The 67,184-nt window shown below is 44.8% G+C and overlaps 1 protein-coding gene across 3 annotated transcripts; it reads right to left on the bottom strand.

Moving 5' to 3' along the window:
• Positions 1 to 36,638: 36,638 nt before the first annotated feature.
• Positions 36,639 to 64,036, bottom strand: LOC128326111 (dentin sialophosphoprotein-like). 3 transcript variants are annotated; one of them, XM_053252274.1, is made up of 4 exons: positions 63,942 to 64,036; positions 55,340 to 55,428; positions 45,967 to 46,035; positions 36,639 to 40,080 (listed from the first exon to the last, which is right to left on the bottom strand). In XM_053252274.1, the coding sequence occupies exons 1-4, from the start codon at positions 63,946 to 63,948 to the stop codon at positions 38,485 to 38,487; spliced, it is 1,761 nt and encodes a 586-aa protein (XP_053108249.1). In that variant the 5' UTR covers positions 63,949 to 64,036; the 3' UTR covers positions 36,639 to 38,484. The 3 variants fall into 3 exon arrangements, with proteins under 3 accessions (XP_053108249.1, XP_053108250.1, XP_053108251.1); XM_053252275.1 differs by having other exon boundaries at positions 45,967 to 46,120; positions 63,914 to 64,035; XM_053252276.1 differs by lacking the exon at positions 63,942 to 64,036 and adding an exon at positions 62,439 to 62,568 and having other exon boundaries at positions 45,967 to 46,120.
• Positions 64,037 to 67,184: the final 3,148 nt, after the last annotated feature.

The raw sequence follows: 67,184 nt of genomic DNA, 5'->3' as shown, positions 1-67,184 counted from the left end.
TAATAAAGCTTTTCTCTGCTGTGCCACTTAAGGTGGCTCATACAAGTAGTATAAGTGAAGTATTTCTATGAGTACAGTATCAGCTTTTGAATGCTGTACTATATAAACTGATTGTCATGTTTAATTGGCTTGTACAATGAACTCTGATCGACAAGTGAGGTCAATATTTTTCACGGTTATTTTGAAGGAAAAGTCTCAAGCATACATAGAAAAACTAGGGCTGATGTGATTATTTATTTGTTTGTTTAAAATATGCCTATTCTTTCCCTCTAGCACACTGTTGCTCAGGTTGCCTTACAATAAAACAAAATAGATCACAATAAAAACAATGACAATAAAATGCAATAAAAGCAACAATAAAACACAATAAAATATAATGAAACATGATAAATGTAAGAATAGAAGACAGCAGCAGGTAATATAGGAAACAGACAGGAAAAAGCAGCAATCAGGAAATAAATAATTAGAACTGGAGACCTAATTACAGCCATTTTGTTTTGTTTTTTTAAGCTTCTTTGAAAAGGAGGGTTTTCAAGTTCCTTTTAAAACAAATCAAAGAGGGATTACAGAACTCTCAAACAGGGGTTGCAGAAATCTCAGTCAGCTAATTGTATTTATTATAGTCAATTAATTAATTTAGTAAATTAATTATACAATTTTAGTCAATTAATTAATACTGCATATATTTGCATATCATCCGGGATAATGATACCTCTGAAGAAAAAAGCATACTGGTGTTTTGATGATTCATTTGTGTGTTGTCCTCTCTCAGAATTCTCTAAGAAGAACATTTCCTCTTTTTCTTCACAAATGCCTCTTCTAAGAGCCAAACTACACAAGAATGCATGTTTTGAAGAAGCACTTACACCTGGAAGTGTGATACACAGTGAGTGGGGGTTAGTACTTTCTTCCAGAGGCATTTGTGGCCCAGAAAATCATTGCCCCCACCTCTCAAGCAGCAATTTGCTGCCAAAGTGGTAATTTGCAGCATCAGGATCCTGGATCAGAGATTGCTGTGTGTGTGTTTTTTTGTTTGTTTGTTTTTTGTTTTTAAAGAGAGATAAAAGAACCTCTTTCAGGCCACTTCAGGTTTAAGCCAGACTTGAAAACATGTGTTACAGTATTTGTCTTGTGTAGTTTGAATAAGATAGCACTTGCCATTTTTGGTTTTTATATATTCTTGTATTAAAAATAATAATGGCTGACATCCAGACTATATTACACCTCACCACTGAAATTAATTAGCCCTTTGGAGTTACTCCTGAGTAGGAATATTCAGTACATTAGTCTGGATGTCAGCCAACATGTTTATAAATCTGTTGCCTAATTAAATTAGGGCAGTGCTTTTGTCAAACTTATTTAAATTAATCTAATTAATTGATTAACTACTGTAGCCCTTATCTCTCCTGTCTGTCTGTCTATCATTGGATGATCTGGCTTTTTCTTTTTTGTATCTTGAAACAAACCTGATTGTTGTGGAGCAAATGTGGTGCAGCAGATTACATGCTGGGGTTAGACACTTGGGCAGCATTCGCATGTAATGAGGGACTGGAGTTGGAGGGACCTGCAGTTTCCTTACCATTACATCCAAACCCAGTCAACTCCAGTCACATCTGTAGCACAACTTGAGTTTCCATGACAATACTCCAATTTGAACCCTCAGTTTGTAGTGAGTTTTGCTACCCAAACTGAGGGTCAAGGGAGCCTCCTTTTTGTCTGAATGCAGCACTGGAGGCTGCATTTGGCCAAACTGGAGTTGAGGAAGGAAGCTCTTCCCTCTCTCCCTTCCTGTTTGGCTGTGTGGGCTGTCCTCCAAGCAAGAAGGAAGCCTGCACAGCCAGCTCCCCCACCTCTTTGCAGTCTCATTGACTGCAGAGAGGACACTCTCCTGAACATCCAAATGTAGACAGACACGCGAGGGAGGGGTGCAGAACCGCAGGTCCATTGGACCCCCGGTTCCATGTTACAGGTGAATGCAGCCTTAGGATCTAACCAGATCTCTGCTCAGAGATGAAATTCACTGGGTGGACATGGATAGCCTAGGCCACTGTCTCTCTTCTGGTATACTTCACGAGGCTGTTGTGAGAAGAAAGGATCAAAGACTTGTAAAATTTTAAGTCCTTTAGAAGTTATTAATATAAAATCCAATTATTCATGCATAGCCAAAAGGGTCATTTTAGTTGCTACATGTGATTATAAGTCGCATGGGCTTTCTTCTGCTCTGCGACTAGATGGTTCAGAAACATTTTCAAAGCAGGCTATATAGAGAATGGAGAAGAGGGGGAACCTTAATGGAACAGCAGGCTCCCACATGAGCACTGCTTCATTCAGAAATTCTCAGAACATCTAATCACAGCAGCTTCTTATTAAGCTGTATGGGCAACATGGCCTGCCATTAATGAGAGGGCAAGCTTCACACAGCTACTCATTAATATGTTAACAAATACATGTTCTGCTTTATTCTAACCCAGCCATCTGTAGGAACATTAAACAGCAATTTAGGGGGGAAAGTTAAAATGCAGTTTCAAGAAAAATAAGTATGACTGACATGTTTATGAAACTGTCTTAGATCAGCTGTGCCATTTAAAACGGCTGTGTAAAAATACTGTAGAGAAAATGGACAGAGAGGTTTCTCTCTCTCTCCCATTGGCAGGAAAACAAAGCACTTCTTCACACAGCTCATAATTAATACATGGAATTCTATGCCACAAGAGGTGGTGATGGCCACCAGCCCAAATGGCTTTGAAAGGGGATTAGATAAACTCAAGGAGGACAAATCCATCAATGGTATCTATCTACTAGTCCTGATGGTGATATGCTACCTCCAGGTTCAGTGGCAACAACTAATTGCAGAGGACCAACAACTGGAGTGGGATATTGGCCTTCATGCCCTGCTTGTGGGCTTAAAAGGAAATCCCTGCAGGTGCATGCCCTGCTACTTGTCCATTGCTTTAGGAATGGACTCTTCTAATCAACTGTTCCTTGTTGCAAGGAATAGTTGATAGGTTTTCTGGCTCCTCTGCTCTTCCAAACACATTCTCAGCAGAAAACATGTTTCCTCTCTAGTTCATCATTGCTGCATTTTCCCATTCAAAACCTCCAAGTTTGTGGTTAGAGAACACATAGATATTGTAAGAAATCTCTTGGTAATTCAGAATTCTACCCACATTTCCTCTGACAGTGAAAAATGGAGTGACCAAACTTCATTTGACTTCAAATGCGACATGCACAGACATAGACTAAGAATCAGTTGAGCTCTGAGACTAGAAGTTCATAATATGAGATGCAGGTATTTCTTTCCCTCCCTCCTCATCTGAGTTTGGCCACAATTCTTCTCCTGGGTTGAGCATGTAGAAATGGGGGAACAGGAAGGCCAATGTCCCCTTCCCCTAATTTTCCGGTTCTGGACTTACTCAACATACCTCTAGGCTGAGCCCTAGTGGGAGAAGACAGGAGGAAGGCCATATGTGGGCTGGACTTATACAGTGTGACCTTGAAGCTATAGTTTTTCTGCTCTATCCTCTGGTGCTGAGAAAAAGCCCTTGCTCTGATCCAGGTACATGAAAGAAGGGAGAGAGAGACCAGAGTGGGTCAGGTTGCTATTTGTGGCAATGCTTTGGAAGAGGACAGAAAGGTAGGAAAAGAACCCCCCCCCTTCTTTGAAGCCATCAACTATGATTTTGTTGGCACTAGGCCCTTCTTGGTTGGCCCCCATTTGTCTGTATCTTGGAAGCTTGCAGTGCCTTGGATGAACATTCCATTCCAGGTTCCAGGTTCCCTCCCTAGCATCTCCAAGATAGGGCTGAAAGAGACTCCTGCCTGTAACCTTAGAGAAGCCACAGCCAGTCTATGTAGATGATACAGAGCTAAATGGACCAAAGGTCTGACTCAGTTTGTGGCAGCTTCCTATGTTCCCTGTATTCCTATGTTCCCTATCACAGAGTGGGTAGAGCTAACCTTAGATTCCTGCAACAAAATCCTCACCCAAAGTGATGCTGCCATCACACTGATGTATAGGGAGGAAACAAGCCTGTCCTCTGTCATTCGAGTTGCTACTCCCATCTCTTGGTTATGGTCTAGCAAGATGATCAACACACACTTGGCCTTTATATACACTAGCTGTTTGGTGCAGTGAAATTGTATGTTTCTTTGCATCAGAGGAAATCTGCACAGATGTGCAAACATATTGTAGTTGACTGTGCAGCTGTGTATTTTATTGAACATTTGACTGCCAATATTGCCCTAAACTGAAGAGTAGCTCCTAGAACATCATAGTCTCATGGACCATAATAGGCATCACTTCTTTCACCACAGATCTAAAGTATCCCTTACATTTGAGAATTTGAACCTGGCAGTGCAACTATGAGACTGTCCTGGAACAGATCCATTGATTTCAGTGGGACAGGAAGGATGTAATCCAGAGTTAATTAAATGTGGCCATTGTCCTTGGACTACAATCCACAAACCTCAAAACACTAAATCTGGAGTGCTTCCAAGTACAACTTTGGAGAAAGTTGACAGAGGATGACAACTTTATCTCATTCAGAGATATACTGTGCAGGATCATCAGCAAGTAGAACTAGCTCTTTCAACAGCTTGACACTTTACTGAAGTTATAATTTGTGATGGGGTGAGTCCCACCCTAAGGACTTAATTGCCATCACAGGCCAACATCCTGATTAAGCTTGTGGGCACTCACTGGGAAGAAGCATTCCCACTGTGGAGAACTTCCTTAGCTCTTCAGCACCTATTGCTCAAGGGTGTGTGTGCAATGTAAAAGTCCTTGAAGTACCCTACACCACCTGAATATATGTCCCGGAGGACTGCTTGACCCTTAAGGACATACTTTTGTGAGGCATGGGGAGCTTCCAGAGGAAGGAGAAGTTGGCACAAATCACACACACACACACCCGGCATGTGATAAGTGCTGTGGAGCTATGGAAGCTCTCCAGAGCAAGGATGCTTTTTCTGCATACTTAATCAAATGTTGGCCACAACATATTGGACAGATGGGTTAGGAATAGTCTGGAATAAGTGACAATGATTATATTTTTACATGCATCCACTCCTCATTTAAAATAGTCCAAAACCTGAAACAAACCATAGATTTGATTTAGTTTATTGCATCCATATTTGTGGATTGTTTTCTGCAACATGAGCTGTGATAATCACCAAGTCCCTCATTCACTGAGCCATGAACTCACAAGATGGCCTTAACAAAATACAGTCTGAAAACCTTAGCCGCTATCTGCAGTGTGGAGATAACAATCGTGATCCACCTTACAGGGCTGTTGTAAGCATTATGGAGATTGTGCAGCTTGTGCATATGTGAAATGCTGTGCATGTATATAAAATGCTTTTATATAAAACATATGCAATTTATATAAGAAATGCACTTATATAAAACAAAAGGTTTTATATAACTGCCAAATTTTGTTTCTGTACATGTTAGTATAGGTTGATTATATAAAGTTAGAGAAAGCATTCCATATATATATATATATATATATATATATATATATATATATATATATATATAGCATTTCTGCACTTTCTCCCATCCCTATAGAAGTAATGGTGCAATAAAGGGAGAGGAGAGCTGGTCTTGTGGTAGCAAGCATGACTTATCCCCATAGCTAAGTAGGGTCTGCCCTGGTTGCATATGAATGGGAGACGATGTGTGAGCACTGCAAGATATTCCCCTCAGGGGATGAAGCCGCTCTGGGAAGAGCAGAAGGTTTCAAGTTCCCTCCCTGGCTTCTCCAAGATAGGGCTGAGAGAGATTCCTGCCTGCAACCTTGGAGAAGACACTGCCAGTCTGTGAAGACAATACTGAACTAGATAGACCAATGATCTGACTCAGTATATGGCAGTTTCCTATGTTCCTATGTTCCTATGACCAACAAAGTAGATCTGAAGCCAGGGGGCTAAGAAATATTGGAAATATTTGTTCTATTTAATCATAGCAAGAGAACAGAGAATGAGTTTAAAGCAAGCAAGGTGCTGCAGTAACATACTGATTCAAGTAATAGAAATAATATATATTTTAATTCCCAATCAAAAAGCAAAAAAGTAGTTACCTCAAAGCAAAGTCAGAAATCCATGGATTAAAGAAGAATGAAAAATACTGTCAATTGCAGTGAAAACAAATAACGTTGTCAGACACTTACCAGCTTGCACTGCTGAAGTATACAGCCTGGTCTCAAAGGAGTCAGGGGACAGAGATTTAACAGTTCATCTGTTTGTTCTTGGTCATCCTTCTGGGATATAAGCACTATTTTTACCTTCCACCAACCAATCACCACGTTCCCTGAGTGATGTCATCAAGTGGACTCTCACCAGAAAATCTCCAAACTTCAACATTTTTCTAGTCACAGATTTCGTTTATAAACATAAAGTGCCATTTTAGTGCCCAGAGTTTCTCATCGCTCCGCTTAATTGAAGGGTTGAACCAGAGATGAATAGGTTTGGAAGCTGAGATGTATAATAATGGTCTGGATTTAAATTAAACTAAATATTGGGAACATTAGTTAGGTGGTTTTTTTAAAAGGTACTTTTCTTTGCAGGGGGGTCAGAGTGACCAAGGGATAGAGAGGGAATTACTCAATTTCCTCCCATAAAACTTTGCACAATGAAGTGGAATATTTGAGGTCTAATTCATTTGACCATGGTTTAGAGTGAACTCTGGTGCTGAAAAGATCACTTCACTCATGACATTTTTCCTATATTAAACTGCTCCAAATAATCGCAATGGCCGTGTAGAACAGACACTTGAGCAATGTTGACAGTTTACATAACACTTTTTTTGCATGTGCAAAGCACTTCACCTACACTGTGAGCCCTTTCTCACGATCCCATGAATGGGTTTGAGGGCGAATGGTAGGGAAGGATGCAGCCACTTATCTTCCCCACAGGCAATCCAGAAGAGATGCTGACACATGAGCAGTTCACCCGGGTTAAGGGCGCACTTGTGCCCTTAACCCTGGTTAACTGGCGGGCTCCTTGACGGGCAGCCAAGCGCAGGCTTAGCTTCCCTAGCCTGGCCTTCACTGCTCGTGAGAACAGCCTCTGTGTCATAGCACAAGAGGGTTAAGGACACAAAAAATAGACTCTTGCCAATCATTGTCGAATGCAATAACAGACAATGTGATTGTCTGTTCTTGCAACAAAATGAAAGATAGGAATGTGTGAAACCCACATTCGTTTAAATCGTTTATATCCCGCTTTTAATCAGCATAACAAAAAGGCTTACAAAATGGTAGAAAAGTGACAATAAAAGAAACAACAGTGAAATAGACAGCAGCAATAAAAGACACAATAGGATTAAATCATTTCTGAAATAAGAAGGTTTTCACGGTCCAGCTAAAGCCAAGCAAAGAGGGAGCCCTCTTTAGGGCCCCCTGTTGCCTATATGAAATGGCCCAAGCGGGTTCATATGGGAGAAGGAAGGTCTAGCAGTCCCAGGTTTCTTTGGGCTTAAAGATCTAAACAGAAACATGCTGGATCAAACCAAAGGTCCATTTAGCGCAGTATCTTGTTTCCAACAGTGGTCTTTTCCAACTGGGAAAGTGACAAGCAGTGCATGAAGGCAACAACTTTTCCTTGCTATCCTCTGCCCCCTGAAACTGTGATTTAGGGGTATGCTTCCTCTGAACATGGAGGTTCTATTTAGCAGTCCTGGCTGATAGCTGTTCATAGATTTTCTCCTCCATGAATGTGTCTAATGCAGTAGTGGCCTATACTAACAACCTGGAGGGATAGAAAATGAGCCCCAGATGCTTGGGTACCAGCAACTGCTTTCTCACTGCCTTCTGGCCCCACCATGGCTGTAAGTCAGACATGTGGGTTGTCCATTTGTCTGGTAGGAAATAGAAATCTGCTGCTGAGTGAATGACCATGGATGGGGAAGCCCATATTAGCTGGCCCAATTTTGGGGACAGTGCTGGGGGGGAAGAGGCAGATGATCACTCCAGCACATCTCCATGCAATACTGTTTGACTAACAACGGCATTCATGTTTTCTGGGCATCTCAAGTAAGGATGTATGAAATCCCCCTGACAAACTTCACTAGTGCCATCAAAACTCGTTTTTGTTTCCTTGAAATTCTTCAGATGTTTCTCCTTCATTGGAACTCCAACTGTGCTTTGTAGAGAACATTCCATTGCAAGTTCAGCCACTGAGGTCAAAGAACACATCAGTTGTAAGCAGGAAGTACAACAAAAACTGGGAGCATTTGTGAAAATAGCTTCCTGGCCCCCCATTAGAAAAAGCATACTTGACTATGCACAAACCCAAAGATTGTCAAATTCCACTTTAATGCCACTCAGTAATTCATGCCACTTAGGATAGAAAGTGACGAATACTGTACCTTCTGTACTTGGAGCAGCAATGTTGACTTAATGATACCGAAGTTAGATTTTGGTCAGGACACTCAGGTCAGCAACCCTGATCTTAGAAATCTAGACTTGACCACAAATGATGTGGACGGTTATTATGGCTCCTTTGAAGGGTGCTACCTTTAATGTCTTTCTAGCACCATTCTAGGCTTGGGCCTCCATGCTGACTCAGGGGGAAAGTGGCCACCTACGGAATGTTCAGGGCAAATTCCAGCAAGTCCTGGTGTTCCTTGGTGGTCTGGAACTTGCCTGGATAACTAGTGAGCGGTAGTTGGCATTTTTGAAATGGGGATTTAGGGTGGATACAAGTTTATCACCTGTAAATTCCTTAAATAATGTTTTCCCCTGAATATCAAAAGGGAGGGGGGAGGAAACAACCTAGGTGAATACTATGTGTGAAACAGAATGATAAAATCCACCCCGATTCACAAACAGAGTATTGCAAATCTGAAACAAATTCTAGGATGCAAACTACTCCCCTGCTCTGTCTTTTACTATTTGATTTAATCTTTATTTTTATTCTGCTGTTAATTAATCTGCTTTAATATTTGCTGTGAGCCACCTTGGGGTCAACTGATGAAAGGCAGCTAGGAGAGAAAGAGGGAAAGTAAAGTAAAAGCATAAATAAATAAATAAACTTGTCTGCAAAATCCAGATGGAAATGCCATTTCCTTCCAAAATAATTCCAGTAGGCACAAAATCAATTTTTATAGCCAATCCTGGATGATGGAAAGTAACTATAAGCCATTCTGGAAATAGGAGTCTCAGAGCCAAGCTAAACAGGACTTTTAAGTGCATCTTTCATCTTCTGTGTGTGTGTATGTGTATGTGTATGTGTTTTAATAGCAGCTATGGGGAGGCCCAATCAGGATCACAACTACAGCATGTGAAGATGGCTTTTCAGCCTTGATCCACAGCTCAACAAAAAATGTCCCCATGAATCTACTATTTGGCATAGGAGGGAAGTTGTTGTGGGTGCCCTGCCAATGGCAACTTCCTTCCTGTGGCAAAAATAGCACCAGAGGGAGCAATTCTCCTCAGGGTTGTGAAATCGATGAAAGGGCAGTCAGGCTTTTTAAAAACTCTGAGATGCCCAGGGGCAGAATGCCTATTTGAGCCCCCTACTTTCTTCTATTTGGCTGACATAGTGCATGACATTATGCACCCAGTGGTCATGTAATGTTTGCACAGTTGCACAAGAGCGTGCACAAAGTTGCATGACAGTGCAATTCTATATAATGGCTGCATGGCTGCGCAACTCCACTTGTGCAATTTTTGCACTTGCACAACAACGTCCTTGCACAGCTTTGCAAACATAAAATTCCACCACATGTATAACATTATGCAGTATGCCAGCCACTGCATCCTGTGTCAATGTAATAACCCCAAATACTGAAATAACTCTTGATCCTGGGGTTATATATTAACTGATCCATTTTACCAGATTGAATGAAAAGGACGAATCTGATTATTTCAATTACTGAACCATACTTTGGATCTCGCCCTCCAGCTTCATATGTGGAGCCCAGGGCAATTGCCCCTTACATTGATCTTGTTCGCACACACACCTCTTATGGCTGTTATTAAAAATTGGAAAAGGAGGAGAAGGAGAGGAAGGAGTAGTTTGGAGAGTCACACTTACTTTGGCTTCTAAGTTCCCCCAGGATCACATGTATGGATGCTGGCTGTATTGCTGTGAACCAACATTCAAAATGATTACTAAAGATCCTGAGAATGATCTGAAGCTGACTGATGTATTTCTCTAATCCTGTAACTAAACAGGTCTCATCCTGACCAGTACCTGGATGGATGGTGGCCTCAGAAGGATATGTCACAATGAAGGCACAAATAATAGTTCCTTTCCTACAATGTTTTCTTAATTAGGCAGTCCAACATGCATTTCCATTCCCATGTGCTGCTGGACCACCAAGATAAAGATAGTATCAAAGCCTCCTTGGGCATGTTAAACTAGTTGCATTGCTTGTTAGATCCTGACCAATGTGCGCTTTAATGGGAGATGGGCAACAGAGCTAAATGCTTTGCTATCCTGTGACATAATGGAGGAAACTGTTCAAAGCCTGAAGATGAAACCACCAAGTCAACCACCAATGGAACATAAGAGAAAAAAATTTAAACCCTCTCCAGGGGAGTTATGTCAACAGCTCCAGTTGACTAATGCCATTGCTCAGCAGGGACCTGTAGAGTTTTTGAACCGGTTTTCTCAATGGCTAGGGCTGAGGTAAGGACACCCAGCAAACAAGCATAACCTTAATTACTCATCACACTGATGAGGCTGGCAATGAAAGTGGACCTCTAAATGCTTAGATTATAACAAGAGCTGAGGAATCCTGCAGTGATGACTTTATGATTGATATTTTTCAAAACCACAGAGCAAACAGAATAACAAAAACTACCTATTGGTTAAAAAAAAAACAAGTAAAAAAGGAAGAACCAAAGAGTGAGACTGAATGTGCTGTTTCCAAACCAAACTGGAAAATTTGCCAGGACAGGGAAACCAAGGTTATGTCACTTTGCATTCCTCAGCCATGGCAGATTTCCTCCAGAGCAAAGGTTTATAAACACCTGCTAGGAATTCAGTTTAGGTATAAAAATGGACTGGGTTGGATTGGAACATTTTTCTACCAAAGATGGGCATTGGTCTTGTTGCTACCATTTTGGGTTTGTTGGGAGGAATGGGACCACCAAGTCCAGGACAGCCATGTCTTGGATGCTGACAAAAGAGAGTGTGGTATAATGGCTGATAAGAGGGAGTGTGGCTAAAGAGATGGACCGTGACTTTGGAGACTAAGGTTCAAATTCCCACTGAGCTATAAAGCTCACTGTGTGACCTTGGTCCAGTTTCTATCTGTTAGTCTAGCCTACCTCACAGGATTGTTGTGAGGATAAAAGGAGGGACTATGTAGAATTCCCTGAGCTTCATGGAGGAAGGGTGGGATAAGCATTATTAAAAAGATATTTATTTATTTATGTGTTTATTTATTTATTTAGCCTTTCAAACCCATCAGGCCTCACAAGGCAAGCTTACAAAGAAACATTTATTTTCTTTTTAAAAATCTATTTAAAATATTTATATCTTGCCCCTCCAGGGCAATACTGCTCAGGGTGGCTCACAACAACAAAACAATAAAAACAGTATAAAATAAAAAATAAAATAAATCAGTAAAACAGACAGAACACTAGACAGAATAAAATAAATTGATTAAAATAGACCCAGTTAAACATTTAAAAACCCATCAGACTCTACCAACAAAATAAAAGCCATTCTAAACAAATGAGTTTTAAGATCTTTTTTAAAAGATGCTAAGGGAGGGAGCACGGTGAAGATCTTCTGGGAGGGCATGCCAGAGCTGAGGGGCCACAACCAGGAAGGCATTGAATCTGTTCACATGTGCAGCAAAGATCGGGTTTGGCTACCTAAGCCAGATCTTTGCTGTGTATAAACTGCTGGGAGCTGCGAGGCTCCCAGTGAGGGTGTGGTGCTGAAACCACTCAGGGAGCCTGCCACTTAGTCAGCGTTAAGGGAGCAAGGGTGCTCTTAACCCGGGCTAACTGATCATGTGTTGGTGTCATGCAACTCCATGCGGCACCCACACACCAAGAGCCTCTCAGATGGCATTGGAAAGATCCCCATAATGCTGCACTGTGCACTCGTGCAGTGCATTGTGAGAGTTCTTGGGGCCTCTCAGCCCCCAAACCTCCATGCTGCTTCTGGGAGTAGCCGGCAGTCATCTGGGTGGGCAATCCGCCACCCAGCAATGTCAGGGAGATCATTGGGGGGGGAGGGAGTTAAGCATTTTGTGGTTTCTTCCCCTCACCCCTTTTGAGCCCTTTCTCCCGATCATGAGAAAGGGCTTCCTATCTCTCTCCTAATTAGATAATTAATAGTAACAACAGACCTTTGCTGTCATTTAATGGTACCTCAAACAAGGAACCACCATACTGTAGTTATACCTCTGTGAATGTTCATTGGAGTGTATTTATTCATCAAGTTATATATATTCTACCTTCCAACCCTCTCAAGGCCTTCAACACAGGTCAACATCAATTCAAAACAAAAGAATAATACAATAAACAAATTAAAACAACACAATTAATCAATTAAGGGCAACAAAACCCCAATAAACTGGAATAGCTTTAAAAAGCAAATGCACAATAGATACCAGTCAACTAACATTAAATCCCAGGCACAACAAAAAAATGTTTCTGCCAGCTGACAGACCACTAGCAGTGAAGGGACCAAATGAGCACCACAGGACAGAGAGTAATTTTATTAGTGGTTGTGCAGATGAGGGTTGGGTGGGATCATGGAATCTATTGCCAAAGATTTTAGACGATCAGCTCTAGGGACGTGGCTGGATGTGCCTGCCCCTGCTAACGTGGCAAAGAGGCACCTTTTAACGTGTTGATTCTCTTAATTTAGCAGGGGGAGATTAACTGGCCCTCTCCACCCCCAACACAGTTTCTCCAGTGACTGTTGCTGGTGTCTCTATCTTATGTTTCTTTTTAGATTGTGAGCCCTTTGGGAACAGGGACCCATCTTATTTATTTATTATTTCTCTGTGTAAACCACTCTGAGCCATTTTTGGAAGGGCGGCATAGAAACTGAACGAATGAATGAATGAATGAATGGAATGAATGAATGAATATCCAGTCCAGAGGTGAAGCAAGATCAAGTACAGGAACAAAGAAAGAAAAGATTAGACCACTTTGCTTTTATACACTTTGCCTTTGCACATGTACAATTTCATACCATGTACAGTTCTGGCACATAGAGGCAAAGAGACATGACTGGGAACAGGCGACAGAGCAAGGAGAGACAGGTAGCCATGTGGCAATGGGAAAGAAAGCTCTTGGTGAAACACCCAGATAGCTATGAGCCCAGGCTAGGTTCACTGCCAAATTCTGGAAAAACCTATAATTTGGAAGAAAAATTGCAGAAAAGTCTGGGATTTATCAGAATCCAGTGGGCTTCTTTGTAGTTAAGGGAAGTAGGAAGTCCTCCCTCCCAGAGGCCTCCTTTGCAGTTTGTACTGCCCCAAGGGTGGCTTGCTGCATAGGCAATAGAAGCAATTGCCTACGGTGGCAAATCTTGGGGAGTGGCAAATCTGGGGGGGGGGGCAGGAGAAAGTTAAATCTATTTTTTACACTTTTAAAACAGCCGCTGTGCAGCAGCATGTGGTGGGGACAGTGGCGAGAGCACCTAGTGGGCCAAAATCATGACAGGTCAGGTGCTGGATGGTGGCAGAGAGGGTAGCGAAAGAGCTCCTCACACGAACCCACCTTCCTCCAAAATGACACAGGTCAGGTCGATTTCGGCCCATTTCAGGCCTGTGTGTGTGTGTGTGTGTGTGTGTGTGTGTGTGTGTGTGTGTGCAGACGCCTGAAATTGGTCTGTGTCATTTGGGAGGAAGGTGGGCTTTGTGAGGAGTTCTCTTGCCGCCATCTCCATCACCATCCAGAGCCCAACCTGTCATGATTTGGGAGGCAAGTGGGCCTATTAGGAGCTCTTGCTGCTGTCCCTGTTGTATTGCTGCCCATGTGCAGTGGCGGTCTTAAAAGTTAAAAAAAAAACACCACAGATTTAACTCCCCAGCCCCAGCCCTTTATTTGTAAAGAAGAACCCTTGCCACTGGGATGGCAAATCTTTGGCTACCTATGGGTGGCAAAAGGCTTAATCTGCCCCTGCACTGAAGTCTGTACCGGGGCTCCCAAACTGTGGTACTCCAAATGTTGCTGAATGACAACTCCCACAATCCCCAGTCACAATAAATTGTAGTTGGGGGTGATGGGAGCTGTAATTCAACACCTAGAACACCACAAGTTGGGAGCCCCTGGTCTAAACCAATGTGCTGTGATGGTATTGTTGTGCAAGGTGACAATAAGGGAGGCAAAAAGAGAGTTTGAGGAACATTTAGCCAAAAGTATCAAGGGGAATAACAAAAACTTCTTTAAGTACATCAGAAGCAGGAAACCTGCCTGGGAGGCGGTTGGGCCATTAGACAATGAGGGAGTGAAAGGGTTTATTAAGGAGGATATGGAGGTTGCAGAGAAACTGAATGAGTTCTTTGCATCTGTCTTCATGGCAGAGGATACTGAGCATATACCTGTTCCTGAACCAGGCTTTTTAGGGATGGAGGCCAGAAAGCTGAGTCAGATAGAAGTGACAAGGGATGATGTTCTAAACTTTCTGGAAAAACTGAAAGCTAACAAATCACCAGGGCCAGATGGCATCCATCCAAGAGTCCTCAAAGAACTCAAATGTGAAATTGCCGACCTTCTTGCTAAAATATTTAACTTATCCCTGAAATTGGGCTCTGTACCAGAGGACTGGAGAGTAGCAAATGTAACACCGATTTTCAAAAAGGGATCCAGGGGCGATCCAGGAAATTACAGGCCGGTTAGCCTAACGTCCGTTCGGGCAAATTGATGGAAAGCATCCTCAAGGATAAAATTGTATAGCACCAAGAAGAACAGACCCTGCTGGGAGTGAGCCAGCATGGCTTCCGCAAAGGTAAATCTTGCCTCACCAACCTTTTGGACTTCTTTGAGAGTGTCAACGAGTGTGTGGATCAAGGTGATCCAGTTGACATAGTCTACCTGGACTTCCAAAAAGCTTTTGACAAAGTTCCTCATCAAAGACTCCTGAGGAAACTTAGTGGCCATGGGATAAGGGGACAAGTATATGTGTGGGTTGCTAACTGGTTGAAAGGCAGGAAAGAGAGGGTAGGTATAAATGGAGAGTTTTCACAATTGAGGGAAGTAAGAAGTGGGGTCCCCCAGGGATCTGTACTGGGACCGGTGCTTTTTAATTTATTCATAAATGATCTAGAAGCAGGGGTAAGCAGTGATGTGGCCAAATTTTCAGATGATACCAAACTCTTCTGGGTAGTGAAAACCAAAACGGATTGTGAGCAGCTCCAAAAGGATCTCTCCAAACTGGGGGAGTGGGCGACAAAATGGCAAATGCGGTTCAATGTTAGCAAGTGTAAAGTGATGCACATTGGGTCAAAAAAACCCAACTTCAAGTATACGCTGATGGGATCCAAGCTGTCGGTGATGGACCAGGAGAGGGATCTTGGGGTTGTGGTTGACAGCTTGTTGAAAGTGTCGACTCAATGTGTGGCAGCTGTGAAAAAGGCCAATTCCATGCTAGGGATCATTAGAAAGGGGATTGAAAATAAAACGGCTAACATTATAATGCCCTTATACAAAACTATGGTGCGGCCACACTTGGAGTACTGCGTACAATTCTGGTCACCACATCTTAAAAAGGACATGGTTGAACTGGAGAAGGTACAGAAGAGGGCAACCAGGATGATCAGGGGCCTAGAGCACCTTTCTTACGAGGCAAGACTACAACACCTGGGGCTTTTTAGTTTAGAAAAAAGACGACTGCGGGGAGACATGATAGAGGTCTATAAAATCATGCATGGCGTGGAGAAAGTGGAGAGAGAGAGATTCTTTTCCCTCTCACACAACACTAGAACCAAGGGTCACTCCATGAAATTGATTGCCAGGAGGTCTAGGACCAACAAACGGAAGTACTTTTTCACACAACACGTGATCCACTTGTGGAACTCTCTGCCACAGGATGTGGTGACAGCCAACAACCTTGATGGCTTTAAGAGGGGTTTGGATGACTTCATGGAGGAGAGGTCTATCAATGGCTACTAGTCAGAGGGCTGTGGGCCACCTCCAGCCTCAAGGGCAGGGTGCCTCTGAGTACCAGTTGCAGGGGAGTAATGGCAGGAGAGAGGGCACGCCCTCAACCCCTGCCTGTGGCTTCCAGCGGCATCTGGTGGGCCACTGTGTGAAACAGGATGCTGGACTAGATGGGCCGTGGGCCTGATCCAGCAGGGCTGTTCTTATGTTCTTATGTTCATGTATGAGCCATGCAGGGAGGCCTACTGACTTTCCAAATCACTGAATGTTAGAGTTGGAAGGTGTAAGAAGTAAGAATTCTAAAGCAGGGATTCTCAACGTGTGGGTCCCCAGATGTAATTGGACTTCAACTCCTATAATTCCCAACCAAAGGCCACTGGGGCTGGGGATTATGGGAGCTGAAGTCCAATAACATCTGGAAAGGAAACCCACACGTCAAGAATCCCTGTTCTAAAGCATTGCTCTTAGCATACTGCAGTACCATCTTCTGGCCACTAGAGGCATGGGGAGTTATGTTTAGGTCTCTTTTGGTCAATTGGAGTCAGAACTGTTCCATTGTTGTTAAAGGCTAGTGCATGTTTGGGTATTTTGTTCTATGACTCTCTGTACTTTAATGACTCTCTTTCAGTATGGGATGTTTTAGTTTCCTAATACATCTTTATTTGTTTTTGAACTCAACCTACTGTGTTGAGATAATCTCTTGGGCTAAACCTCTTTGCCACCAGAGCACACTGTGTGAGGACTTTAATGTTTTTCCTCACACCCCTCAACAGAAGGAACCTTTGAAATCTTCATCCAATCCCCTGCTCAAGGGAGAGGGGAGCTCTTCTAGAGGTGCCAGAATCCCGTAAGCTCACCGTTGGAACTGGAGCGTCTGCAGTTTCAAATGGTTTCTGGGCTGGGCCATGGAGGTTTGGCAGACATTTAGATGGAAAGTCCAGACTCATGATACTGTTGCCGTGCAGCCACCCGCAAGTTGCCCTTTCCAGCTTTTCTCTTTCCCTTTTGTGGGAACAGTTGTGAGGCAGGGACTGGTGAGGTCAGAGTTATTTCATTAGTCCACTCATCCTGATTCCTAGTATAGCAGGTGAGATGGTAGGCAGGGGTGTAGCTATAACTGTGTGGACAGGTTTAAAGAAAACAGACCCACCCCCAGATCCACCCCTCCCTATTTTCTTCTTTCTCTCCCTCACTCTGTGGGGCCGCCAGGGAGAGGGGCAAACAGGGGCCCCCTCTCCCCTAGCTATGCCCCTGCTGATAGAGTTCCACTGGATGTTACAGTTTGTCTTCCCACATGTGGCAAATTTGTGGTAGGATGAAGCAAAACCTGTAGCATCTGCACTGGAAATATCTGGAAATGGATGTAAACATCATAGAAAACTTTTTTAAAAAATTTATTTAACATATTTTTACACTGCCCAAAACTTACATCTCTAGGCGGTTTACAACAAAGCAAAATAAATGACTACAGAAAAGTTAAAACATTAGTTAAAACAGAAGAAATGATAACTGAAAAGGCAAGAACTGTTGTCATGGTACATGTCATATTGCTTTGGGAAAGGGCAAATTTGCCCACATTTTTGTACAAAGCAAAAACCCTGGTCTTTAGCCATAAAGGTTGCACATTGTGGACAGAGCTGGCCAGTCCTAAGATGCTTGCCTCATTGTTGGGTTTTTGTTCATTTCTTTGGACTCCAAAAGCAATGCAGCTACCTCCCAGGTGAGCCTATTTTTACACAGTTAGCAGGCTTTGTTCTCATGTGTTTCTCACAATACCGTATTCAAACGTTATATCATGATGTGTGCATATAGGATTGTTTGTTTGTTTGTTTGTTTGTTTGTTTGTTAATACTGTAACTCTACATATGCGTTCAGTTAAAAAGTTAACTTTATTACTGGATCTGGCATATGTAGGATATAGATTGTGTGTACTGCTGGACACTCAGCATAATGTGTGGATAACTGTACAAATATATAGATCAACAGTCTGTGTACATTGTATGAGGCTGTATGTGCACACAATGCAATGTGTGGTCTTTATATCTAGGCACAATCCAGGCAAAGAGAAGCAGTTCTTAGTCCCATTAATCAAAACAGGAGTTAAGCACCTGTGTAACTTTTCCATTGAAATCAGTGGGACTTTAAAGTACTTCATTTTGACTGGTTTCTGTCCCCTCCTTTTAATAAAGCAGTAATGTGTATTCTAGGGCTAAGTCAAAATAAATGACATGTAAAATGCAGGGATGTGAACATTTTCTCCACCTGCAAAATGCGCCCCATTTTGGAGGTATGTCCGGGTTGTGTGTGTGTGTGTGTGTGTGTGTGCACGTGCGCACCTTTTTATAGTTATTGTTTTGTGGGGAGGTGGCATTGAAGAGAAAAGGTGCCCTCCAACATACATTACTCATCCCCTCCCCACAACTGTCATTCAGGTGGTGGCAGCAATGTTCCATTCTAAGCAGCTTTGAAGTCCTGATTTGAGCTGCAGTGTCAAGAGAGAAAAAACAGTTATTCTCCTGGTATCAAAAACATTATCAGTCAGCCAATCAGCTTTGGCTGTGTGACAATACCAGTGAGGGCAAACAAAGCTAGTTCAGAGTGAAGGCAATGCCTATTAAGGAAGGATGGTGCTGTTAGGAGTAACCCCCTTTTCAGCCCAAACTCCATGCTCATGGGTCTCCCAGGCAGTACCAGGATGTTTCAGGTCCACATTGGCATTACCCGAGACCAAAGAGAAAAAGACATTTTGCAATGGAATGTGAGAGAAGGTTTGGCATCAGTGCCCCTCTCCCCTGCTTGATATTGATAACAAAAGGGCTGATCAGGTCTTTGAGGAAATCAAATGACCTGAGAAGACCTGAGAAGGAAATTAACTATAACCACAGACAAGCTTGGTATGCATATACTAAAATACCTTCCTCCAGGAAATTAAAACAAATCATAAGTTTAAAAATTCCTCAACAGAGCAGTCCCCCCACCCACCACTTAAGTGTGAAAACTATTTCCTACTACTGACTGAATTAGCCCTGAGGACTAGCACCTCATGATTAGATTACACTTCTAGGACGGAGCCTCATACACAGAGTGATTTTGAAAATCTCCAAAACAATAGATTCAGCCACAAAATTTCGTTGCTGCTCATCAGCAACGCCAAAATAGGAATTCAGACTTTAGAAAAGTAATCTTGCTCCTCCTCCTCCTTGAATAGGAGTAAAGTGGAAGGTGCTCAATCCTTTTGTCAAAAACACTCAGTTGATAGGGTATAAAACCCTCCTTGTAGAGTTAATTCTTTGTACAGTTCACGGACCTGCTCATGAATCTATCTACACATTGTTCAAGCCACTGTTCCCGAGGACTGAGGCTGCTCTGATTTTCATTACTTTGACCATTACAAAGTCCAGACAGAGTACACATTCTGTGTATGAGTACTAGAGATTCACAACCCTGAGAATCTCTAGTTCAACAAGCAGAAATCATTATTGCGGGGTGGCCTCAATCTCTCGCAGTCCACTAACCTAGCTGCCCAGAATTCCCCATCATCAAGAAAATCTCCAATCTCATCACTCCAGCCCAGGCAAGCTGCAAAAAAGGTAGATATAGCTGCTTCCTACAATCACCCATTTCAAGACAGGGATTCTTTTTTCCTAAAAAGAAGTCTCTTTTCTACCTTTTCACTAATACACATGTAGCCCCCAGGGACCCCTTTTGTTAAAGACGTGCAGAACAGTGTTCTAACAGGTATTCCCAGATGTTGTTTACAATTCCCATAATCCCCAAACAAAGGCTACTGCTGCTGGGGATGCTGGGAGTTGTAGTCAACAACATCTGGGAATACCTGTTAGAGGGAACGCTGGTGCAGGACTGAAGTGTTTCTGTGATCAGGAGACTAGCCCTGCTCAGAAGCATAGGCCATAAGTTTGTCTAAGTTCTCTAGAAGTCTCTAGAGAATGTATTTGCTAAATTCTCTGGAAAATAAAAATGATAATATTATAATGCCCACATACAAATCTATGGTGTGGCCACATTTGGAGTACTGCATACAGTTCTGGTCACCGTATCTTAAGAAAGACATTGTAGAACTGGAAAAGGTGCAGAAAAAGGCAACCAAGATGATCAGGGGCCTGGATCACCTTCTTAATGAGGCAAGGCTACAGCATCTGGGGCTTTTGAACCTGAAGGTTCAAATTCAGGTTCGGGAATGAAAACAGAGCCGCGGTTGGGTGACAAAACTAGGATTTCACGCATTTGGACGACCATAAACTCAAACCTCTGGTACATTTACCTATGGTTTGGTGTTATGTACGAAAAATCCCCCTCCCCTCTGCCTCGTGCTGGGGGGAGGGTTCTTTTCCCAGCCCTAGCTCAGCACGAGGACCAAGAAGGGTCCCGATTGGCTGGCTGGGCTTAGGGGGCGTGGTTTTGGCCGAAAAGGGCCGTTCCACGCCCAGAGCTGACCAGTCCGTTTTGGATTGTCCCCTCCCTCCCTTCCCTGGTGCAGAGCGGGTCTAGAGACTGGTCACCTCTGGGGCCGAGTAGGAATTTTTTGCCCTTAACTGATTGGCCGTGGTTGGGTTTTTTTTCGCCTACTCCGTTCTGCAGTCAGGGGTTGGTTAGGTTTTAGGTTGGCCACGTTGGCAGTAACAGTGCGGGCTGAGGGGTAAGCAAGGTATAGTATCGGTGAGCACCCTTGGATATTTAAAGGTGGATTGGTTAATCGCTCCTTAGTTGCCTGTGCGGCACGGGGAGAAATTGATGGCCATGAAACCTGCTACAGGACTTCACCATCCTTTGGGCTGCGCGGCCCGGGGTGTGTGTGAATACCTGGAGCTGTCCAGGTCCCCTCTTCTAAGGGGGTGGTTGGCTTTGATGGAATGGGGCAGGGTGTGCCTGCCTCTTTCCTGAGCCAGGGTGTGTCGCCCAAGGTGGTAATGGGTAGGATGACGGTAATCCTAGCCCATGCCTAGGGGCCCGCACTGTTTCGTGGGGGTGATTCATCACCCACTGTTCAGTTCGCCTTTGCCTGTTGTTAATTAATCAATAAAGTGTGGCCCTTTATCCATAAAGAATGTCTACGTGTCTTCTTGGGCTGGGGTCTGGGAAAATGGCTTATGGTGAAAATGTTTGCTGCTGTTCTGAACATTTCGCTTGGCCCTAATAATGGCATATTCCACCTAAGCAGTGTTCCCTCTAACAGAGATTCCCAGATGTTGTTGACTACAACTCTCATCATCCCCAGCTGCAATAGCCTTTGCTTGGGGATAATGGGAGTTGTAGTCAACAACATCTGGGAATCCCTGTTAGAGGGAACACTGCTCCTAAGAGTTTTTGTTTAATGTTGATTTGGACGGTGGGAAATAAGCTAACTCCAGTCATGTATCCCTAGTACATTACCCAGAGGCAACATAAATGTACCTTTCCCACAAATAGCCCATTGTTTTATAAACTGTACTAAGAACTTTCTTGTTGTGATAAAGGGACTTTGCGTAATCTGAGCTCATTAGAGTGGTCTGTACCAGCCTGAAGAAAGATGCTAAAAGGAATTAATATAAAGGCCAACTGATTTTAGCTCGCAGACTAAAGTAGTGTTTTCCGTTTCTTTCCAAGGAGAGCTTAAGAACTTTTTAACGTCATCAAGAATATGTCTAAGCTGTTTTAATTTCTAACCCCTGATTTCCAAGAAGGAGCCTGCTTATTTATAACATTTGCTTGAGCCTAGTCTTCCAAAAAACTCAGGGCAGCATATATGGGCGGTTTCCCCCTTTAGCCTGACGTCACTGCAATAGGTTAGGCTGCTTGAGAAGAACCAACCTCTTTCCCCATTGGCTAGAAAAATACTAATCAGTTCTTCTAGGAGAGCAAGAAAGCCTGGCTAGCAGGGGGTGCTACAAAAATTGCACAATGTCCCTGTTCTGCATCCGATCACAGTATCACCAGATCATGAGACTGTGCTGGGAAGTAGGACAGAGGCCTGCAGGAGTGTATGAGGGATGAATATACTCATGCTTTGAATTTGCACAAAAGATTCTCACTTCCCACATCTTTGTGTCATCTGATACCAGGGATTCCACTTAGGATGTTTTGCATACAGTGGTCAAGCCATTAACACATTAACACATTAACCCAATCCCCTGTCTATACTTCTGGCAGAGATGAAGTCACCTGAACCCAAAGCATCTGATTCTAAAACTGAAAAACTAGTGTCAGAAAACTAGCTACTTCAGAGCACAGACAGAGTACAAACAAAAAAGCTATTGATGATAAAAAGATTTCTCATCCCCAATTATGTGTGGAGGTGATACCTATTTTGTCACATGCAGGTTTTGCCTTATCATCTGGACAGGCCTTTATATGAGCTATGACATAAGACTTCACATGTGGATGACATGAGACTTTGTAACATGGAACACCCCCCTCCCCTGTCACTTGAAGTGACTGGCCCCATTCTGGAACACAGGAATAAGACATATATTGAATCAGAATTATACTGAATCAGTTGATTCATTCAATAGCATAGCAAGGTCTTGTGGAGAGCTGGTCTTATGGTAGCAAGCATGACTTGTCCCCTTAGCTAAGCAGGGTCTGCCCTGGTTGCATATGAATGGGAGACTAGGAGCGTGAGCACTGTAAGATATTCCTCTCAGAGGATGGAGCCGCCCTGGGAAGAGCAGAAGGTTCCAATTCCCTCCCTGGCTTCTCCAAGATAGGGCTGAGAGAGATTCCTGCCTGCAACCTTGGAGAAGCCGCTGCCAGTCTGTGAAGACAATACTGAGCTAGATAGACCAATGGTCTGACTCAATATCTGGCAGCTTCCTATGTTCCTATGAGGTCTGAGGAGGCCTGTGTTCAATAAATGATGCTCTTCTTGCGATTATTTTTGTGGTGCCATTAGGAACCATGAAATTTTTTACTTTGTATTTTTGGCCACTGCCACAAAGCGCATACACACACACACACACAAACACACGGCATTGCCTTGCCACTGCCGCTCCTCCTCCACCCACCACCCTGCTTACCACGCCACTGCCCCGTGCTTACCAGCCCGCTTATCCCCAAAGTAAATCTCTCAATCCCACAGGGAATACCTTTTAGCTGGAGTGCTATTATTTCCCTATGAATAATCCTCCTTCATTTTCTACTCTTCCCCAAATGCTTTATTATTTTGCAAAAAGAATGTGCTTGACCATCTCATCAACATTGCTTCTTATGCTGTGCATAACCCCAAGGCCTGGCTGTCTTTCGCAATCTGCTGCCAAATGGTGTGTGTCACCCTAGTGTTAACAGTTGCAGAAACCACTTGGTGCATTGAGGCATTGACTTCAAAGTCTAGCTGAAGCCCATTGTGCTATTGTAGCAGGGTTTAATTACAAGGGAGATCTGAAACTCGGTTTGGGTTTCGACTGAAGCTCCAGGCCAAAAATATCCCACAAAATCAAAAGTAGACATGCCATCGGATGCCAACTCAGCACACTTCAAGTGGAGAAAGGGACAGAAGTCTCACTTTTCATGTTTTTTAAATGAACTTTGAACAAGCAGATTAATCCAACAAATGTCCATTTCACTTCAGCACATGAAGCTGTTTAATGTGTGTGTGTTTTCCAAGCAGAAAAGCTTGGTGATCATGGTAAATCATATGTTCCTATGTTCCTAGAGTTAGTACTGTTTTAGCTGTTGAATTCAGATTCCACACAGGTGTTGATACCTAAACAGGCTTACTAGCAGGGCAGTTTACAATTCCCTGGCAGAGCACTAATACAGGCCTGCAACAGGGTTTCTCCTAAGCCAAGGGTTCCCACCCTTGAATCTCCAGATTTTGACTACAACTCCCAACAACCCTAGCTGGGGATAATGGGAATTGTAATCCAACAGCAACTGGGGGCAGAAGGTTAGGAACGCCAGGTCTAGGCTAAAGGGAGAGAGGGGAAAGGGTGTACGGAGGCTATACTGTACTTAAGCAGACAGTGCACATTTAATCCACTGTTCCTGAATACAGCAGAAGTCAGGGGCGTAGCTATAATTGAGCGAAAGGGTTCAAAGAACACGGGCCCCCAGCTTCTGAGGGCCCTCCAGTTCCACCCCTCCCTATTTTCTTCATTATCTCCCTCACTCGGGGGGGGCTGCCAGAGAGAGGGATGAACACGGGCCCCCTCTCCCCTAGCTACTCCCCTGGCAGAAGTATCAAAATGTTTGGGTCTTTAGGAGATACTGGATGACTGTTCTGAAAGCACTGCAATCCAGGAATGCTACCCTGCTAAGGATTAGTTTCAGCAAACAATGCAGACTGTGCCCTACAGTTACTGCCTATGGAATTCAAAAGAGAAATGTGTCCATTTTTATGTTTCAAGATACAGAGAGAGATTGGGGATGGAAAGCTTAGAATGCAAAAGCCATGATCCAGGGGCAGAGCTACCACTGGGCGAATGGGTTCAAAAAACCCAGGCCATGCCCAATCAGGGGCCGCGCTTCGTGGCTCCGACACCCCCCTTCCATGTCAGACGCAGGGGTGCTGGTTTAGCTCCTGAGCGGGGGCCGAGTGGCCCCCGTTCAGGAGTTAAAGGGCCGCTGCATTCATGGCGCGGCCAGCAGCAGCTCTTCCCTGCCTTATAGGCAGGGAAGAGCTGCTCCTGGCTGCACTGCAAATGCAGCGCCAGCAGAAGTCTAATTCCCGTAGAGGCCGCGTGGCCCCTTTCGGAGTTAAATGGCTGGCGCTGTGTTCACGGTGCAGCCCGAAGTGGCTCTTCCCTTCAGGGGTCTGGCTTGAATGCAGCACCAGCCCGAGTCTAGCTCCGGGCCATGCGGCCCCTTTGGGAGTTAAATGATCAGCACTGCAAACGCAGTGCCGGCCTTACTCGCTCCCTTCTCCCTTCCCAACTGAGTTCCAAACGGAGCTGGGGCTCCGTTCAAGCCAGACCACGCCCCCGTGTCTGATGTCAGATGCGGGGGCGTGGCTAGCCCCACGTCTGACGTCAGACGCAGGGGGTGGGGTCAGCGGGGCCGCCATGGCCGCCACGGCCACCGGAGCCACACACAGGCCACTGGCGGTCAGGCTCCACCACTGCCATGATCTGTAGTGAATTGCAAAAAGCTGGATGTAAAGCCTCACTCCCAGCACCATCAGAGAGTCACTTTTCTACTATACCTGCTTCACGGGCAGGGGCGTAAGTAGGGGAGAGGGGGCCCGTGTGCATCCATCTCTCCCCCCCCCAGATTGAGGGAGATAATAAAGAAAATAGGGAGGGAGGGATCTGGAGGGCCCTCAGGAGCTGAGGGCCGTGTTCTTTGAACCCTTTCGCTCAATTATAGCTACGCCCCTGTTCACGGGAGTACCATTTTGAATTTTAATAGGAGGAAGGAATGTATCTTAGTGTATGCAGGAAGGTGGAAAGTCCAAAATTCTTTTCTGAATTACCCCCAAGGTTAAGACATAAAAAAGCAAGGCACTGAAGTATAAACTGTGCTTGGACTGTTCCACTTCAGACCTGCAGGCAGAAGCTCATATGAATGTTCCTCCATATAAAACAAAAGAGAGAGAGAGAGAGAGAGAGAGAGAGAGAGCTAAAACCCTGCACATAGAAAACTTGATGTCAGGGGAAATTATTCCATTCTAGCCTTCACCCTGACATACTAGTTTTCTATATGTAGGAATGTGTCGTCGTCCCCACCATGAAGGGGCAGTCCATCATGTGAGCCTTCAACTGCCAACTGAAGAGGTACAACCAAGACACAATGGGCCCTTTTGGACATAGCGTGAAACCATGGATTGACGAACCTGAGGTTAGTTCTTGAACCTGGAAGTTGTTCCAGAGTTGGAAGCTGTTCCAACCCAGGTTGGGCAGCCTCCAGTTTCAGGGCAGAGGAGCCCCTCTCTCTTCTTGGTCCACCGAGGCCGCATCCCAGCAAGCTTCATAATGCTCACATCACCAGGTTGTGGGCAAAGCATCAGCACATCAGCAAGGCGGCAGCCATTGGCCACGATCTTCAAGGGGGTGTGCCCAGCACAATTGTGCCTTTTTGGCATGGGCTGCCTGCCCTCAGCAGGGAAAGGGCATTTAACCCCTCTTAAATGGCATTTAAACCCTTTCCCTCACAACACTTGCACCACCACCATCACAGGAATCTCTCAGCCAGTCTTGCACAAGCACAATTACTGGTAATAGGAGGATGGAGAGAGGCATTAATTTTCTGTTACTCCAGGAAGGGACCATGATGACTTCCTAGGAGGGACTACATATATTAGGGCAGGCAAAGGATCCTGGGGTCTACTGTGCAAAGAATGCTCTTGAGATGGCAGACCTGGTCAAAGCTGCCCAGGAACCCCTACACACTCCTGCCCCCGTGTCAGCTTGCTGGCTAGAGATTAGCCCTCTCATGAGAGGGCCAGTCCACTGGGAAAGATCAAAAGCTCTGTGAGCTTCGGTCTCCGTTGGACTGCACCCTCATGAGTTAGGCCATCCAACTACAGGGGGCCCCACTGATGTGGGGCCCCTGGTATATTGGTTGAAAAATAGAATTCATACTCCTTGCCTTCCCCTCTACACTCAAACCCTACAGACTCCCAAGGAGTCTGGGCAGCTCCATGTGTATGTCCACTTCTCTGTGTGCTTAGTCTGGCAAGATCAGGGATGACTCCTAGTAAACATTTGCACTTCCAGACAATCCAAGCAGCGCAGATCTCCAGAGGTCGGGACAATGCGTCTCAGCTTCTGGATATCCCACAATGCACCATACAGTGAGCTTGTTGCAATGGAAGCTACCCAATGAGATGGGTGCTCTAGACCCCCATTACTGTGTATGCTCAGGCTGCATGCTTACTTATACCAAGGCAGTTTGGGTGCTGGATATTTGATCTCTATAAAAAATACCCATATTTATGCAAATAGAAGACACCCTGAATTTAAGATGAACCTCTTTTAAAATATGGGTTAAATATAGGTTATACTATTTACCCAAAAGGAAGAGGTCATTTCTTGTACATCCAAATGTTTGCAACCATGGTTCTGTCAGAAAAGAGACCCGAGGTTTCCCTTCCCAAACTCCAATTTGAACCCGTGGGTTGTAGTGAGTTTCATTACTCCTGCCTGAGGTTTGCATTCAGCAGTGTTATGTCTGAAGGCAGAATTGGAGTTATAGCGAACTGTAACTGGAATTGAGGGAGGAAACTCCTTCCTCGCTTTGGCTGTAATTGGCTGCTGGGGCTGTCCTTCATGCCAGAAAGAAGCCCCCTCAGACAGTTCCTCCACCCATGAAGCAATTTCCTCCTCCTATCGGCAGTCTCTAAGACTGCAATTCTGAATGTCTGCGAAGTGTTGGGCGGGTGGGGGGGGCGGTTCCATTGAACCCACAGTTTCCCATTACATGCAAATGTGGACTCTGTATCTTCCTCTCTCACTAGGACCCAGCAAGAGAGTGCACAGTTGCAGCAGAGAGGTTCATGCAGCCAAATATCTACATAAAACCCTTACTAGACCACCAAAAATGAATGATTAGTTCACCAAAAATCACTATAAGGGGGCCTTCAGGGCAAAAGAGACTCCACCTTTCATGTGTTTCAGTGGGAAATTCACCCATCTTTTAAATTGACAGTGCGGGTCTCAGATTAACGCTGCGTCTGTCACAGATGGTAGTTTGCTGTGACTGGGGTAGGGGTCCGCCTTCGGCAAGTTTTAATAGAGGGGCTACTGCTGCTCCAATAGTGTATATGTGGGCGAGAGATCGTATATGTAGGACTTGACCCATCTAAGGCTTGGTTTACCTCCTTCATTTATCTGATGGTCCTCTTCCTGTGTTTTGAGTTGTAGTCTGGATTGGGTTAGAAAGAGCATTTTCTTCAGGCTCCACCCCCTGGCTCTCTAGGCTCCACCCTCAGGTGAGCCAGCCTCACAATATCGCCAGGGATTCAACAAATCCAACTGTCTGCCCCTGATATTTAATCACTTAGTAATTCAATTTGCCAGAGAGCATTCATGAACTGGTGTGGTAAGATAAGTCAAACTTCTGTTGAAAAGCGGTATATAAATATTCGTCATATCCGTAAGGCGTACCATGACCAGATCTTGATCGAGTTCATTAATAGAGAGTGCCTATCCAAGTTTAAATATATTTTGACATTATAGATGAAACGGAAGTAAATGACAATTTAATATTCAGTAGAATACACAGATCCACATTCCCAGAAAGAAATGTGGAAAGATTTTCACTTTAATCTATGCTCTGAATGAATGTGTGAATTTAAACTGATTTAGCTCTAATGAAATCTATGCAAATATATTCCTACTGAATAAGTGTGGCTCACACCTTAAGCCTTCAGTCCTGTGCCTGGAGGGGACTAAATCTCATTGAAATTAATGGGGCTTACTTCTGAGTAAACATGCAAAGATACATGTTATCAGAACTATTGGAGGGGGCGATAGAAAACAGGGTGAGTGGGTGTGTGTGCGACTCTAAAACATTAGTATCTTGCTTTTAACCACATTTGCTCAGAACTTGGTCCCAATGATTTCAATGGGGTTTACTTCCAAGTAAACTCATTTTTTATGGCAGTGTTCCAGTCCTATCCTAAACATGTGTGCAAGTACAATCAGAATCAATGGGCTTTCTTACAAGTAAATGTGAGTAGGACTGAGGTGTAAAAAGTGTGTGCCTTGGTATGGTTTCTATAGTAGCTAAAAAGCCAGAGGCTGCAGCACATTAACAAAAATCCTGCTTGGAGGTTTTAAATAATAGCTAACGATGAGATGGTGCAAAAATATCCCTGAAACCCGCAGACCATGCCAAACCACTGTGCCACTGCTGAGACATCATTTCCCGAAGTCAGGCCATTTTTAGCTTGGAAGGAGCCTTCCTTTCAACCTCCAGCCAGCTGTTGCCCCCTTCATGCCACTGCATTCCAGTGTGGGGAAATGCACCCTCTGGGTAGCGTGAGCCAATGATGCCGCTTCAGCATCTCCAGTACAAGTGGAGTCTGCCCTGCTACTGCAAAACCAGCATCCTACACTCTGTGATGGAAGTCTGGGTGGAACCCTATCGCATTTACTATGAAACGGTCTCAAACAGCCTTTGCAATGGGGAATCTTGGGCATTCTTTTGTGCTTCTGCAGAAGAGCGAGGCCTTCTCTCAGTAGCATAGGGGGCCACCTGCTCCCCCTATGGTGCCCCTCCCCTCATGGTGCTCCCCCCTTCTCTTTCCACTGTGCACGCAGGACATCCCTTTCCTCCCCGCTGTGAGCATGGTGGTGGTGCTTGAGCTGCAGGCTGCTCTCTCAGGGAGGCTGCACATGCAGCAGGGAGAAAAGGGGAGCTGGGAGGCTGGTGCCAGGTGCCTGTGACCACAAGCATGTCAGCCCCGATGGCAGCTGTGCATGGGTTCTGGCCCCAGTGGCGGCTGGGCTGCACACTTGGAACCCCTGCACACACAATGACAGCCCTACCCCTGCTCTGAATGCACTTCGGGTCCCTTGCAGGTGACTTTCAGTAGCCCGAGTTCCCAATTTTTCTTACCCCACCTCTGAGAGTCTACTGTGCAGCAAAGCTGGATCATGCATTTTTATTTTTTTGCATGCACTCACGCAAAGATGTGCTAGTGAAGATGTGCTAGTGACTACTGGAACAAAGCTCGGGTATTGCAGGATGCCCAAAAGCCAGCTGGGAAATTTTCTGGCATTTTGGAAACTAATGCAGGAACAACAACAAAAAAATGCACTGATGAATTTTCAGCCTTGAATTTGCAGTGGCAGCTGGAATTCAGAAGGGCTGAAACTGGAGGCAATTTCAGGGGGCCAGAGATACTCCCATAAAGATGCCAGGGGGCTTATTGCTGCTTGGTGGCAACTATGGATGGGGCCATAGCTCAGTGGAGGAGCATCTGCATGCAGAAGGTCCCAGGTTCAATCCCTGGCAGCATCTCCGGGAGGTTTTACAGACAGGGCTTTCCACTCAAATCCACTCTTGATTGGAGTGTCTCTGTCCACATATTCACTGGATTTAACCTGACCTCCCTGCGGGCTATCAGGGACCAGGACAGACAGGGCTTTGTTTTTCTCCAAAGGGAGGCTGCGAATTCTGGCTTAGCCCTAGTTATGTCCAGGGTAAAATAAAAATAAAAATAAATCCTCTATTTCCAGCAGCTTTGGGAGGGGAAACTCTAGGTCTTCTGCTTTCTCCAAAGGTTTTGACGGAGGTGCTGATGGCTATGCGAATGGTCCATCTAATTCCTCAAACTAAAAATGCCACGAATCTGCTGCGAAGCAGATACCCCGAGGCATAGAGCCCTGTGTGAAAAACCTCCCAATAGGGCTGGGAAAGACTCCTGCCTGCAACCTTAGAGAAGCCACTGACAGTCTATATGGACAATACTGAGCTAGATGGACCTGTGGTCTGACTCAGTAGAAGGTAGCTTCCTATATTTCCTAAGCAGCTATTCTTTTTCCCCTTAATTTCTTTTTCCTAACATCTCTGGCAGTAATAATGGCAAGAGAAACAATACGTGGCTCTTTTCCATAGCCACTTCTGACATGAATTTTCTGCCCAAATGTCCTGGAAATGGCACCATATCATTATTGGTGTGTACAGTGGCTGAGAAATTTCACAGGATTTCTCACCTCCCCATTGCAAGCATTGTCAAAATTGGCCCCCATCCCTCCCCCGCCCCAAGAACAGGGCAGAGATAATGGGGAAGGCATTTTCGATGAGCCATAAATAAATATTTTTGGCTTAATGGAAATATTTTTTGCTTACTTTTTGGCTCAAGGCAAAACTTTTTTCCTTGAAATTTTGTTTCTTTCAGTCAAGAACCTCCAAATCCACCTTGATATTTTACTTTAGAAAAAAGGATATAATTCATTTTTTAGTCGACTTTGACTGTGGTCTGAAAACTTCTTATGGACTTGAGCCTCATGAACTGAATGAGACATGCATATTGTAACTGCAGTTGATACAGAGCTCGTATTAGCCTTTCTTGGTTTTGTATTAGCCTTTCTTGGTTTTGGCTCTTTTCACCCATAATCATTTTACTGCTAGGGAACAATAAGAAATGCCACAAATATCTATGCTTTTCTGCTCCTGATGTGGAAACCACATATTCACTGTGGCAGATAAGTGTCTCAAACAGACAACACACTTGAGAATATTACTGCTGGGGCTGAGGGGATTTTTTTTTTAAGCAGCAATCAAATGTGCAGGATGCTACGAAGTTAGGCCAACAGCAAATAATAATATGCATGCTATGTATAGTTCAGATTAGCATGATGCTTTTTAGAGGAACATCTCTGCTTTTGAATGGGAAGCATTCCCATTCAGTGTTTGAATGGGAAGCATTCCCATTCAGTGTTTGAATGGGAGTGTGCAGTTCAAAGAACTGCAGTTAATAATAAATAAGTGATACGCAACAATGTGTCACCACTGTATTGAAAAAAAACTGCACAACTGCTTTACTACTACTACTATGAACATTGTAGCAGTTACAATGTTCATACCCTGTTTCCCCGAAAATAAGACATACCCATAAAATAAGCCGTAGCAGGATTTCTAAGCAGTTGTGCAATATAAGCCATACCCCGAAAATAAGACATAGTGGTGATCTCTCCTAGCTCAGTAGTAGGCTGCTTGCTGAAGCTTTTCCCCTATCCCCCTGGTGTGTATGTGGGGTGAGAGAGACCCACAGACGGGCGAAACGATACCGGTAGGGGTGGCAGGCTGCAAGCTGAGGCATACGGTAGAGGGAAGTACGGTAAAAAATCTCCTCAGAAAATCTCCTCCTCAATCTCCCCTCCTCCTGGCGCGGTGGTGCGGGAGGCGGCAAGAGTACGCCGGGAAGCGACGCCGGGCTTCGGCGTCGCTCTGCGCACTGGCGGGCGGGAATGCGCAGAGCAATGCCGAGGCCTGCCGTCTGGCCCGGCGTCGCTTCCCGGCGTACTCTCACCGCCTCCTGCCACCGCCGCGCTTACTCTCGTCGCTGCCCGCCACCGCCAGGAGGAGGGGAGATTTTTGAGGAGGAGATTTTCTGAGGAGATTTTTACCGTACTTCCCTCTACCGTATGCCTCAGCTTGCAGCCTGCCACCCCTACCGGTATCGTTACACCCCTGTCTGTGGGTCTCTCTCACCCCACACACACACCAGTAAAGCTGCTGCTCCCCAACACTGACCAACAACAGTCTGTGGGTCTTATATGGATCATATGAGAGTTATGACGATGTTCCAGAAGAAGATGACTTAACTATAATTGAATAAATGTAGATTGTTGTACCACACTTAATAAAAATAAGACATCCCCTGAAAATAAGCCATAGTGTGTCTCCTTGAGGAAAAATAAATATAAGACAGTGTCTTATTTTCGGGGAAACACGGTAGTTAGCGCCCTGCTAAATGAGCAAAGAGGCATCTTTTAAAAGTGGTGATTATCTTTACTGAGCAGCGGGAGAGCAACTGGCCCTAACCAAACCCAGCAAAACATCTTTCCAGTGGCTGTTGCTGGTGTCTATCTTATGTTTCTTTTTAGACTGTGAACCTTTTGGGGACAAGGAGCCATCTTTATTTATTCATTCATTTATTCTTATTTCTCTATGTAAACCGCTTTGGGAACTTTTGTTGAAAAGCAGTATATAAATGTCCATAGGACTAGTAGGCCTCTCTTGGAGGGCAAGGGGACTTTGGAGAATGCACAAAATTTTAGTGTGATATAGGATCTTGAAGAAGATGGTTCTTTCCTCTTCCATCAGCCGAAGCCTCTACTGATTGAATGCCTCCTGACCAATGATTTTCACTGATCCACATTAGCTTTGTTAGGGTCTCTGCAGTCCTCAATCCCTTAGCCATCCTAACTTGGTTTAGAAATAACAAAAAGAGCTGCTATTCCTCATCAAGGCCAGCTGTAGCTTTGAGCAGGCCCTTGATAAAATGCCCATGGGGTAGGGATGAGGGTTCTTCCTACACTGGTGACCTTCTTAAAGTTTGTTTTTCTCCACAGTCCCCACTGATGACCACCTTTTGTTCCCCACATTGCCATGGAACCATTCAGGACATTGGGTGTGGGGGGGCATCTTCTCTGGGGAGGCCAAGGGCACATAAGACAGATGTCAATGATGGGCTCTATTGGGGCCCCAATAGCTGTTCAAGTGTGCTGGGTTTGATTGCTGATGCTGGGTTTGATTGCTTCTGATTATGTTTCCTCATGCATGGTCAGAAGGGAACCAGAAATATTCTGTTCTATGCCTCTTTTAATGCCAGTATTGGAATCAGTACCCCAGTCCACCAATCCTTGAATAAAGCAGTAGGTTGTACACATACTATTAAGTACAGAGCACTCTGTGGAAATTATTTGGTGCAGAAATGGGGCTCAAGTTCAGCAAGTTGGAGACTACTCTAGGATGACGTAACCTTGATCTTTAGGATGTTGCTTAATGGGCTGTTCCTGACTCATCCCTTGTGCTGACCTGCAAAACCTATTTGCATGGTGATGTAGAGGGGAAGGACACTGGTGCAATTATCCCAGGGCAGCACTGTCCAAGTTCTTGGGCTAAGACTGGGTAGATCCACCAGTGAACTCTTCCTTCCTGTCACTCTGGATCCCTCCTGACTGCATGCACATCATAGCGATGGCTTATAGGACTGGCCTGTACATTTCATTATTTAACTGTGGGAGTAACACGTCCTTGTCTTTGAACTACAGTTGCATTGAAGCGGCATTTGGGGATGATTCATGTACAGAGACACATTATGCAACTATTGGAAAACTTTACCAAATAACTATGATAGGTTTTGCAAGCACTGCAAAGTAAACAGAGAATGTTGAAAATTATATACAGCCATATGCAGGGATTCGTTTGTATATTTAAACTGCATTTTCTCACTGCTTTTCCCCACACCCCTGACTATAAATACTTGGTTTTGCTGAAGGTAAGCATTTTAACAAGAAAACTAGGGAGGGAAAGAGCAGAGAGTGTGGGCTAGGTTCCATCTTCATGTGCCATTTGAAGCTTTAGGGTAGTTTGCATTGAGACGACAACCATTTGTCAACACTTGTTTTTCAAAACCAGGCCTGTTACTTTTGTAAGGATTAAAAAGAGGCTGCACTGATCAGGACAGAAATACATGTTACAAAGAATATAGAAGTGTTGCTGAAAATGACAGCTCTATAAGAACGTAAGAGCCTTCCTGGATCAGGACCAAAGGTCTATCTAGTCTAGCATCCTGCTTACCATAGCGTCCAAGCAGCTGTCTTCAAAAAGACCACATAGCACTCTACTCCTGTTGATCCTCCAGCAAAAAAATTCACAGATAGGTCCAGCAATGGCTATTTGTCATGATGCCTATATGAATAATGCCTCTGAGAAGGTTTCATATTTATTTCTGAAACAGTTGGAGATGTTATTATCCTTGTGGAATCATAACTGGATCACCTGCAGGTGAGAGGCAGGTACCAGCAGACTTGGGATAACCTGCAGATACATCAGTTTCACAAAAATCGGAAGGAAACCTAAGGGGACCTCACCCCACCCAAAAATTGCTGCACTGTAATTCAATGAAGCTGAATGTTCATGGGCCCAGAGGGTGCTTAAAAGACAACCTGGTAGGCAAAGCTAATGGAACTCAGTGGTGAGGAGGCAGGAAGGAGGACTTGAACAAAAAGAGCGGGTAATTACTCAGTTTGAAGAATACTTCTTCAAGATAGTCCCAACTCCTTCTGTTTCTCAGGGAGAAAGGAGTCTAAGGGCCCGTTCAGATGTAACTTTTAACTGCCGGTTCAAGGGACCCTCCGTTTCCCCCAGTCCTCCAGCATACTCCTACACAATCACGATCTGCAGTCTGGGATACTGGCTCCGTGGGCTTCCTCCAACCCAAAATGGAAAGCCATGGCAGCTAATCGAGTTTATTATTTATTTGATTTGATTTGATTTATTTGATTTAATTTACATACCACCTGACTCCAAAGGCTCTAGGTGGTTCACAATCTAGAGCAGAAAGAGCTCCCTACCCTTAACTCTAGTTTGGGCAGCTTGCACAAACCAGATGGCACGCTCCAGCCTCCGGACTCTCTGTTTGGTAAGCGTACTTTACTTCAAACTGAGGGTTAATCTGGGGGTTTGGAGGGGGAGGAATTGGAACCAAGGCTGGGTCCTGCAACTGCAGTTCCAATAGTTTGCACATCATGCGAGGCCAAACTGAGGTGGTTTTACCTCAGGTTCCGTGTGACATCTGAAATCGGCCTCAGACTCTTCAGTTTTCTCACCAGCCATTTTACACCTTTGTGTTTTAGAGGGGGAAGGTGTTTGACACAATAAGCTCTTGGTATGGGGGATTAATCGAGGAAGTGACAGATCATCTTATCTTGCATCTACTTCCAAAAGAGCTGGAAATGTTATGATCTTTATGAAAGTGTTATAATCCTTATGGATGTGCAACTGTAGTACCTGAGGGTGAGAGGGAGGCACCATAAACCTCCCTCTCACCCTCAGAGGGTTGGTTTCACAGAAATCTGAACTGCTTACACAACTCCTAATCACATGGGCGGAACAGTATCATCTGAACCGGCTCACATTGACTACGCATTGTGTGAAGAAGAACTTTCTTTTGCCTGTCCAAATCAATTTCTTTCCAAATGAACCAATTTCATTTGATGAGTCCAGATTCTAGTCTTATGGGAGCAAAGCAAAGCATTTCTTGGTCCACTTTCTCCACACCATGCATAATTTTATAAACCTCTATCATGTCACCCGTGACACTATGGATGTGAATGCTGGACTTTGAAGAAGCAAGATAGAAAAAGTATTGACGCTTTTGAACTTGGGTGCTGGAGAAGACTTTTGAGGATACCATGGACAGCCAGGAAAACAAACACATGGATCACAGAACAAATCAATCCAGAATTTTCACTCGAGGCACAAATGACCAGGCTCAAAGTATCATACTTCAGGCACATTATGCAAAAACCCAGCTCCCTTGAGTAATCCATAATGCTGGGGGAAGTTGAAGGAAAGAGAAGAAGAGGACGACCATCAGCAAGGTGAATGGACTCGATTACGACAGCAACGAATGCACCACTGAGAGACCTTAAAGGCCAAGTTGAAGACAGATCATCCTGGAGAGAATCTATCTACGTGGTCGCTAAGAGTTGACACCGACTTGATGGCACTTAATCAATCAATCAATCAATCAATCATGTCATCTTCTTTCTAAACTTTCTCGTAGTCCCCCTCCCCCTCTGCATTGGCAAGGTACTTATTCCGTGTCCTTTCTTCATTATAGTGTATAGTTCCCCACCCCTTTGGAGAAATCACTCAGCCCAGTGTTCTTTATAACATGTAGTTCTGTCGTCCAAGTTTCTTGGCTCTCGGGCCGAAATAACACTGTCTGGATGCCTTTTTACTGGCATCGCATCTATTCTAGATTCTGACTGCTTTGCAATTACAAGGCTGGTTGAAAATTATTACCAAGTCTATAACTGGGGTGCTCAGTGCCTGGAATCCATGAACGTCACCAAAGATTGACAGGATATTATTTGACCTCATTGCTGCAGCTTTAGGGTGGGGGGAACCCACCAAATCTACAAAAGACCTTTGTCCATGATAGAGCTTGCAATCTGTGTGTTTATTTTTTAAAATTATAATTTCCTCTAAGCATCTTGAAAGGGATTTTGGCCCAGTTCTGTCAGGATATTTACAGCACAGCCTGGGGTTGTCCTTTTGACAGTTTCAGCACACTAACTTTGTTGTGTTGTAAGGTTTCCACACCCTAGGTCTAAAAGGAAGCCACAGCTCCCGAAATAAGTAAGGAAAACAAATGTCAAAAACCCCACAGAGAATGCAAGAGTGAGGGATTTGTCTATCTTCTTCAATATGGGCAGCGGATACCTTTCCCTCCAGTTGTAGCACTTTGAAGACAACAGTCTATTGTCCAAAAGGTGTATTAAGGCACCATTCTGGTAACAGAAACCTATTGGTATTAGTGATGGTACCTGCACCCAGGGATTTATTTCCCACCAAGTCTGAATAGCACTTCTCATTTTGTTTTCATGTGGCAAATTTTGCGTATCTTCACTTTGTTCCAGCATATAAGAGTTGAGTTAATGCTGGTTGTATTTGACTGCACAGTGAATCTGTCATCTGATTGCATTAATTTTCAGTTTAATCAGCAGTCCGATTAAAATAACTTAAGCTAACTTCAAGGTAGACCGGTTTGCAGCAACTAATAGTACAAAGACACCACGAACTATTTTGGAAATGCTCTAGTACTGTAATTGAGGGAGTTCACCATGCCCCATAGGATTTGCTTGGGAGCAACCTTCACTGTGCAGTATTTGCTATTAGTGAATTGCTGAAGGGCAAATAGCAATCAAAGCAGAACTATATCACCTACTTATATTGGCTTTCTACTACTTTAATTCTCATGGCTTCTCCCAAATAATCCTGAGAAGCTGTGTTAGAAATCTTTAATCCCCTCGCCTCAGTACTAAAATCCCAAGGAATCTCTGGGAAGAGGGAATTACTAAACCGGTGTAAATATATATTTTAAGAGTGCTTCCTCACTACAAACGGAAGACAGATGTAACTATCCTGGTATGCCCAAACAAATCTGGGGATTGTTTGAGTTCCCCAGAGAACCCTAAGAAATATAGAGCCCTTTCTTATGACCAGTGAGAAAGGGCAAGAGGGCTATGGGGAGGAAGCATTAAAAAGCTTACCTCCCCACAGATGACCCACGGCTCCTTCTTCAGCAGGCAGATCACCCGCCCAGACAATTACCAGCTACTACTGGTAGCATCACCCCACATTCCCCCCCAGAGCAACCATAATGCACCGCGCAAATGCACAGTGCATTATGGGGCTCCTTCCTCCCCTAAGCTGGCTGGGAGGCTCCTCAAGCAGCCAGGGCTTGCAGACAATCCGAAAAAGTGGGTTAGGAGAGCACTCTCTCTCCTATCCTCATATTAGAGGGTGGCTACAGAGGTGGGTTTGCTGCCGTAGGACCACCAGGATCTGGCTCAATCTAGATGTGCAGGCAAAACTGGGCTGGACTTCCTTAGCCCAGTTTTGCTTGTGCTTGTGAATAGCTTCATAGTTTTGCAAGAGTACTTTTTAGAAAGCCTTTTCTTGGCCTTTTGAGTTGGCCTTTTGCAATGGCCAGATTAATGGAGCAGAATTGAAGATACTAAATGTATCTGGAAATGGTTAGGAATTATTTTTAAACAAAATAATCACATTTGCCTTTCATGCCTTCAGGAGCAATGCAGCAACAAAAGCAAATCCTGAAATGTTCCTAAGGACTCTAAAGTTGCCTCAGGATCGCTGCAAGTGCTTTCACTGCCTGCCACTCTCACAATTTTGCTCCCAATTCTACTGTTGGGTCATATTTTGTTTACAGGCTGCAGCTTTTACTTTAGTGGTGATGTCTCTTGATGTCATCAGGTCTATTTATCTACTTCTTGTTTATTGATTTGGAACTGCTAGAATCACTGGAGTTGCCAGAATCATTGGAGCTACTCTTGTCAGAACTATCAGAGATATTAGAAGCACTGGAACTGCTTGAATCACTGTGACTACTGGAATCATCAGCATCACTGGAACTTTGGGACTCAGAAAAGTTGCTAGAATCACTGGAATCACTGGAGTCACTAGAGCTGCTAGAATTACTAGATTCACTGGAACTGCTAGAGTCACTGGAATCATTAGAGTCACTGGATCCACTAGAGCTTTTGGAATCACTAGGGTCACTGGAATCACTGGAGCTGCTGGAATTACTAGATTCACTGGAGCTACTGGAGTCACTGGAGGTGCTAGAATCACTGGAATCAGAGTCACTGGAGCTGCTGGAATCACTGGAATCACTAGAGTCACTGGAGCTGCTGGAATCACTGGAGTCACTGGAGCTGCTGGAGTCACTGGAGTCACTGGAGCTGCTGGAATCACTGGAGTCACTGGAGCTGCTGGAATCACTGGAGTCACTGGAGCTGCTAGAATCACTAGAGTCACTATTGCTGCTGGAGCTGCTGGAATCTCTGGAGTCACTGGAGCTGCTGGAATCTCTGGAGTCACTGGAGCTGCTGGAATCACTGGAGTCACTGGAGCTGCTGGAATCACTGGAGTCACTGGAGCTGCTGGAATCACTGGAATCACTGGAGCTGCTGGAATCACTGGAGTCACTGGAGCTGCTGGAATCACTGGAGTTGCTGGAATCACTAGAGTCACTGTCGCTGCTGGAGTCATTGGGGCTGCTAGAGTCAGGGGAGCCATTGGAGTCATTTGGGCTTCTTGAGTCTCCTGAAGTGCTGGAATGTTCTGATCCTTCTTCATTTGAACCACTTGGATTATTTGGTTCCCCAGGCTGCTGACTGGAATTGCTCTGGCTCTCTTCCTGCTGGCTAGAATCTGAGTCATCGGCATAACCTGGGTCATCTTCTTGCATGCCTTCATCACTAAAATGGTAGCTATCAGAACTATGATATTGATCCCTGTATAGTACACCAACATTTTTTGTTGTCGTCAGGTCACTGGTAGGGTGGAATTCCTCAATATGCTGTTTGTCAGCAAAGCTACCTGCTTCTGAAGGGACAAGGTGTTCTGTTGATATGGGAGCATGGACTCCATTTCTCTCTCTCAAACGTTCAGTGCTATTTTGTTCAACATTGCTGCTCTTCTTGGTAAGGTCTGGATTATGATTATTAACATCCTTCCCTGTTGGGAACTTAGCATATGGGTCCACAGTTTCCTGTGTGCTATTCTGACTGTTGCCTTTGGCCTGCTCAAGGTTGGTGTCCCTAGAGAGCACCAGACTCTCAGCCTCATGTTGATAGGCTTCTTGGAGAGGGATTGAATCAACTGTAGATACTTCTTCAGCAATAACATATTCTTTGGTGAGATTAAGAAATATATCTTCTTCTTGTTGGCCATCATTTCCATTCTGCTGGTCCCCATTCTCATTAGCAGAACCAGTATTTAAGACTCCATTATCGGCATAAATTGCATTAATATTGCCTCCATAGCCTCTTCTGAGTAGAATTTCACTCTTTTTGATCTGTCACAAAGGAGTAGCATAAAAAAACAGAGATTAAGAATCTAACATATGTTTAAACCAAGATGTTTTAGTTAGTGACACACAGAAGCATGAAGAGTCAATTAAACTGCAGTCTTCCATTAATACTCTTGCTTTTTCTAATGTCAACAAAGCATATGATGACATCTAGCCAGCTCTTGTGTCCTAGAACGTGTTATGTGCCAGTCGACAGGTTCTGTTTTGATCAGCTTTATAATATTGATTTGGTTCAGATGTCACAGAGCCAACCATGACTTGGCTACCAGGTCCAAGCCTCAGGTGCATGAGCTCCCTCCTATTCTACTCACATGCTCCAATTCCCTCCCTCACTTCCTGGTTCATGGTAACTATAGTTTGCCATTCCATCCAAATCAGGCAAACCATGGTTACCACAAACTATAGTTTGCCTCCCAACCATAATTGGAAGCAATTGGTTTGTGCTGGGCTCCCCACCTCCTACCTTGTTTTTAACTTCCACATCATCAGAAAACAGGAGTGCAAGGAGCAGCTAAGCTTGGGTAGGATGCATTTCCTACTGAAGCTCTGGTTGTATGAACGAGCCTATATTTTACCAAATTCCAATGGAATGGCAATGTATCGAGACCACAAACCAGGAAGGGGCTTGAAGCATGAGAGAAAGTGTGTGATCCTGTAGCATGGTCCTGACAGCTAGACCATGAGGTCAGTTACACAATCAAAAACTGTGTTCTATCCAGGTTTGGGAGCTGTGTGTGCTCCCAATTTTCAGTTGTGTGGAAGCAAGATAAGAGGAAAATCTGGGTAGAAGCAATTGGGTGGAAGTAAGCTAAGAGGAAGAGCTATGCAGCTTCCCCTCCTACTTTGCTTCCACGCAATCACTTCTACCCCACTTTCCCTTCCTACCTTGCTTCCACACAACTGAAAATTGGGAGCCCACACAGCTCCCAAACTTGGGTAAAACACAGTTTTTGATTGTGTGGATGACCTCCATGATTTGCCTGCAGTGTCTGAACCAAGCCATTGGAGCACTTCTTATGATCAAGGAGAAGAGCTCTGTGGAGGTCTGCAAGAAGAGCAGGTTTCGCTTACCCTCCCCGCAGATGATCTCCTGTTCGTTCTTAGGCAGGCGAATTTCCCCCTCAGACGAGCAGCGGCTTCCCTTGTGGCTCTCCCCACAGCTCCGGGGTCGGGGTCCTGGGATGTTCCATTGCCCATCATCCCAGCCTCCAGAGCCCCAATAACGCACCACACAACTGTGCAGTGTATTACTGGGATCACCCTTCCCACTCTGAGTGTGCCTGCCACAGCTGCAAGCAGCCACGGCAGACACACGATCAAAGAAATTAGGTCAGGGGAGCACTTGCTTCCGTAACCTCATTTTAGCAGGAGGCTACTTAGGCGGGTTTGCTGCCATGTAGCCAGCAGGATTGGGTGCAATCCTGGTGGTTCACACAAGTGTGCAAAATGGGGCTGGGCTCCCTTAGCCTGGTTTTGTACACTAGCGTGAATAGCCTCAGTGTCTCCTTCTGCTTTTGCCTACCCAGATGCAAGATAGTCATCCAGAAGTTTCAAAGTTGCCAGTCTTTGTAGCCTGGTACCTACAAATATTCCAGCAAGCATTTCTAGCTGATGCAGAGACTGATCTATAACAATGACCACAGTTCAATAATGCTGATGTACCTAGCGGGCATGGTCAAAATCAATGCAAACACACTAACACTAAGAACTGTTATTAGAAAGTGATGAGGCGCTTCTCACGATCCGTGAGAAGAGCCTCTAGGGGGGGTTGCGGGGAGAGAGGGCTAAGCCCGCTCTCCCCACAGACGAGCAGGGCGGCAGCCCTGGGCAACTGGATTGGCTGCCCACACAACTGCTGGCTCCGTTACGGAGCTGGTGGGGGCTGGGAGGATCGGGGGCCGCGTGGCCCCCAGAAGCTCCTGTATGCCCTGCGTGAGCACACAGGGCATACTGGAGAGACCCCCGAGCCAGGAGGCTGCTTTTAAGCCTCCCGGTCGGGGGTCTACTCGTGCGTTACTGCGGCACAGAGCTGCACCGTGGCAACTCATGATTAGAAAAACTGGGTTAGCGGAGCACTTGCTCCACAAACCTGGTTTAAGGGTGGGTAGTTTGGCGAGTTAATCGCCTGGAAGCCACCGGGCTCGCCTGCAAGCCCGGTGGCTTCCACGATCAGGCGAAATCGGGCTGGGCTCCCATAGCCCGATTTCGCCTGATCATGAGAATAGCCCTGATGAGTTCTGTGTTAGAAATCCCCAAACCTCTTATGGAATGACAATTTTTAAGATTCCATAGACAGAATAGTCACGGTGAACTGCTTTGAGGGATTTGGCTAAAAACATGGTCTATCCATATAAATAAATAAAATATTTCTGGATTCCTTTTGTCTTCAGCCCAGGTTCCAGTGTGCCTCTGTAGCAAAGTGCTAGGCATACGCTGCAGTTCAGATCTACCTAGTTTAGGGTTGCTAGCAGAGCAGTGGTTCACTGATTCATTCGTTGTCAAAGTTCTTATACAATCACTTCACTAAGGGAACATCAGATGCTAAGATGGTGAAAAACATGAGCCACCCTCCCCATGAGCTGCAAAAAAGTGGTCAGCCTCAAAAGCTATGTGAAATATCCCTTAGGCAGCAATAATGACAGGAAGGTTTGGGGCTGACCTCGTGTCACTCTGAAGAAGCATTGTCTGTAGTTTTAAGAAGTTAAGCCTATTTTCCACAAAGGGCCATTACCCGTGTCCTTAAAAATGGTCTCTGAATTTCTCTTGAACTTTTTATTTTCCACAATGTTGCCATTTATTGGACTTTGAAGACAGTATGCAAGAATACATACAAGATCCCCTAAATTACTGATCCCAGCTCCATGTGTGTTCAGATGTACACACAAATCTCTTGTGTGCTTTTCATTTGTTTTCAACGGAGGAAGCCAACTTGTACGCAAGAAGGAATGAGACATGAATAAGGAGGCTGTTCTCCTTAGGAGCGTTTTGTTTACCATTGCAGCTAGGCTCAGAACAGTGTCTAGAACAGAGCATTTCATGCAATCATCTTGAACATCTCCCTTCTTTTCCTCCAAATATAAAATACCTTTGGTTTTGGGGGCAGGGAGGAGAACTGTATACACTGTTGAATATTAGTTTTGCTCTAATCCAGGGGTTTTTGAACTTCCCACTTTCAGGAAACAGTTTTCATATTGTCTGATGAGAAATCTATTAAGCATCTGCCACAGAATGAGCCCTTTCACATGACCATATGGGGGTGGGTTGTGTGAGGCAAACAGCTCCGACCCTAATAGCCACAGATGAGCAGAACTTCTGTTTCGATCACCAAATCCGGTGCACAGATTATTAAGGCAAGCGAGGCCTCCACTGCTGAAACTCAGAGCTGGAACAACAAAGAGGCAGCTCTCATGATCAGTGAGACCCACTTTTGATGATACTGCGGGGAGAGCGAGCTAAGCCCGCTCTCCCCGCAGACGATTGGGGCAGTAGCCCTGGGTGGCTGGATCGGCTGCCCACATGATTGCCAGCTCTGTGACGGAGCCGGCGGGGGCTGGGGGGAGCGGGGTCCAATTGGCCCCCGCAAGCTCCAGCATGCCTTGTGCGAGTGCTATGGGCATGCTGGCGAGACCCCCGGAGCCGGGAGGTGGCTTTTCACCTCCCCTCCGGAGGTCTCCTCGTGAACAGCCATGGCGCAGAGCCACGCCATGGCTACTCACTACCAGATAGCCCGGGTTTGCGGAGCGCTCGCTCTGCAAACCCGAGCTAAGAGGAGGGCTACCAAAGTGGGTTACCCGCTGGAGAACCACCAGGCTCGCAGCCGAGCCCGGTGGTTCTTACGATTGGGAAAAATCGGGCTAGGCTTTCCTAGCCCAATTTTTCCCGATCGTGAGAATAGCCCCATAACGTTCTCCGTGGATCAAGTCAGCCTTCCCAGCAGGCTTTGCACTGCCAGTAGACTGGCAGCCCTAATCAGCTGTCCTCTTTGGCCATGAAGGGGCAGGAGGCAGGCCCAACCCTGCTGAAGGTACTGCAAGCAACAAGATCATAGACTCTGCTTGCAGACCAGCACATTCATGGCTGGCAACCCCTGTAGCTGCAGCTCTCTATTGTTTACATGGCTGCTAGTTCCTGGGGGCTACTTGAAAAGGTAAATGCACCCACATGACCAAAACAAAAAGGTAGGACATCTCTCTTTTCCTCCTACCTGGTTAAAGATCAGGGTACAAAACTAGGGTTACTCTGTTCTGAGCAACTTGGTATAGAGGGATTCCTGTGGGTTCACACAACCATGAATATACTGCCTTTTATCCTCTTTTTGATGGTTACACTATGTGAGTGAGCTAATTAGTAATGTCCCTGTAATTCATGGAAATTCATGGCTTGGAAATATGAATCTCGGTGGGCTTGTAATGCTGACCTCAAAATTAGGCAAGCATTCTGACCCTGCAAGTTCTGAGCCAGAGGAGAACTTAAGCTACCCTTTACTGAGCTTTCCTCCCTCTGGCCTCCAAGACCCCTCCTATTTTCTCTACTGCCCTAACCTCTCTAATGCCTGGCAAGCTGCTACAGGCAGCAGCATGTCAGATGCAATGAGAACAGGGAAATGTAATTTCCTAAGAACTGAGAAAGCTACAATTCACAGCAGCTCTCTTTGTATCTGACATGCGGCCATAGCAGTGCACCAAGCATTAGAAAGGATGGAAAAGAGAGACCTTCCTTCCTTCCTTCCTCTCTCCCTCCCTCCCTCCACTGCTGCCACCACCTCCAGAGTAGCAACCATAGTGGATGGGAAGGAAGGGGTTTGTAGGGATGGGATGGGAAGCGATTGGGTAGGCAGGTTGATGGTCAGATGGATGATGGGAAGCATGGAGGCTCACCAGGAAGGTTGGGGGAAGGATGAGACCCTGTCATCTCCTTGTGAGTCATGACATCATTGGGGAGGATGGCAGAGTTCAGAATAAACCAAGCTACTTTCTGAGTTGTGAAGAAATAGTTTATTTCTTCCCAAGCCAAATGCTGAGCCTCCTGTTCTTCCTGTCCCTTCACATAATCCCTGTGCATTGCAGAGATTTCTAGGACATTTACAGGAAGATATGGAGGCTATTCTCACGACTGCAGGAAAGCAGGCTAAGGGGGCCCAGCCCGCTTTCCTGTGATCATGGGAACTGCTGGGAGCCGTGTGGCTCTCGGTGGTTAGCCTGCTTAAATCACACACACACACACACACACACACACACACACACACACACACACACTCTTAAATGAGATTAGTGGAGCGAGCGCTCTGCTAACCCTGATCTACTGATTGTGTGCCGCTGCGGCGCAGCTCCGTGGCGTGGCAACACATGACTAGACCCTGACCAGGAGGCTACAAGCAGCACGGGGGTCCCCCCAGAAAGCCCCACGCACTTGCATGGGGCATCCGAAGACATCCAGGGGCCGAGCAGCCCCCAATCCCTGCCACTCCAACCGGCTCCATGATGGAGCCAGTAGTCATGTGGGTGGCCGATCTGGCTGCCCAGGGACAGCTCCCTGCTCGTCTGTGGGGCTAAGCCCACTCTCCCTATAGCACCCGGTAAGCCTCTTCACACGGCTCGTGTGGAGATCCTCATGGTGCTAGACAAGCAGCTCCAGAGGTCCTCAAAACAGAGTCTGAAAACCACTGCACTATAACATATTCGGCAAAACATATAAACATGTGTCCAATTTAAAATGCCTGGATATTACAATGAGCAGGATAAGAACAGGACCATATAGCTCTTAAGAACCAAACATTATCTTTATTTGGTCCTACATAATAAAATATCAAATATCAGTTTGTGTAAGGTAAGATACACCTCATTGGGTTGTATCGATTTTTTGGTTACTTACCGGGGAAGGAATGGCTAAGCCAAGAATATTTATAAGCAAAAGCAGCGTCTTCATGCTTGGGATTCCTTCCTATGAGGAAATGGAAAGTGTATTTCAGCAGTGACACTGAGTACTTCACTGTTTAGCAGAAAGACACTGGAAAGACTGACGTAGCCTGTGTAGAAATGAAACGTAAGTTTTAATAGTACTTTGCATATTATTACTATCTCCATAATGCGGGGGGGGGGTGAGAGGGAAAGCCTTGCCTAAGGCCACTTAGTGCAGGAATCCTCCAATTTGGGTCGCCAGGGGTTGTTGGACTACAAATTCCATCATCCCAACCACAACGGCCAAATGAAACAGCCTCTGCGGACCCAAACTCCTCTGCTGACCAAACTTCTGTGGACCCAAACAACCTCTGCAGACCCAAACTCCTGCACTAGATAGCCTTAAAGGTAAGGTAGAGTTGTGCCGTTGAGTCGCTGTCAACTCCTGGCGGCCACAGAGCCATGTGATTTTCCTTGGTAAATAGATGCCATCTCCCATGCAGTGTGAAATGATGCCTTTCAGCATCTTCCTATATCGCTGCTGCCCAATATAGGTGTTTCCCGTAGTCTGGGAAACATACCAGTGGGGATTCGAACTGGCAACCTCTTGATTTCTAGGCAAGGTACTTCCCTGCTGCACCATTAGGTGGCCTTAGGCAAGGCCAAATGTCATTGTGGCTGGCAATGCTGGCTGGGAGTTGTAGTCCAACAACCTCTGGGGACCCAAGTTTGAGAAACCCTGTCCTAGTCAGTTCATCATAGAGATAGGATTCAAACCAGGGGACTCTTCATTCACAGCTCAGTCTCTTAGCTAAACCAGGTCTCAGGTGATCCCAGAAGAACCAACAAGTTCTTTTGGGATCACCTGAGAAGCTGCTGCCAGTCTGGGTATTGAGCTAGATGGACCAATGGTCTGACTCGGTATATGGCAGCAGCTGGCTATGTTCCTAAGTTCCTAAATGAGCAGATAGATAGATAGATAGATAGATAGATAGATAGATAGATAGATAGATAGATAGACTGACTTAAGATCAGAATTAAAATTCTAATTGTGATAATATTGCATAGAATTTAAATAACCTCTCTGAATTGATATACAACTCACAATAAAAGAGCGTTGTGTTCTAAACATTACTGTATAACTTCCAAGTTTTTGCAGATGAAAATAGGGACATTTGGAGACTTGTAAAAACCCCTTCCCTACATCTAGGATTACTGCTTGAGCCTCCCCCTGATTCACCTCTGGGCACATTGCTGCAGGGTCTTCTCTTCTTCCTGTACACAGTATTCATTTCCGTTGCAATCCTGTGGCCTGCACTGGCTTCAGAAACAGGGTTTGCTAGTAATCTACACCATTTTGTTGAAAACCTCAGAATATGCAATAGTCTTGGATGCTTGCTGCTTGACCCTATGTATGTTTACTCAGAGAGAAAAGTAAGTAGGTTTGCAGTCCCTGATTAAAAACAACAAGGAAGCTATTCACACGTGTGTGCAAAACCGGGCTGGGGATGCCCAGGCCAGTTTTGCACTTGTGTGTGTACCACTGGGATCAGGCCCGATCCTGGCGGCACCTCAACAGCAAACCCACCTCCACAGCCATCCTGTAAAACAAGTTAGGAGAGCAAGCACTCTCCTAACTCCATTTCTCCGATCATTTGCCATCTGTGACTGTAGACTGCAGGGATCCCGGCTAGATCCAGGGAGCGGGGGAAGGATCCCCATAATGCACTGTGCACTCTTTGGCCCCCAATAAATTGGCTATTTACTGGATACAAAATAAGCACACCACCATCACTTGCTTAAAGTCAGTTTGCCCCATATACACACTTAATTTGGAGTAAATTCTATTGAGTTCAGCAAACTTCTCCTCAAAAAGTGAACTGGATTCACAGGAAGAACATAAAAGAAGAACTTTTTAAAAAGCAAACTAGGGACAAAATGTGGACAGTGCTTTACCAAGGACACATACCAGAAAGTAGGAGTTGTCCCTGGCAAATAGGGGTAGTTGGAACAGGTAATGCTGTTAATAAATATAGAACTAGGATAGAGAACCATTATCCCTAGTTGATGGTTGTTTTTAAACCATCAAACGGATCTTTGTTTTAAATGTTTGGCTGCTTTTACTTGTTTGTTAACTACCTTGAGACTTTTGTAGTAAATAAATAAAATAAAATAAAATAAAATAAAATAAAATAAAATAAAATAAACAACAGTTTGATGCATCTCTAGGTGAGATGGGAGCTGTGAAACAGAGAAGCCTAGCTAAATGAAGAAGACTTGCCTTCCTCATCTGCTATGGCAGAGGCTTTCAGATTTGGGCCCCCAGATGTTATTGGACTACAGCTCCCATCACCCACAGTCACCACACCCTTTGGCTGTGGTGGCTGGGGATGATCAGCATTGTAGTCGAACATCTGGGGACCCAAGTGTGAGAATCCCTGAGCTGTGGTATATTCTATTCAGATCCATGCCACACAGGCCCTTGAGAATGTTGTACAGTGGTAGCAGCACTATTTTGGGACAAGCCACAGCAAGTCTGGAAATATGTAGGCCCCTGCAAAGGGAGGCAGTATTCTTAGCAATGTAGAAGTGCAAAAAGAAGACCTCACAATGACATGATCGCTTGCTTGTACCACATAATTCGTAAGTAGGATAAAGCTTGAAGGTGGCAGAAACTGGGCCTGTGTTTGAGGACCACTAATCTGTCATTTCCTTTCTTTGGAACATTTGACGGGTCTTAGTGTGAGAGCTTTGTCTGGCACAAAGAAGGGTGTTTGCAGGCAATCTGATGAAAATCCTCTTTGCCTCTCACCTGCTGGTCTCAATAAGCCTATTGAGAATAAAGCGTATTTATTAGCAGGTTGGGTAGATCAAAATCGTGTTTGTAAGGTTTAGACCTATGTTTTGAATTATTATTATAGCAAGGGTTAATTTTATAGTTCGTGATTCACGAGGAGGTGTGAGCGGGAAGTCCATATTTGTTCAATATGTTGTGAATGTTAAGATATTGTTAAAATTAATAAAAATTTAATTTTTTTAAAAAGAGAGAGAATAAAGTGTATTTAGAAACATTTAGTGATCCTTACTGCCTGAGTAATACCTTTCCTCGCACAGTCTCGGATCTGAGCCTCTTTCCTTCTTTTGATGATGACAAATGAATTTCCTAACTTTTTAGACAGATTACTGCTCCCTCAGTCCATTTCCCAAAGATATAACTTACCCTGAAAACATCTGGTAGTGATTACTGTAGACACTACAGCTGGCTGAATTTTTGTTCTCAGAGGGCATAGCACTACATGTACACATGGAGGCATCAATTATCAACACTAAGCCTAGGGCCTGTTCTGCCACCCAAGACCAGAGAAGCCACATCAGTTTGTTAATCATGGTTTCTATGGCTGGCCCAGTTGTTCTGCACTAAGCAAGGACAGGTTATGTTATATATTTTTGAGTTAACTCAGGGTTCCAAACTTTATGAAGCTACAGGGGAAGGCAGAGAACTCATAATAATGGGTTTTCCTCTGATCATGAGAACAACGTCCCAATTTAGGAGGAGAAAACACTCTCCTTTTGTGGCCAAACAAAGCTGCAGAATGAATCCATAGAGTAGACAGATGTGAAATGTCTCATGCAGTAAAAAGAAGGAGGTGTCCCAATGTTCTCTTTTTAAAGTACCAAGAGCTAATTATTGTGCTTGGTTAAAGCCAATGTATCTCTTGAAAAATTCTTTTTAACCCATTTTGGCTTTTAAGGTTTCCACAGATGGGTGAGTGATTCTCAAGCAATTGCCAAGAGAACCCAAACCAAAGGGGTTCTGCCCATGCCAGCTGACTTTGGTAAGCATTAATATAAATGTAAAGAATAGAGCCAATGTGGTTAGTGTGTTGGTCTAGGTCTCAGGAGACCCTGGAATTGATTCCCTGCTTGGACTGTGTGAAACTCCCTGGGTGATGTTGAGCCAGGTGGATTCTCTCACTCAGCCTAACCTACCTCCCATTTTAAGAAGGATATTGATATACTGGAATGGGTTCAGAGGAGGTCAGGAACAATGGGAAGGAGTCTGGAAACCAAGTCCAGTGAGGAACAGATGAAGGAGTTGGGTATGTTTAGCCTGAAGAAGAGAAGACTAAGGAGAGATAGGATAGCCATCTTCAAATATCTGAAAGGCTGTAATATAGAAAGTGTGGACTTGTTCCTTCTTGCTCCTGAGGGTAGGTAGGACTAGACGGGTTGAAATTACAAGGAAGAAGATTTAGGCCAGACACTAGGTTGCCAATTCAGACATAGCATGGAACCGCATGTCCAATGGACTTGCAGTTCTGTGCCCCGCTCCCCCTGCTCTCCTGTCTGCATTTTGGATGTTGGGGAGAGGGGCCTCCCTGCAGTCAATGAAAGACTTTCCTGAAAGACAGCCCACACAGCCAATAGAGGAAGGGAGGAGCTTCCTCCCTCAACTTCGGTTTCAGAGGGGTGAAACTGCGGTGCCGGCATTCAAATATAACGCTGGCCCTGCATAGCTGCAGTTGGAGTAGGTGAAACCAAGTATTAACTGAAGGTGACCAATGGAGTTTGGGGAGGGAAACTACAGATCCATTTTTTCCCCTTTAACTCCAGTTCACCATGTTCAGATGTTCAATTAACGAAATCAGAGGTGAAGGGACCTCCGGTTTCATATTTCATCTGAACCCGGCCTTGGATGAACTTCTTAACTGTAACAGCTGTTCAACACTGGAACAGTCTGCCTCATGCAGTGGTAGGCTTTACTTTGCTGGAAGCTTTCAAACAATGGCTGGACAAGGATGCTGTAGCAGTTTCCTGCACTGAGCAGGGAGTTGGACGAGAAGACATCCAAAGTCCCTTCCAGCTCTAAAATTGTTTGATTCTGTGATAGTGCACTTGCATACTCTAAAGAACCATGCATTGTCAGCCACTACACACACCGTAGTGCTAAAGTATATTTTGGACACTTCACATCTTGTAGGTCTAGGTCTGTTCTTTCTAGTAGAACTCTGTTCTTTCTCAAAGAACTGTCCTAATACCTCTTGGCTTTTGAACCAATAGGAGAAAGACTATTGCAAAGTAAATAAATGTCACCTGTAGGAGATACTAGTGATCCTTTAGCAATGCTTTGAAGAGAATGAAGCTCAAAAAGTGACCATTCATGTGAGAATAGGGGTGTTACAAGCACGTTTCTATTTCATCCATGAAATAGTGCGGTTAGCAGGCCATATCCTCCAATTGTTCCTGTTTATCAGAATCATTCTCTATTTTTTGTTACCCCTCCCTATTTCTGCCTCTTGGGAATGCCTTATTAAAATTGTCTTAGCATGAGTTGCTAGCATTGGCATTCTTCTGGGCTTTGCTTCCTCCCCAGGCTCTCTAAAAGTTAAATCTGTGAGCGGCTATATCTTGTCTCTAGTGAACATGCAAGAAAAGTCATGCATGTGAAACTTAAGATACCGTGCAGTGCACAGCCTGACATTTCATATGCCAGTGATATTCGCAGTGGGCTGCTGATAACAGACTGCAGTACAATTATGTTTTTCTAACTTATCTTTTCTAAAGACAAGAATAAAACCCAAGGAAGCAAACTTTCTTGGTTTCCAGGCTGGCTACTGCAGGAGGACTAGAGTTGTTATAAATGTGTGCAAGAGTGCAGGGAGCTCAGGACTTCGAAAGCTAAAAGGGTTGTTATATTAGATGCATGTCTCAGTTTGCATGTGTGAAATGCTGCTGTGTAGGAGCCTATTAATATCAGTGGATGAATTCAGATGTAACACAAAACCAGAGATAAACTGGGTAGCGGTTGGAAACTCCATTACGTCCTAATTCTTGAAACCGCAGTTTCAAGCTGAGAGCAACCTGCAGTTTTCCTCGCCAAACTCTAATTTGGACCTCTGGTTTGCAGCAAGGTTCACCACTGAGACCTGAGGTTTGGCTGCCAAAGCATTATGTCCTATCCTGGATGCCACCATAACCGCGGTTTCATGCCAATCTTGAAACCGCAGTCATAGAGATGGCAGCGCACACATGCCAGGGATCGCGGCTGCTCTATGGCTGCGATGCTTCTCGCTGGATTCTCTCCAAGCACCAGCCCCTCCCCTCCTATCTCCTCTCCAGCTATGGAGTTGCCTGACAACAGGGACACCACCACGTCCCATCCCAAGCCTGTCAGCCTGTCAAGCGGCAGAGTCACAAGGGGCATTCCCGCTTCACTCTGTCCCTTGCTCCCCGCCCATCTGGTAACCAGGAGGGAAAGGGGATGGGATGACAGGATGGCACGAAGTGCTTTGCTCCCTGAGAAGGAAGCGGCAAGGATGTACATGCACAAACACTCCAGGTGGCAACATAAGCAGGGCACCCCTTTCCAATGCCAGGAGGGGAATAAATGGCTCGAGGGGTACCCGGTGTTGGGTTTAAAAGGCACCCCTAGCCAGGGATTCTCAAGCAAACCTTTTTACACCGAAAGGTTGGGGAAAGGGGGCCCATGAGAAGGAAGACTCTTCATATGTGATGCCAACGGATGCCGACATGGGGTGGACTGCGCTCACTCGAGAGAGTGCCAGGCCATGGGAATGCAGAACCATCTGCGGGGAGAGGGCAGGGGTGTCAGCCACAATCTCTAATCATGTGTGATGACAAAACAACCCCTCCTCCCATGGACAGCTCTCTCACAAGAGTGTCAGGCCATGGGATCACACACTCACAACTAATGAGAAGAACCGTCACTGGGGACAGAGTTGCTGAGCAGAATCGCCAATCATGCATGATGATAAAACCACCCCTTCTCCCATGGACCACTCTCTCACGATTGGGGCTCTATATTGAGCCAGGCTGCTCTACGTAGGAAAGTGGTGGGGATGGGCACCCCAGCAACTGCTCGCCCTGTCTTGGTGACTGCCACCAAGTAGCTGTCAAAGCATGCCCCTTGCCAGCCCACCTGCCCATGTGGGCATCTGTACCCTTGCTTGTGCCCTGAAATGACAACCTCGCTCTCCTGGGATCCCTGGAAATCAGGGCTCTCCTCTCCCATGATTCCCTGACCCAGCAGATCTGCATACAGCACAACACCAGACTGAACCTGGGAATTGTGAAGAGGTTTTAATATCTGTCCATGCACCCAGTGTTCCCCCCGTCTGTGCACACGGCCAGAGTCTGACACATGGAGCATCAAAATCTCCTCTGGGTGAGCGCAAGGCTTCCCTGGGGTGGATGGGGTTGCAGTGCAAAGGTTCTATCTTTTCCCAGAGATAGTGAATGTCCCACACAAGCAGGGCCCCGTTTGTTGGGTTAGATCAACTCATGAGCATGTAGTCTGACAGGATACCTAGGGCTTACAACCCCATGGTCCTCCCCACTGGTCTGGCCCTCTAATGAGAGGGATAGCCCACCAACAGCAAGCTGCCAGCAGAGCAAGAGAGTAGTTTGATCTGCATGGACTACTTTGATGGGGTGATTCCTTGCAACAGCATCCTAGGTCATGGTGGGACAGCCCCCCCCCCGCCAGGATCCTTTGCCCTCCCTCATATACATATCCTCTACTAGGAACTCTTCATGGCCCCTTCTCTTTCCCGAGTAACAGGAAAATAGTGCCCCCCAAGACCTCCTCTTCTGATTTCATGCTTGTATAGGACTATTTTGGTGCAGGGCTCTTGGGGGCAGGGCGGCAGTGCCATCACTGGAAAGAAGCGCTGGCATGGCATGGCATATAAGGGGATGTAAATGCCCTTTCCATGCTGAGGATGGGCGTACCACTCTGAAAATGCACAATCACGCTTGGCATTTCCGCGCTTCCAGACCGTGGCCAATTGCAGCTGCTCCACTGATGTGCCGATGCTTTGCCCACAGTTGGGCTGTGGAACTTGCTGGGATTAGCCCTGGCGCTCCCCTCTTCTGGAACCGGAGGTTGACAGACCGCAGTTGGATGAACATCTGTGGTGCGATTTACAGTTTAAAATTGAAGCCGCAGGTTCGCCAACCTCCGGTTTCATCTTACGACTGAATCTGGCCATTAGCTTTCTTTGCTTTAATTTGTTGTCAATGAACCTGTTCTTGTGCATGATGGGGATGGAGGCAAGGAGAGCGTGTTCTGGTGGAAAATTAGTCACATTGAGACTTTCCAGAACACAGGTTCAAACAGCTCTGATGAATTCTAAAGTTCACGTTCCTTGTGCTCATTGTATCCCGCGGCTGAAGGAACAGCCACAAAACCAGATGGCAAATGCTTCATGTGGTAAATTTCCTGCCGCAAAATCTACATAGCGGCTGAATTAACTCCCTCACCCAAAACAAAACTCCATAGCACGCATGAAGCTGCCTTGTACTGAGTCAAAGCAGGGTACCCTCTCTTGGTCACGGAAGTGATGATGCATCTCCTTAGACCTTTTTTTATTATTAAAATAGATACTATTTTATCCCCTCCCTTAGGGTTTTTTTTTTTTTTTTTTTAAGATCTTACAATTCAACTTATTTAGAGAGGCTTTTTAAATGTGTTTTACTACAGCCTGGTAGATTTTTAATTTTACTTGGGTTTCTTTAGTTGCTTTTACTCTACATTGTGTTTTATTTGTTTTATTGTGTTAAATTTTTTATTACTTTTATTGTTTTACTGTTGTGAGCTGCCCCGAGCAGTATTGTACTGGAGGGACGGGATATAAATATTACAAACAAACAAACAAAATTATCTGTAGCCCAATTGTCTACTCTGACCGGAGACTGCACTCCAAAGTTTCCTGGTAGGGCTTTTTGGCCCTCCTGCCTGAGAGATATTTTAAAATTGGAAATACCACTGACTAGCAACTGAACATGGGACCTTCTGCATGGAAAGCATGCGCAGGTCAAAGCGTTGATCAATTGTCCTTTCTCAGACAGAAGCAGAGCTGCTGTTTCTACAATATAATCCTTTACACCAATTTGTGATTAGCTAATGGTGCTACTTCTTTTTCTGATAAGACTTCTGTGTCTTTACTCTTATTGCATGAGAGCAGAAACCCAATCATCAACGCTCCCCATTACTGCATCTCTTTTCTGGGAAAAGCAGAACCTCTTGGAATTTCTACCTGTGGTGCAGATATTGTTACACACACTTGTGAATCATAATTATGTTGCAACTTGACAAAGTCACACTTTGGCCTCTGGTCGCAATAGGATTCTAATTGCTGTTAATCTTTTGTCTGTTCCTTTTAAAAACTCTGTTCTGCTATCCAGATGCAAATCAGTGCAATGCAAATCATCAATTTATTAAAGGTTTGAGATAGGAAAACATCTACATCCATTAGTTGTTCTTTTTTTTAAAAAAAAAATATCAGTTCCTTCCCCCATGTTAAAATAAAGGACATCACACCTACCTTATTTGCAGTGCTGCAATGAAATATCTTAGAATCATTAGGGATGTCTTCTTTGTCCGTTCTTCTAGGTCTGAACCTAAAATGGTACCCTGGAAGAATTTAAACAGTATTTTAGCTTCTAGGCAACCAATTGGAGCCTAGCAACTTAACTGTGACTTACCAAGGTCTTAAAACAAAAACCCACTAATCCCCCCTTTTGTCCTTGAAATGATTATGTGCCTTTGCACTATACTGAAATTCTCCTCTTTCCACACTCGTGCAGAATACTAGATAAGTATATTTTATGGCTTGTTTTTGCAAGATAATATATATTATGGATGCCAGGCAAGTCCCAGGTTCTATGATTACTGGATCCATTCACCCACATTTTCCTTTTGAGATTCTCAGGTGTTTTCTTACTGAAAGGTAACATTTTGGTGACACTCTTGATTCAGCTGACTTATATGTCAATCTACTCATAATAACTATGTTTGTGAGGCTTATAATACATACCTTCTTGCTGTTTGTCACAAGCCTTCTATTTAACCAGACAGCCAGGTTTCCGCACCTTCCCTGACCACTGACAATTGCAGTCACTAACGGCACATTACTTGACATCTCACCACTGAAGAGGTGACTGACTGGTGCTCTGCGGAGTTTCCCCGTACAGTCAAGCAGATAGTGGACTCATTTCACAGACAAATAGAGGTGGGCTGGAGGGAAGGCACACTCTTACCTCATGCGTCCAGATGACCAGAGCCTCCTTTGGGCTCCTCAACTTGTCCACCCACATAATCGCTGCAGCAGCATTCTCCACTGCTGAAATCGGGAGCTGGGGCCTCCACATATCCCACAATGCATTGCGTGAGCAGCAGAGACAGCCCTCAGTATCGCAGCAGCTCTGCTCTGCCTGGCCTTGCTTTCCACAGAAGTTTATGGTAAATATGGCTACCAGTAGTGGCCGGTGCTCTCTGTGGTGGGGGATCAACTCTGCCGCTGGCGGGGATCGACATGGCTGCTGGCGGGGAATCGGCTCTGCGCAAGCCAGGTGAGTGCCAGTCCCCCACTGCAGGGAATGCTGGGTGGTGCACTGCAGCTCAGAGCAGCTTGCAGGTGCTGCTGGAGTGGAGGTGAGCACCTTCTAATTTATGCTTAAAGGTGCCTCTCACCACCCCTCAGCAGCACCCGCACCGGCCGCTACTGTACTGATGGTGACTGGCATCCCAGGAACATTTTAATTGTGCTGGTGCTGCAAATGGCCCAGATAGAAAGGCTGGACAGCTCTCTTTGTCTCCTGCCTCCTAACCTGGGTTGTAGATCTTGGTTACCCAGGTTCAGAGCTGCTGGGTTGGGAGGTCTCCTGGTTCCCCAGTCAACCATGGATTCCTGGAATAGCCCCGTCCTACTCAGGAATATGTGGTTGTGAGAACAGGCTCACTTTGAGCCTAGCCGCTCGCTTTCTTTCTCTCTCTCTTTCTTTCTTTCTTTCTTTCTTTCTTTCTTTCTTTCTTTCTTTCTTTCTTTCTTTCTTTCTTTCTTATTTATTTATTTGATATAAATATAGATATAGGTAGGTGTGTGTGTGTGTGTGTGTGTGTGTGTGTGTGTGTACATACACACACACACACATACACACAGACACAACCCTTCCAAAACGGCTCAGGGAGGTTTACAACAAAACAAAAACAAAACAATGAAAATCAATTAACAATTAAAAGCAAAACTGAATCAATTAAACAATTAAAATCATTTAAACAAACATTAAAATCATTTAAAACCAACATTAAAAATTTAAAACCATAGATCTAATTAAAAGCCTGGGTGAATAAATGTGTCTTCAGTGCCTTTTGAAAAGTTGCCAGATATGGGGAGGCTCTTATTTCAATGGGGAGCGCATTCCAAAGTCCAGGGGCAGACACAGAGAAAACTCATTCCCAAGTAGCCACCAAATGAGTTGACAGCAGCCGCAGGCGAACCTCTCTAGTTGATCTTAATAGGCGGTGCGGCTCATGGTGAAGAAGATGTTTCTTAAATACCCAGAGCCTAAGCCACTAATTATGCAGTTGAGTTTCCTGCATTTGGGGAATCACAGGGGTCAGCACACCCAGAGAGCAATGGATGAACCTCACGCTGGGGGAAAACACCTTCATGATCATGATAATGTGGCTCTTTTCCTGAGATTTATTTGCACCAGTCATCAGATTGGGCTATTGGAGGTGAGATAAGTGACTTCCTGTGACAGAAGATCTTTCCACACTATAAGCTGGTTTTTCTCTAGTGTGGATCCTTTGATGTGAAGAGAGGTATGAGCTCCGATGGAAGCTCTTTCCCCACTCCAAGCTTGTATAGAGAGCCAGTGTGGTGTAGTGGTTAGAGTGCTGGACTAGGACTGGGGAGACCCAAGTTCAAATCCCCATTCAGCCATGAAACTAGCTGGGTGACTCTGGGCCAGTCACTTCTCTCTCAGCCTAACCTACTTCACAGGGTTGTTGTGAAAGAGAAAATCAAGTATGTAGTACACTGCTCTGGGCTCCTTGGAGGAAGAGTGGGATATAAATGTAAAAATAAATAAATAAATAAATAAATAAATGGCTTCTCCCCAGTGTGGTTCTTTGATATTTAGTAAGATATTCCTTGAAGCTGAAGCTCATTCCACACGTCAAGCATTTAAATGGTTTCTCTCCAGTGTGGATTATTTGATGTCTATGAAGGGCATCTGGTCGGTTGAACTTCTTTCCACATTCTCCAATGTGGAAAGAAGAAAAGGAAAAGAAAAAGAATAGCGCATAAAACGTATCAATTAAAATTTGTTAAAACATTTCTTATTTGAAATGGAGAGTGTGGGGTGAAAGAAAGAGAGAGATATTATAATTTCTTCCTGGAGTCAGCTGAAATGATGGGTTCAACCTTTGGGAGGCTCCCCAGATTGCTTTCTGGGGAATATTCTGCCTGAGGCAGAAATGTCTTTCTGTCCTCATAGGAACATAGGAAGCTGCCATATACTGAGTCAGACCATTGGTCTATCTAGCTCAGTATTGTCTTCACAGACTGGCAGCGGCTTCTTCAAGGTTGTAGGCAGCAATCTCTCTCAGCACTATCTTGGAGATGTCAGGGAGGCAACTTGGAGCTTAGATGCTCTTCCCAGAGCGGCTCCATCCCCTAAGGGGAATATCTTGCAGTGCTCACAAATCAAGTCTCCCATTCATATGCAACCAGGGTGGACCCTGCTTAGCTAAGGGGACAAGTCATGCTTGCTACCACAAGACCAGCTCTCCTCTCATTAATTAAAGCTATGCATAATTAAAATACAAAGGTACAGGTAATATAAATATAAAAATAATATCTCTATTTAAAAATTTAAACCCCCATTTACAAATAATAATAATACATGAAACACAAAGCAGCAGCAATGAAGTGCAGAAGTGCAGGAGATAGTTGGTGGATATGTTTTTCTACTCACAGCTTCAAAGTTGCACTAATATAATTCAAACTAAACTGCTTGGGGGGGGGCACCCCTAGAATCTTGAGACCCAGTTACGCCAAACCCTGGATCTATTTTTTTAAAAAATCAAAGAGGGACAATAAATAGATATGTTATGTGAGTTCAGAATTAGATTTTCAGTAGCTGCATTCACACGTAACGCAGAACCGCAGTAGAATAGGCCAGAGGTTCCATGGGTGTTATGTGCAAATGCATGGAATTTGGGGTTGGGGCAGTGACAAAACTGAGGTTTCAGATCTGGACCTCCAATATGAACTCTTGGGTTGTAGTGAGTTTCCTCACTGCAATCCGAGGTTGGACGCAGCCTGCACCTTGTCCAAATTCGGAACCGCAGGCTGCGTCCCCTGGAACTGGAATTGAGGGAGGAAGCTCCTCCCTCAGCTCAGGCGTAATTGGCTATGCAGGAAACCTACACAGCCAGTTTCCCCTCCTTTCTGCAGTCTCACTGACTCACTGATCTGAATGTGGACAGGAGAGTGGGGGAGAGGGAGCAGAACTGCGAATTGTGGCCAGTCTGTGAGGTGATGAAGGCCTCTACACACTATAATATGGGTCTACTCATTGACATAGAGATTAGCAGAAATATAAGAGGGGGGAACTTAGTGTCATGATTCCTGGCACATTCATAAAATCAGCAAGGGAAATAGTTCAACAGTGATCTACCAGTTCTAATAATTCAACTGATCCCTGCTAAAAAATAAATGGCATTCTGTTTTGTTTGCTATCTTTAACTCTGGATACAGCAGTGTCTTTATAAACAGGGAACCTGTTAACATATCTAAAAATAACTGCAGACTAACACCTTTAATAAGACCAATTTGCATTAGGACATTGGTCCTAATAAAGGTCATATCCTTCAGTTGTGTGTGTGTGTTTTCTTGACAACTACCTGCAATTTTTGTTTTCTGTTTCCAGTCCACATTACCCACCGTTTTCCGCCCAAAGGAAAATGTATCTGTGGAATTAATTAATTTTTTGCATCTAGTAGGTTTCATTTTTGGTTATGCTGGTGTGGTTCTTCTTTTCTTTGTAGGATCATTAATGCACACATAACACACCCTAATCTAACCCAAACATAGCACTCCATAAGTGGGCATAAGGACTATGACCTCCTGCAACCTAATGGTGCACTTGCACAAGGACATTGCACTAGTGCAAGGCTGCTGTGCTAACTACTTGTGCTCTGTCAGGAGCTTGTTTTCCAGACTAATGTTGCGCTAGCACAAGCATGTTTGCACTTGTGCAACAGGAGCACAACTGTGTCATGCCTCCTATATTTAAAGGGAACTTTTGTGAAATAGTGCAATTATGAAAATCCCTGTGCGCTAGTGCAACTACGGGGAGAGGAGAGCTGGTCTTGTGGTAGCAAGCATGACTTGTCCCCTTAGCTAAGCAGGGTCTACCCTGGTTGCAAATGAATGGGAGACTAGAAGTGTGAGCACTGTAAGATATTCCCCTCAGGGGATGGAGCTGCTCTGGAGAGAGCAGAAAGTTTCAAGTTTCCTCCCTGGCTTCTCCAAGATAGGGCTGAGAGAGATTCCTGCCTACAACCTTGGAGAAGCTGCTGCCAGTCTGTGAAGATAATACTGAGCAAGATAGACCAATGGTCTGACTCAGTATATGGCAGCTTCTCTTATATATTGCTAGTGCAGCTTTACTCACTGTGCAACATTAGTCAAGGTGTCAGTCAATGCTTGTGAATTTGCCCTTCCAGTCTTTTCATTGTCTCATTTCTGACATTTTATCATTTTGGCCATTTTGTTCACTGACTAAAGATAAAAAGCATAGCTATCTTGGGCTTATGACAGAGCTGTTTTGCTAGAGTTAGCAGGCTTAGATCTGGTCTGTGTATGGATGAGACACTGCCTGGGAACCCCATTTTTATTGCCTTGTCTTTCACCATGTAAGAAAGGTGAGAAAGGTAATTGTCAGGAAACAGGATCTAGAGGATGACAGCAATTTACACTTTTGAGATTCATGACAGATCAAATGGACCAGCTTGTATAAAAGAGGCCACCTCAGACATGGCCGGCCAGCCAGCTTTGCCTAACCAGCAGGCCTTTGCTCAAGAGCGATCCCCAGAGGTAGCTGCTCAAGCCGCTGGGCTGAAGCAAGAATTCTATCCATAGATAGGGACTGTCTGTGACTTCTGCTGCATAGTGAGAAGACTACCCAGCCATAGCTAGCTCTCTCTCTCTCTCTCTCTCTCTCTGCCTTGCTCTGAGCATCTACCACTAGCCTGCTGGACTGCCTGAAGCCTGCATCATTCCAAGCCTCGTGCCCTAAGCGACGAACAAATCCTTTTGAAGCCTTCTTTGTGGAACTGGTGAGATGCCTATTCAACGAACAGCTCAGCCTGCTCCCCCTTCCCTCCTCCCTACTAATCACTGCCTTCCCATTCCTAAGCCCTCTCTTCTTTCTTCTCTCTCTGTTTCTCTCTAAATGTTTTATTAGGATGTGTTAGACAGCTGTAATTACCGATTGCACATGCACGCCACACATTTGATAGCTAAGGCACATTGCACTACACTTTGAATCGGAAACATGTTTAATTTGGATGGCCTGTTTGAATTTTATCCTGATGGGCAACTTTCTATAATAAAGCCCATTGAACTGTCTGAATGTGCCTTCCTCTGTCTCTGTTTCCGTGCCCAGATCCTACATGGTCACCATCTCCAAGAACTAATTCGGTTTATGTATGATGTGACTTTGCCTCTTTCCCTCTGAGCATATACAGAGTCCAAAAGCAAGTGTGGCTCACCCCGCCCCCCTAGTTAAGGAATTCCTGGCCATGCTAAAAACATTTCACCGAGGTGACACAAAACTTGCTGAAAATAGTCATTATATATATTATATTGTAGGTTTTTCAGGTATGTGAATATAAATATATATACATAATAGGCACCCTCAAGTGAAAGTAGTCATTACACTATTGAAAAATGAAGCCCTAAAAGCTTTTAAGGTATAATGAAATTATAGATTTGTACTCGGAGTGAAACCAGGGCTTCAGCAAAGAAGGTAAGTCTTCCACCATTCAGTCAATAGACGGTGTGCTTGTTTACTGGAGTCACTTTTGCTAGCAACTATTTCTCAGCTTCTATTAAAAGGATCTAAAGTAAAATGGTTACAAACAGCAAACCTTCACTAATACCACCCTCAGCTGCCCAAACCACCAGCTGCCCAAGTCTCCTGCTTTCTTATGTCAGAGGTGGGCAGAAGACTGCAATCTAACGAGGACCTGCTAGTTGCTGGGATTCTTGCAAAGAATGTTGGGCTAGAAAACCTTGGTCTAGAGCAAGCACAAAGTGCATTTCTCTTTATTAGATTATTTGGGGTACGAATACGACCAATATTTATATACCACTTTTCAACAAAAGTCCCCAAAGCGGTTTATATAGATATAAATAAATAAAATGGCTTCCTGTCCCCACAGGGCTCACAACCTTCCCCCCCCCCAAGCATAAGATAGAACCAGCAACAGCCACTGGAGGGATGTTGTGGTAGGGTTAGATAGGGCCAGTTGCTTTCCCCGCTGATAAATAAAGAGAATTGCCATTTTTAAAAGGTGCCTCTTTGCTCATTTAGCAGGGGACATGATAATAAGAGGCTACCACTTACCAGATAGTTACTATATTGGGCCACATTCTGGGGAAGCACTGTGCCTTGGAGAGATGCAGAAGGCAGTAGGCAGAAATTCATCAGGAGCATATCTAGCAAGTGATTGGGGAAGCTGCACCTGTTGACTTTCTGACTGGACACAGCCCTCCCCAGTCCAATGAAGCTGAAAGACCAAGGCAAAATGGGGGGTTGAGCCTAATTTGCAAAGCCTCATAATATACAAGACTGTACAAAGACTTGTTGATCCTTTTTGAAAACAGAATTTCCAATTGCAAAGGATCTTTTTAAACAGGTATAAAAATATGGATGTTGGTTTGTCTAAAAAGTGTCCAAATATTTTAACTTCTGCTGTCCCGCTTTCTTGTTACAAGACATTAACCTGAGCTAATGTTTCCCAAAAGCAACAACCAAAAGGTTGCAGATTTTTTTAAAAAAAATATCCACAGAGATACCCAGCACCACTTTCTAAAATACTACATGCCTCGTGCCAGATAAATTGCTTCAAGAACCTCTGCTGAAATTTAACCTAAATGCAAGCCTTTAACTAAAATAGACCCACAAGCAAACATGACAAGGCACTCAATCTGTATGCCAATGTGGGCACAAATTCTCCAGTTTAACGATGGCTGTGTTGTGCTTTAAAGGAAATAACATCACATAGCCACATAGAGAGGCAAACCTCTGTTTATAACCACTGAAGAGACCTTTGATTGAAAATGTGGTAGTATTTAGCAGCTGTTGCATAAGACTTGTAAATAGTAAAGGGCTTGCATCTCCCCTTATATAAGTAGACTTTGAATGTGGAACACTGAGGCTGATGCCTTTATACTACCCATTATACACTAAGGGTGATACCTTTATACCACACTTTTAACAACAAGCTGGGCATCCCAGTGATCTTTTGCACTTATCAGAGCCTGGCTCCCTATCTTCCTTAGGCCAGCAAAGATTGCCAAGAAATGAACTTGAGGCCTCCCAGCTGATCTGCTCAATACCCCATTTTATCCAGATTATACTTCCACAAATGACCAGCGCACACACTCACTGGCCAGGGACCAATATGTGCAGTGGGAGGGCAGGCCCTGCAAGGGACCAGGATCTAGAAATATATTTGTTGGGTCACCCTTGGCCAGCCACTCTCTCTCAGCCTAACCTCTCTCACAGGCTAACCTCTCTCACAGGGTGGTTGTGCAGATAAAACGGGAGAGAGGGGAACCACTGCTCTGAGCTCTTTGGGGGAAAGGCAGGATAAACATGTCATAAATAAGTAAAGGATTGTAAAGCTGGAGATATGCTTTATGCACCTGTGGAAGCAGGCCCTATGGGGAGGTGTATGTGTGGGGAGAGACTGTTCCTGAAGCCAGAGAGTGTTCTGGAAGCCTGAGAGAGGAGTTCTTCTGAAGACAAGAGACTTCTTAAGAAACCTTCTCCAGACGTTATAATAACTGAGGACCAGCAGCTCTAATCTACCCTACCTTTAAGGGTAAATTAGTAGGTGTTTACCTCCCATACCACTGCAACTGAAAGCTCTTCCCGGCAATGAAAGTCATGACCCAGGCCCTGTAAATGGCCAGGGCACATGCCTGGTGGCCTCCAATATGGCTGTCCACCTCAGAAAGGCCTGAAACAGACCCCGGAGAGACCTGGGGAGGCCAGCGGGGGGAGGGGGACTGCCAGAGACCCCTTCACAGCCACCAGCTGTGCACCCTGAGGACCTTCATGGGGGTAAGTGTGTGATTTTTTAAAAAATGTCCCTGGCAGCCCTGAAGTGGGCCTGAACCAGCTCGAATTCAAGCCGAACTGGGCCCCTCATTCAGGGTGCCGAAACCGAACTTGCCTGGTTTGGTTCAAGCCCAATTCAGACTTGAACTGAATGGGGAAAAGTGGCTTTGTGCACATCCCTAATTCTGACCACCTCTCACAGATGGGGTGTGTGTGTGTGACATCATATTGTCTTTTACCTTGGGCAGCAAAATGTCCTGGGCTTCCCCTCACTAGAGAGGTCTCACATTTTGGGCTGGATCAATAAGCACCTATGTTCCTTTGGGATTAGACATGGACATGGCTACTCGTCTTGATGACTTTAGGCTACCTCCAGGTTCAGAGTCAGGATGCCTCTGAATACCAATTTAGGGGAGCAATGGTGGAAGAAAGGGCATGTCTTCATCTCCTTTGTGGGCTTCCAAAGGCATCTGGTGGACTACTGTGGGGAAGCAGGATGCTGGACCAAATAGGCCTTGGCCCTGATCCAACAAGGCTCTTTTTATGTTCTTATGTTCTAAGCAACATAAGAACACAAGTGTTTTTTATGCTCATATGTTCTAAGTTTCCTTTCTCCAAAATTCTTTGAGAAAAACAGAGAACTTGAAGGAAATCTTGGAAAAGAGGCAACTAAGGTGAGACATGATCGAAGTGTATAAAATTATGCATGGAGTGGAGAGGGTGGACAGAGAGACATTTTTCTCCCTCTCTCACAACACTAGAACCAGGGAGTGGCGGTGGGGGGTCACCCCATGAAACTGAAGGTTGGGAAATTTAGGACTGACAAGAGGAAGTACTTTTTCACACAGAGCATAATTAATCTGTGGAATTCTTTGGCATGGGATGTGGTGATGGCCACCAACTTGGATGGCTTTAAAAGGGGCTTAGACAGATTCATGGAGGACAGGTCTATCAATGGCTACTAGTCTGGTGGCTGTGGGCCATCTCCATCCTCAGAGGCACGATGCCTCTCAATACCAGTTGCAGGGGAGCAACAGCAGGAGAAAGTGCATGCACATACCATTGTGTGAAACAGGATGCTGGACTAGATGGGACTTGTGCCTGATCCAGCAGGGCCGTTCTTATGAAATGAGAAATGAAACTTATGAAATGTTGGACTTCATCTCACTTTGCACTGGTCTTTGAGCACAGGCAAAGAAACAGCCAGTCTCTCCTTGCCTCTGTCTCTCTTCCAAGTTAGGTTCTCTCCCAATGCCTTTTTTAAACTTTTTAATTAAACTTCAATTATAATACACAAACACACATAGAATATCTCCAACCACATACTCTCTTTATAACTGAGACAATCAAAAGAGAAAACTACAATACAGTGCCAACAACGGATATTAAAAACCTCACATTTGACATCCACTCAAGCATCCACAATTCCTCCCAAACCCATATTCCATGATCAATCCTTTATCTTCCATAAATATAGCTAGAACAAACAGATCTCTCCCAATTCCTTGGGGACATACAGAGAACCAAGGAGAGGGATGGTTTCAGTACTAAATCCTGGGTGGAGTCACTGATGCTCAATTTCCAGATTTGGCTAAGGAGAAGGCAGTTTCTCTTTAAGGGGATACTCACCATCTCCACAATCATCTTGAGGTGCCTCAACTGAGAGTCTGGACACAGGCAAGTGCCTCTGGAACTCCAGAGGTGCAGCAGGCTCAGAGACAAGGCTTTTGGAGCAAAGAAATAAAGTGTATTGATAAAACAGATTGATTGATTGATTGATTAAGTGCCATCAGGTTGGTGTCGACTCTTCGTGACTACATAAATAGATTCTCTCCAGGATGATCTGTCTTCAACTTGGCCTTTAAGGTCTCTCAGTGGTGCATTCATTGCTGTTGTAATTGAGTCCATCCACCTTGCTGCTGGTCTTCCTCTTCTTCTCTTGCCTTCTACTTTTCCTAGCATAATGGACTTCTCAAGGGAACTGGTTTTTCGCATAATGTGTCCAAAGTATGATACTCTGAGACTGTTCATTTGTGCCTTGAGTGAAAATTCTGGATTGGTTTGTTCCATGATCCATTTGTTTGTTTTCCTGGCTGTCCATAGTATCCTCAAAAGTCTTCTTCCACACCAAAGTTCAAAACTGTCAATATTTTTTCTATCTTGCTTCTTCAAAGTACAGCCTTCGCATCCATAGAGTGTTACAGGAAAAACCATTGTCTGAACAATGCTAATCTTTCTAGGTGTAGACGCACAGTGGAAATGGTGGTGTTTGGCAATCTCAACAAAATCACAGTTGTGCAAGGAGTGAAGGAAGCCTGTGGGGACTAGATAAGGAAGGAGAGGGGTGAGGGAATGAAGGTTCTAATAACCAAGCAGCTGATGGCACTGGGATGGGGTTGGGGGGGGGAGAAAGAGAGAAAGAGAAAGCACACTAAGAATGGAAGATAAAGAGCAGCTTATTAAAGTGATGCTGGTATGGCACCAAGCTCTGTGGCACAACATGTGTTCATGGTAGCAAAGGGGAGCACTGGGGTTCCCAGGCAGTCAAGCACAGGGGTTAGCCCATGGTAAGCCCATGTATGGAATGACCCAGCCTCTAGGTTTCTCTAGGGTTCTACTCATAAGAACATAAGAACATTCCTGCCGGATCAGGCACAAGGCCCATCTAGTCCAGCATCCTGTTTCACACAGTGGCCCACCATATGCCACTGGTAGCCTACAGGCAGGAGTTGAGGACATGCCCTCCCTCCTGCTGTTACTCCCCTGCAACTGTTACTCAGAGGCATCCTGCCTTTGAGGATGGAGGTGGCCTATAGCCCTTTGACTAGTAGTCAATGATAGACCTCTCCTCCATGAAGTTATCCAAACCCTTCTTAAAGCCATCAAAGTTGATGGCTGACACCACATCTCGTGGCAGAGAATTCCACAAGTTGATTATGCGTTGTGTGGAAAAGTACTTCCGTTTGTTAGTCCTAAATTTCCTGGCAGTCAATTTCATGGGATGACCGCTGGTTCTAGTGTTAT

Source organism: Hemicordylus capensis, chromosome 5 (genome assembly GCF_027244095.1).
Source record: "Hemicordylus capensis ecotype Gifberg chromosome 5, rHemCap1.1.pri, whole genome shotgun sequence".
Lineage (NCBI taxonomy): Eukaryota > Metazoa > Chordata > Lepidosauria > Squamata > Cordylidae > Hemicordylus > Hemicordylus capensis.
This window is presented reverse-complemented; position numbering and strand designations above follow the sequence as displayed.

Bases quoted from the DNA above. Each gene is read 5' to 3' on its own strand.
- LOC128326111 (XM_053252274.1), bottom strand. The intron at 46,036-55,339 runs GTAGGTGTGATG...ATTTCCTCATAG, and splicing joins ATTGCAGCACTGCAAATAAG to GAAGGAATCCCAAGCATGAA. The intron at 40,081-45,966 runs GTAAGTAACCAA...CCTTTGTGACAG, and splicing joins GCTTAGCCATTCCTTCCCCG to ATCAAAAAGAGTGAAATTCT.